This window comes from Antechinus flavipes, chromosome 4 (genome assembly GCF_016432865.1).
Source record: "Antechinus flavipes isolate AdamAnt ecotype Samford, QLD, Australia chromosome 4, AdamAnt_v2, whole genome shotgun sequence".
NCBI classification, from domain to species: domain Eukaryota; kingdom Metazoa; phylum Chordata; class Mammalia; order Dasyuromorphia; family Dasyuridae; genus Antechinus; species Antechinus flavipes.
The window spans coordinates 428,308,028-428,380,116 of record NC_067401.1 but is presented as its reverse complement, the minus strand read 5'-3'; the positions used below and the strand labels follow the sequence as shown (position 1 = coordinate 428,380,116).

The 72,089-nt window shown below is 36.1% G+C and overlaps 1 protein-coding gene across 1 annotated transcript; it reads left to right on the top strand.

The window, feature by feature from the left end:
- The first annotated feature begins 34,805 nt into the window (after positions 1–34,805).
- TIPRL (TOR signaling pathway regulator) lies at positions 34,806–62,630 on the top strand. The gene is made up of 7 exons (XM_051999011.1): positions 34,806–35,040; positions 45,148–45,327; positions 45,892–45,991; positions 47,176–47,307; positions 53,780–53,875; positions 56,180–56,242; positions 60,289–62,630. Exons 1-7 carry the CDS (start codon positions 34,937–34,939, stop codon positions 60,436–60,438), a joined length of 825 nt encoding a protein of 274 aa, XP_051854971.1. The 5' UTR covers positions 34,806–34,936; the 3' UTR covers positions 60,439–62,630.
- Positions 62,631–72,089: the final 9,459 nt, after the last annotated feature.

Here is a 72,089-nt window from a genome sequence, read left to right as displayed (position 1 = left end):
TCCTGCCTCATCACTCCTCTTCTAAGACTAAGGACTCGGGCTGGAACCAAGGTCGTCCAGAGAGCTGGTCCGGACACAACAGGAGACAAAGATGAAAGAGGAGAAGGAGGAGAAGGTAAAGAAGAAAGAGGAGGGGGAGGCAAAGATGAAGAAGGAGCAGAAGACAAAGATGGAGGAGAAGGAAATGAAAGCAAAAATGAAGGAGGAGGAGGAAATGAAGAGGAAGGAGGAGGAGGAGAAGAAAAAGATGAAGAAGAAGGAGAACATGAAGAATAAGAGTAAGAATAGCAATAAAGCAAACCAGAGGGAAAGTTGAAAAGAAAGAAGGAATAGTGGGAAACTAGTAAAAGGAAGATTAGATAAGAGACTAGAACTGAGTAGAGGTTAATCCCAAATCAGTACAATCTTGGGTGAAGTCATTTCTTTGGTTCTTGGGTGAAGTCATTTCTTTGGTTCTCAGTTTTTCCATATGAAAACATGTTTCTAGAGATTAAGTGATTTCTATCTTCTTCTCTGGTTCTTCTTCCTTTTCCTAATTCCCTAATGTAGTCCTCCCTCCCCCCCAAAAAACCCTATTTGCTAGATTTTCTTTTCTTCTTTCTCTTAGTGATTTTATCTGCTCTCATGGAAATCTTTTCATCTGAGATATACCCAGACACACACATATGAATATATGCATGTGTGTGTATAACTGACTTTTTCTACCTAGACATCTAGCAAAAAAACTATATCTATATCTTTTTATAAAAACTTCTCACACCAGTTCCAGTCCTTTATTTCCATCTGCTTGTTAGGCATCTGCCCTCTAGATGTGCTACCAGTGTTTCAACATGTCCAAAACTGAATTCCTCATCTTCCTCCCCTTTCATCTCCACATGAAACTTTCCCTTCCTCCTAACTTACCCTTTTCTGTTGTTAACACCACTGTTTTCCAAATCATTTGGGCTTAATTGGTCAAAAAACTAGTTTTGTCAGAAATTAAGAATGAGTAAAGAATGATGAGAAACAAGGCTAGAAAAACACATTAGAGTCAAATTTTGGAGAAGCTTAAAAGCCAGACTAAGGGACCTGTCATTTGCCCTAGAGACAGTAGGGAGCCATTGAAGTAATATGCTCAAATATTAGGAGGATGATTAAGACAACCATGTGAAGGCTGGATCTGGGGAATTAGTCTTTTTTTAAGGTGGGTATCAGAAAGACAAAGCAAAGTGGCCCAATGGATAGAATGCCAGTCTTGGAGTCAGGAAGACTCATCTTTCTGAATTCAAATATGGTTTCAGACACTTACTAGCTGTGTGACGCTGCACCAACAACTCAATACTGTTTGCTTCAGTTTCCTAATCTGTAAAATAAATTGTAGAAGGATATGGTAAACCATTCCAGCATCTTTGCCAAGAAAACCCTACATGGGATTATGAAAAGTCAAATATGACTGAAAAATGACTTGTCAACAACATCAGGGCATAATGAAACATCAAAATTAAGTGGAAATAGCAGTGGATTTGGAGCCAAAGCTCCTGAGTGTGAATGTCAGATGTATCCCTCATTACTTGTATGATGTTGTCTAAGTCACTCACATCTTTGAGCTTAAGTTTTCTCCTGATCTCTATGGTCCTCTCCAGCAGTAAATCTTAGAATCCTCTAGTTATCATTTAGACTACCAGAGGCTCTCACAGTATGGTCCAGAGAATCCTGGAGAGACTCTAAAACTCTTTCATAGTGTCTACAAATTCAAAATTAGTTTTTATTTACACATGGTAAATATCTGCAAGTATAACCCACATAAACAAAAACTCTTTGGACGATTGCTCAATAATTTTTAATAGTATAAAAATACTGAGAACATGTTTGAGAACCACTGAAAAAGATCATGAGCTGGGCCAGAAGGAGCAAGGAGATGAACAATTTATCAAAGCCCCACTTTTAGATCATTCCTCATAGGAAAAGGACATCCATATAGCCTTGTGTCCTTTGTTACCTGTATCTCATTCTGAAATCTTAAGCTTAAATCTTTTTTTTCCCTTCAACTTCTCAGATATTTTTTTTAAAAAATGCCAAAATGCATTTTCTTCCTCTGGAGTCCCTACTCAGAACTCATTACGCACTTGAGGTTGGTAATGCTGTCAAGATAAGTAAGTCCTTTTTTCAATTACCTTTTACAAACTTATTCTCTCTCTCTCTCTCTCTCTCTCTCTCTCTCTCTCTCTCTCTCTCTCTCTTACACACACACACAAACACACACACACACACACACACACACACGCTTTCTCAGAATAATGTGTTTAAATGTATTTAAACAGAACTCTATTGAATTACAAAGGAAAACAATGTTACTGAAATAAAGTGGTGTGTGTGTGTGTGTTTGTGTATACCCATACACAAATTTAGAATTACAGAAGTTGTGTGCTGATAATTGTTTAACAACCAGCTCTCTGAGAAAAGAAATTTTACCCAGACACACTTTTAAACTTAATCTGCATAATTAAATCTAGATAATAAAGCAAATAATAAAGCAAGTTCTGATTCATAGCATTGGCTGATTTCTAAGGTATAATATCTACATTGAAAGTTTAACAATTGATTCTCTTTTGAGCTGACTTCAGCATAGCCCAGACTCCAGTTTTAAGAAGCCCAGTTTTACTCTTGTATCTCTGTTAATGCTGAAAGGGATAACCTACTACCAAGGACCATTTCATATTTTCCTATTTCATGTACCAGAGCCAAAGAATTCATCATCATGTGTCCAGCTGACTGGTGAGACACTTTACTTTCTAGACTGGTCCTCAGAAAGCAGACATAGTTTATTGCCAGAACTGGACTTGACCTGTCCTTTCCAGAATAGGAAAATCTGCCAGGGCTTATGTTCTGTTCATGAAGCCTTCGAAACTTAGGGCTATCTCTATATAAGGCAAAGCATCAGATTTCAATGAATTGTGGTAGCTAGATGAAAGAAAGGCATCTCTTCTTTCATCTAGCTACCACAATTCATTGAAATCTACTTTAAAGTACTTTATCTAAAATTACAAGACATATTCATTTGAAATTGTTCGTGAGGCTACCATTTTGTGCCAACATAGAAGACTGTGCCCTGCATCCAACTCAAACCACCCTTCAAAACCAGTCAACTACTTTGAAGGTTATTATGGAACAGACACACAAATATAAAATGACCAGCAGTCTGGTTAAAACTGAGACCTCACCTCATTAAGTCAATAAGTAAGTTATTCATTTCCATTTCTATGTGTGGAAACAAACAGGCACAAAATAAACTCTCATTGGTAAAATATTAAGGATTCTTTCTTGCCTTTTTTTAAAGACTAGACTACTTTAGTCAGTTTTTCCTGTAATCAGCACCTTTTACAGAGCATTTGTTACTATGTCAGTGATTGCCAAAGAGCTTGGGGGCCTCCTCCCTAGGATGAAAAGCATTACAGGAGCAGTAGCAGCAGCAGACATATTTCCATCTGTTAGGAAAGGGAGATATGAATTCAGTCATCCCTTGAGATGGAGCCATAATAATAAAGTTTGGACCCATGAGATGCTTCTAACATAGGTAGAGATAAAGTTTCAAAAATTAGAAAGAACAAAGATTTTTTGAAAAATAATAATTTCTAAGACAATAATCAGAGCTAGAAAGACAATTTATGTACCAAAAATATTATAAAGAAAAACAACTTGGAAAAACTTAAGAACTTATCACTGAAATGAGTAACCACTATTTTAGATGATCCAAAATGAATCAGGCCGCCCACAAAATAACAAAGGGTTGGTGGATGGAAAATGAAGAAAGAGATAAATTATTGAACATGGCAAAATATGGCTTTCTTTTGCTTTGCTATGTTTGTTACAATACATTTCTTTTCTTTTCTTTTCTTTTTTTTCAGTGAGAAAGGAATATTAGATAGAGGTCATGTACCTGACCCCCAAATGTTGAACAACTGGGTCCATAACATAAATTTAGGTTTAATCTAGGCTATTAACATTTTCTCCAATAGTTTTAAAACTATAAACAATTAACAAAAAATTTATTGAAGCCCTGATTTGTAGCAGTTTGACTTTTTCTAAGGTGAAAAGGCTCACAATGAATTTAACAATTGGTTCTCCCAAACCAATTCAAAATGGTTCTCCCAAACCAATTCAAAATGGTTCCTAAACACCTACAATCCTATTCCCCAACACACATCCCTTCAAAAAAAATAAAAAAGAAGAAGAGAAAGTGGGTAATTAAAGCCGTTAAAATGCATAGAGAATAGAGGGAAGTTTAGAAGGAAATTCAAGCAGGAAGTTATTTATGGAATTTACTATGTAGTTTTTGTCATTTTTAAAGTGAGCTACACATAAGAGAGATTGGCAGTTCCATTCATAGTATTTTTTTGCATATAGAAAAGTTCTTTGAATTTCTGAATTTTCTAAAAGAAAAAATAGTCATTTCTTTTGTAGCATTGTTGAGTTGTCCTGCTTTCTTGGAGATAGGCCTGCTACATTTTAATCCATTGCTACAACAAACCAAGGGTTCTCCAGTCCTCTGAAGGGATTGGGGAAATCTCTTGCTTCTGGCAACAGCTCAAAGCACTCACCAGCTGTGTTCTTCCATCTTATGATGCCAGTGATTAACACCCCAGTTCTTCTCAATCACTTCACATTACCTTAGCTTTTACAAAGAGTTATTTACTTCAAAAATATAGCAAGAACGAAAATACATTTTCCCCAGAGCCTTAGGTATTTTCCCTATACCATGTCCAGGGAGTGGGATGGGGGTGAAGGATTAAGCCCACAGTTTAACTCAGTTTCTCCATAGCATTAGTCCAATCAAGTTGGTATCCAATTTTATCAGCTTTTGCTGGGCTGATGCCAATCCAGATACAGGCTAATGTGTCTTCTCCAGTGCATTAATGCAGGGCTGTTTGCAACATCTTTATTCCTAAATTCCCAGTTCCCTGTATCTCAAGCTCCCAAGACAGATGAAACTCCACTATCTACACCTAGGATGGAAAAGAACAATAATGACCTAAACTCCTTTGGGTGAGGACATCTAAGCAGGTGTCAGGTCTCCATTACATTTTTAAGGATATGTGGTAAGAGAAAGAACACTTAAAATATTTTGCTCAGCAGAGATACTTATTGGAGCTTGCTGGTAAAAGTTTAACAACCAGCTCTCTGGGAAAAAATATGTAGTACACACTTTCAAGTTTAATTGGCAAGATTAACATTTTCTCCATTACTTTCTTAAGTGTAGACAACCTAACAATAAATCAAATTCTGATTTGTAGCAGATTTCTGAGAGGAGAAAGAGAGAGATTCAGAGAGAGCAATTGTTGAGATTTTGTCCTAAAGAGAATCTTAGTGATTTAATAATATTCTAGAACTCTTAAAAAGATCAATCCAGTGAATCTGAACCACTGCCATAAGACCAAGGCTTTTAACCTAGAGTCAAGTAAGTCTATTGATAAAATACATTCTTTTTTTCATGAATATCCAAATGAATTTTAACATTTAAAGCAGCTATGTGGTACAGTGGATAGTGTACCATAGCCAGAGATAGGAAGATGAGAGTTCAAATTGAATCTTAAAAATTTACTAGCTGTGTAAACCTAGGCAAGTCTTAAAATCTCCTAATGGCATCTAACCTCAGGAACTTGTGAAGATAAAATGAGATATTTGTAAAGTACTTTGTAAACCTGAATTTCTTTCAACTACTTAAAAACATTATTCTGAGGAGGGGATACATAAGTTTTACCAGATTCCAAAGGGGTCCACAACACACACACACACAATTAAAAACCATAGTCCTAGACAAAAGTTGGGGTGTATATAGTTTTACGTAGTGTAAAAGGACTAAACGTAGAGAGATTATTTCTCTAGGAGGCAGTAGCTTTAGGCAATTTCAATTTCTTACTGTTTTGTCTCTCACTGGGTCTACAGACCACTTAGACCTCCCCTTTTAGAAATATATCTCCCCTTCTTTCTGCAGGAAGCACTATGACCACTTTCAAGCCAGATTGCACAGCTAGTTAGTATCGAGGCTTTAACCTGTTTGGTTTTTCTTGGGTGGATTGGTCCTTCTTAAACCAGCTCAGTGGACCTCAGGGTGGTCAGAGGGTGAGGAAGGAGGTGGCAAGTCAAGCTCAGGCTGACTTAGGAAACAGAGTAGTTAGGTCTGACACTAACTGTGAAATCAACCACTCTGAACTTTCATTTCCTTAAATGTAAAATGGGGGTAATATCTATTGTAAGGGTTGTTGTGAAGTTAAAAGGAGATAATGCATGTGATGTGTTTTGCAAATTTTAAAGTGGTACATAAATGTCAGTTAATATTATGCCTTCCCTCAAATCTTAAACCTTTGATCTGATTTGATTAACAAACCCTTTCTTTTTAATGAAAAGACAAAAATCTTTCTCCAAGTCCAGGTGTTCCAATTACCAAAAATTACAAATGAATAGAATATAAATTAATGAGGGTTTACTGTTATTATTTTTCTCATGTAATTATCATCATACACCAAGGATTTTAATGTTTAAATTTTTTCTTACTAATTGTTTTATTTTTTCTGATAATATATGTATACCAACCTTTTTAAATATACATTTCTTTATGAATCATGTTGGGAGAGAGAAATCAGAACAAAAGGGAAAAACCATAGGAGAAAAAAAAAACAGAAAAAAGAAGTGAATATAGCATGTATTGATTTGCATTAGATCTTCACAGTTATTTCTGGATGCAGGTATTTTCTATCCAAAGTTTATGGGGATTGCCTTGGATCGCTGAACTCACTAAGAAGAACCAAGTTTTTCATAGCTGATCATCTTACAATCTTGCTGTTACTGTGTACAATGTTTTCCTGGTTTGGCTTGTTTCACTCAGCATCAATTCATGTAAATCTTTTTAGGCCTTTCTAAAATCAACTTGTTCATCACTTTTTATAGAAAAATAATATTCCATAACCTTCATATACCATAATTTATTCAGCCATTCCCCAACTGATGGACATATACTCGTTTTTCAATTCTTTGCTACCACAAAAAGAGCTACTACAAACATATTTGCATGTGTGGATTTGCATGTGTCAAAAGGTATACATAGTTAGATAGTTCTTTGGGCATAGTTCCAAATTGCTATCCAGAATAATTGGATCATTTTACAACTCCACCAACAATGTATCAGTGTCCCAGTTTCCCCTCCAACATTTATCATTATCTTTTCCTGTAATCTTAGCCAATCTGAGAGAAATGAAATGGTACTTCAGAGTTGTCTTAATTTGCATTTCTCAAATCAATAGTGATTAAGAGAATTTTCATGACTATAATTAATTAATATCACCGCACATTAAGGACTTTACTGCTTAAACTTTTTTTTTAAGTACCTGTCTTTTTACTACCCCTTCTTTTTTGTCTTCCCATGCTGGTTTAGTGCATTACTAGAGCATGTTGGTTAAATGCCTTCTTACAAAGGCATATCTGAGATCATGAGAGCCTTAAAAAAAAAAAAAAAAAAACTTTTCCAAATAAATATACCCTGAATAAAATAGGAAAGTGTGGTTTTCTTTTTATTTAGCTACTCAGCCTGTGAGGTCTCCCCAGGAAGTGAATGTTACTATGTTATCAGTTATCGCTTCATTGTTACAAAACAGAAGGAAACTCCAGGATTCCTGTTCCAAGAATATAACTTCTCCACCCTAGTCCAGTTGGGTTTGGCAACTACTCAGTATGTCTGAGATTCCCTGTTCTCCACCCTGTCTGTTACCCTTTCAATTAGCCATGAACAGGTTTTACCTGGGCCATCTGGTATTCAGTCTGGTAGCCTACTCCAGAGTGCTTAGAGTCACATCAGGGGATCATAAATGTAGAGCTGCCAAGGACCACAAAGTACAATTCCCTTCCCTCCCCCCCCCCATTTAAAGGATAAAGAAATCGAGGCATATTGCAAGTGACAAAGCTGGGATTTGAATCCAGGTCTTCCGACATCAATCAGTGCTTTTTCACATAGATGGTTAGAACCAGAAGGGATATTAGAATTCATCTAGTGCTTCTCTCATTTTAAAGATGAAGAGACTAAACTTCAGGGAGTGGAAGTGACCAATCCAAAGACATAAAGCCAGTAGGTTCACTTTCTACTAGAACACAAGGGCCTTTCTCCTGGAAAAGATGTAAAAGTTTCCCCAATAATGGATGATTTGGAGCAGAGAAAGGGAAGAGAATCAGTATAAGGCTTAGAACTGGAAGAAACTTTGGATTTTGACAACCTCTTGCCCCTCTACCTATTGCACTCTAAACAGACTTGTCCTAAATTGTTGTTCATCCTTCATTTTCAGACCATCAAGAGGAGATGTCTTAATTCATGCATGAACTAGATTTAAATGAGACAGAATTGCACAAAATAATCAGTCTCACTCTCTCTTTCAGAATCAACAGCATCCAGTGGCAAGACAAAAGGCAAGATTGGCATTGGTCTGGGATGTAGGGGATGATCGTAGCATCTTCAATGTCTGACCAAGCTCTGGCTCAGTCACTTACATGACCACTGGAATAAATTGTTCTCTTTTGCCCATTTTACTGGAGGAAAACTTCATATGCTAGGGGTAGACATTCCCCTAACTCAGTGATGGGTTTGAGGCCTATCAGCTACCCTCAGCCTGGTTTAGTCCATCTGCTACATGGGGTATAGCCACTTAGCATGCTACAGATTCTTGGAACTACTGGTGAGGGTTGGGTGCCAAATGGACACCAAAAGTGGATGAAAAGCCCTGAAAAGGACTCAAAAATCCCTCACACCAGAGATATTAGTGCTCCTTGAACACTCTGTACATTTCAGTCATGATAATCTGTTGGAGGAGGCAGTGTAGAAAAAGCAGAAGGATATTGGATTGAGAGGCAAAGATCTGGGTTTGAATCTCAACTCACTATCATGTTGACTATAAGAAGACTACTTTACTTCTAAGGCTCAGTTTTTTTTTTTTTTTAACTTTTGTTTTGTTTTTCTATAAAAAGAGAAGGATTGGACTGGGCAATTTAAACGGCCTCAATTTCCATCCCTCCCTCTTTTTCTCTTCCCCTCCAGTCATCTTCTTCTCTCTCCCCTTTTTTCTCTCCTTGTCTTCCTTCTCACTCTGTTTCTTTGTGTGTCTGTGTGTGTCTATCAGTCTGCCTCCATCTCTCTCTCTTTCCCCATATATAGATACATAGAGATATAGAAAGATATTATAGCTGTATATGAATACATATTCTTTTATTGTACTCACAATTTATGATTCAGATTACACTGTTATAAAAATTGCTGAAGCCCTTGGTCTTGGAGGCTAGATTTATGATTATAAATTTTATTGTGGGGACACTGTTGTTGATAGCAGGGCAAACTTTCACAGAATCACAGAATTAGAATGGATTCGATTTGACAAGATTTTTAGCAAAAACTTATGAAGCACCATGCACTACGCTTCCAAAAGCCATACAATCCAGCCTGTGTCTGGCTGCTAATACCCTATGCACCAACCTCTCCAAGTGGCTATATGGCCTATGCTTGACTCTAGTTGGGGAAAACCTTAAAAATCACTGAAGGCAATCCCCTTCCCTTTTGGACAGCTCTAATAGTTAGGAACTTTCCCCTTGTGTTTAACTTAAATTTGTCTCTTTACAACTTTCACCTAGTGTCCTCATTCTACCCTCTAGATTAAGCAGGACAAGTCTGATCTGCCATACATGATAATTTTAAATATACTTGAATGCAGCTAAACTGTGCTCCTTTAATTTTTTTCTCCAGGTCCAATCTGGTTTGTCTCAATTTACTCATCTTTCAGGTGGAAATAATAATAGCATTAAGGGTTCTCCCAGGGTTGCCGTGATGATCAAATGAAATACTTGTAAAGCACTTAATACACTGCCTATGGCATAACAAGTGCTACATAAATGTTGGCTATTAATATTGTATGGATTGATCATTAAGGGATAGACTAGAACTATGCCAATTTTGCCATCTAACATGCTATCTATACTTCTTAGCTTCATGTTACCTGTCAATAAGGTCAAGGATAGATTCTTGGAGAATTCCACTACAGACCTCCCTGAAACCTGACATTGACCCATTAGTTATTATTCTTGGATATGGTCAGCTTTTAAGTTCTGAACTCACTAGCTATACTATTGTATATAGTTCAGAGGTTCCCTAAGTAGGGGTCTTTGGGAGATATGAATTTTTAAGGGGTTTTTGAATCCATACATTAATAATCATACCTTCCCTACCCTATATCTCACACACAATTTTATATTTATTATTTACATAAAACTAAATACAAAATAAGAAAAAGGAAAATAAAAAAGAAAGGCAGAAAAAAATAAATAAAACAAAACATTGTCATGTGAGCAGCAGAACATGAGGGAGGATTCAAAATATGTAGCAACAAATTTCCTTTTCAAGAAATCATATATAATAAAAGAAGACTTTCTGTTCATGACTTTCCATCTTTGTTCCTTTGTAGGTTATCACATACATATATTACAATTTTTTTCAAATTTATATGGATTATTGATAAAATACAAAGTCATTTAAAACAGATTGGGGTTTTTTTAGTAGTTTTTTCCATCTGTATGTACTAGTAATAGAATTTTCATGTGCACAAAGTTAGGTATTTTTTTAAAAGCATTAAATGGGATCCTCATTAGTCTAAAACCAAGAAATCAAATGTTTGACAGTAGAGTCCCCATATTATACCTTTGTAAAGAAGGGAAGGAACTGGGTTTTCTTTTCTTCTCTTCAGGATCAAGTTTCATCATTATAACGTTTGGTTTTAGTTTCTTGGTTTCTTTATATTTACGTTGTAATAATTTTGTACTTTGTTTTCCTTACTGCTTATTATACTTTGCATCAACTCACATAAGTCTTCCTTTACTTCTCTGAATTGACCAGATTCCTCATTTCTCATAGCACAGTAACATTAAACTATATTCACTTACCACAACTAGTTTAGCCATTCTCCAATCAATGGACATTTGCTTTGTTTCAAGTTCTTTGGAACTATAAAAAGTACTGTTAGAAATATTTTATATGAAAATGTTCTTTTCCTTTTTAAAATCTCTTTCCTAACATGGGATTCTCCTGGTCAAATGTAATAGACATTTTAGTCTATTTATTTAAATAATTTTAAATTATTTTAGATTCTTTTCATAATGATTGGTTCAATTTACAATTTCAGGAGCAGTGTTTCCATGCACAATTGTATTCACAAACCCTTTGACATTGATTATTCCCATCTATTGTAATATTTATACAAAATAATTTCAAAAGAGAGAAAGAAAGAGAGCACTTTGGCTCAGAAGCAACTATAGGCAGGTTTGACTGAAACAGCAATTTTTTTATACTGGTTCTTCTATCTTTTGAAAAATGAAAATATCATTAAGGCAAGCCAAGAATTTATCATTTCTTCTGCCTTTGGCAGAGAGAGCACTTAACAGATGTCTGGATAATTGAAATACTCCATTTCCCACCCCACTATTATATCATACATCTGTACCAAGTTCTTGATCTGTTTCCCAAACTCTTTGTATATTTCTTCCTTCTGTCTAGAAGAAACTTGAGTGGGTGGTATGATCTGAGAAGGTACTGGGACATCTTTCTATCCCCAGAATATTAATGAGACAGGGAAAATGCCTGTCACAGATTTGCCTTTCATGGTTTATTATACAGAATATCACAGCTATACACTGCCTATTTCTAATCCAGTACATGAAACTTAGGGATCGAGTTTGGCTATGATAACTCAAATGTTGAGAGTATGAAATGATACAAATATTTCTAATCGGCTACAGACCTGAAAGAATGAATGACGAGCCAGAAGTAATACACATAGAAAAAGTTTGACCAGCTGATCTTAGTAAAGGGTAGTATCCTTTTCCTCACTGAGCCACTATGTGTCTATGAGCATATGATACCTTTTTTTGACTTACCTTTTCTAATTTTAGTCAAATAACTATCATGAAATATAAGTTGCCAGGAGATCTAGTGAGTTTGGGATACTCAGGGATTCCGTCAGTGGCCAGAAGCAGTAGTAGTGACTACTGCAGCAGGATAGCGGATGGCACAGTGGATACCTGCAGGTAGATGAAGAAAAACAATCAGACAAACAAAAGATGGCCAGTTCAGGAAGTCTGACTCCTTATGACTAAAAGATGTACTTGCAAGAGATTCTAGAAAAGCCAGAGAAATGGTTACACCCAAGGGAAGCTTTATGTGGATTCTCCACAATGGGAAAAAGGACTTCCAGGTCCAGAAGTGATAGGTACCTCTTTGACAAATGTGTTCTCTACATGCCTCACTCACTATCTTTGTGCTATTTTGAGTTTATTCTGCTCAGTATCCTTATAAGAATTGGGGAGAATGTGATTCAAGTTTTTGTACCTACTAGTCTTCATCCACTTTCCTAGTAAATCCCTTTTATAAAAGTTAATGGAGTTCATCTGGCTGGTGATAGGAAATATACCAATGAAAACTCAGGAGATATAGTGTTAGAAACTATAATCCCTTAGGATCATTTATATTACCTTGAGGAGAGAAATAGTAAAGTAAGTAAGCAGCTATTTTCTGGGTGGTGAGTGTAAAATAGAACTGGTAAAGTGACTCCATAGGGGGCTGTAAAATAATATTAATTGCATTGCCTTTTCTGCGGCCATAAGTTTCACTCCTTTGGATCTCTGGGTTTTGTTGTTATTTTTATAATTGTTATTTTCTTGTTTGTTTGTTGAGAATAAATCTCCCTATGTCACTGAAGCTAGAAGAACAACTGTTACTCTGAAACACAATCACTCTACTGATGATAACCTTCATTGTTTTTCTGAGCTGGGCCAGTTTATCCCTTTTAGGCAGCCCAGTGACCCTCCACTTCTAGAAGCCATATTGAATTTGGACTTAGTATAGTCACTCAATGGGTTTAAATTCAGTAACAATTCAGAACTTCAGAGCTAAAGCAATTCTCCTGCCTCAGTTTCCCCAGAAGAAAGAAATACAAGTATGTGCACCTCACTTATCCATTCCTTTGGATCTTTAAATCTATTCTAGACTTAGAACTCTCTTAAGAAAAAGTAAATATCTCAAGAAAGGCAACAAGCTTTGAGATTTTAGTTACTCTCTTACTTCCTAGTAAACTGAACACAGTAAAACCTCATGGGAATGGGATATGGGATAAGAGCCTGAGAACAGGGAATGGATCTGGGCCAAGGGATACAATGGAAAAAGTAGGAAAATGCTAAAGATAAACTTGCCTGACTTCATAATGATTCCTAGCCTGTCCTTGGTTGTTCAGCAAGGTCCTTATTACTTCTGGCTATCTACTGGCAGTTCAGGTAGTGGCTGTTTCTAAGAGTCTATTGCCGCAACAACTCACTTTGCACATCCATAAAGCCACGTGTTGGCTGGTTTTACTTAGTTGTACTTCTTTTTATAAATTTCATGTTTTATTCTGAACTAAATGCTCAAAAAAGAGCATTTCAATTTATACAGTTTATATTATTCAAACACAAAAAGAGAAGTCTATATGAAACTGTAAATTTTCATTTCATACCTCTTGCTTTTAACAAAATTTAGTAATAAATTCTACATATCATTTTCAAAATTATTCTGCTTGTTTGTGCTTTCTTCTGAATTTATTCCTAGTAAAAATTATCAAAGTTCTAGATAACAGAAGAGAATTTAATTTTTTAAAAAGAAATCAAAGAATTATGGTTTTTAAAAACAACACCTACTGATGCCAGTGGAAAAAAAAAACAATTAGATAACCAAAGAGGAAGAAGAGCAAAAGAGAATGCAATGAAAAACAACAGAAGAGTAGGAAAAAAGAAAACCATCAAGAAAATTCAAGAGATCAGAAAATTTAAAAGTGCTAAAGGGGCCGAGTAGAAGAACTTGATGCAAAAAAAAAAAAAAAGAAAGAAAGAAAGAAAGAAAGGAAGAAAGGAAGGAAGGAAGAAGGAAAGAAAAGCCAAAAATTAGCACAGAAAAAACAAAGCAAAACAAAATTTAAAAAAAAGAAGAAATGTGTAGCAGAACCAGAAGTGAATGAAATTGGGAATTATGTTGAAATAATGACAGAGGAAGAGATGAAAACACCTGCAGAAAAAAAAAAAAGAAAACATAGGCACTCAGAAGAAAAAAGCTGATTCTAAGGAAAAAAATGAAACATTTTTATTAATTAATTAATTAATGAAACATGTTATTATAGAAACTGAAAAGACTGAAACACTGGGAAATTCAAGCTGAAATTTAAGCATGAATTATTAAAGCTGTTCTGAAACAAGCCCCCAACAATGAAATATTAATTTAAAAGTTAAAGAAAAAGATTTTAGTTCAATACTATGTAGTAGGTAATCAATGCTACAAATCTGAAAAGAAGTTGCTAGTTACCTTTAACAAGAAAATCAGCAAGAATCCCAGCTTTAAACTTTTAAAGGAGAAAACTTAAACTTTTGAAATGAATGTTTTCCAACTTTTAAAAGAATGAACCTTGTTCCTGACTTCTATTTCCACCATCCATCACTATTTGTAAAACAGAGAATTTGACAGCCACTTGCATTTTGTACTATTTTTGTTATTTTCCAAATATTAAGGAAAATATATATATTTTGGGAGAGCTTTTAACTAAAAATAAAGATATTTGCTACCCACTCCATAGACAAGAAGGCAAGGACAATAGATATCTGAAATGATGAGATTTGATGAGGTGAGATTTTTTGTTTGTTTTTGTTTTGTTTTTAGGCAGCATGGAAAAAGTCAAGAGAAATGGAGAGATTAAAGATGGGGAAGAGGATATAATTGGAACAGTCTTCTAGAAAAAACAAGAGGGTAGAGGAGATTTGATGACACACATAGAGGAGTGGGCCTTCAAAAAAAGAAACATCCCTTTTCATCAGAATCTAGAGTGAAGAAAAATGTAATGGGAGATGGTTTCAAAGAGATTGTGAGATAAGGAAAAAAGAAGGAGCTCTCGAAAAATATACTATTTTGAGGGGGGGTGAAGAATGAAGGCAAGTTGGGGCATGAGGGAAATGTATGTGAGGCTTGAGGAGAGAAGAGAAGGTATGGAATGGCTACCAAGGTGAGAGGGATTCAGGATTAATTAAGGAAGAGTAAAAAGACTATCTTGCTACTCTCCCACTATTTGGTAGTGAGTAAAGAGGTCAAAGACAGAAGAAAAGGACCCAAATGTACAAAGTTATAATAGCAGATTTTGTTGTTATAAAGGAATGAAAACAAAACAAAAGTAGTTGTCCCCATCAATTGGCAAATCAGTGGAAAAAAAATCACAGCCTACTAATATGATAGAATATTACAATCAACATGGAGAAACATGGAGAATTTTGGGTGAAGAGGTGCAGAGTGAAGTGAGCAGAATCAGGAAGATAATTTACATGATCTTCTTGATAATGTAAAGTGAGGACCCAATTGAGATTGACTAGCATAAGTTTGTTGTGGATCCAAGCAGCACAGTTTCATTGCTTTCGCCATTTTTTGCTAAGCAGGACATGAGTAGGAGCAAAGAAGGCAGATGGTGGCTTGGCAAGTTGGACTAAGGATAAGACATGAAAATGGGATTTAAGCTATGACATTTATCCCCATTTTACCCATATCTCCAATGTCAAACCAGAAGAGAAAAAGAAACAGATCATAGATTATGTTCAAGTTGTACAGATATAGGTTAAAAAACAGGAATTTCCCTGATTATGTTTTTTTCCTATCATGGGTTATTTTTTGCTCTCCTTCTTTTAGGTTGTTCCAGGTTTCCCTTTCACATTAGAACTCCAGATGTTATGGTAGAATTGTTCCCTTGAATAATGGCTGTGATTCTTCTGTATTTTTTTTTAGTCTGTTTTCTGACACAGTCCAGTTTCTTCTATGGGGACTTGAAATTATCAAAATCCCAGCCTATACCAGGATTTAATCTTTAAAAAACATATTGAAACAGAACAGAAACAGCTTTTAAACAGAGAGATAAAGTTGTTTCCTCAGGGCTATAAAAAGGAACTTGTGAATCAAGGTTTCTTTATGAGGCTGATAATAGTTTGGTGAGGGGAAAAAAAGCAGAAACATGAAATGTTAAAGCTGGAAGTGAGTTTAAGCACCTCATCTTCCAGAGGAGGAAACTGAGGAAAGGGGAAGTGACTTGGGAAAAGGTTACATAAAGGTCAAAGGATATGACAAGGCAGTTTTCAAATGAAGAAAGATAAACTACCAACAATCACATAAAAATGCTATATATCAATAATAGTATGAGGCATGCAAATTAAAATAACTCTACACCTCCCCCTCATACTTATCAGAATTATAACAGAAAACAGGGTAATGGTACAATAATGGTAAAATAGACTGGTACAATAATGGAGGATACAGGCACACTAATGCACAAGACAGTTTGGAAATATTAAAATCACTAAATTATGCATATGCTCTGATACCAACACTACTTGGTAGTGACCAGAAAGGTCAAAGGCAGAAAAAAATGACCCAAACGTAAAAAAAAAACTATTTATAATAATAGTTTTTATTATAGCAAAGAAAGGGGAAAAAACAAAAGGTGGTATCCATCAATTGGAAAATGACTGAAAATTATAACCTATTAATGTGATGGAATAAATCATAACAAGTATGAAATCAACAGAGAGAAACTTGGGATGTCTTATGTGAATGGATGCAGAATGAAGTAAGCTGAACTAGGTGAATAATTTACATGATGACCCCAATAATGTAAAGGAAAACAACTTTGAAAAACTTCGAAACTTTGGTCAATACATTGATGAATCATGACTTCAGAATACTAATGATGAAACATGCTTTCCTTGTTGGCAGAAAGTAATGGATAGAGTAGAGTACAAAATCAGATATGTATTTAGAGATGCAATCTGTGCCCCACCTGCTACCTTCAACTCTTTTGGACCTAGGTTAACTATATAGACTTAGGTTTAGTCTTGAGGAAGCATGTATCAAAAAAAATAAAGGAGATCAGGCTTCTTTTAGCTCTCTGGTTCATTGTTGCACTCCAGAGCACTAGGAAAAATCTCTTTTAAGTACAATTCAGATCGTGGTTCTCTTCAAAAAGGATTAGGGTCCCTTCTAGAAAAGTCTACATTGTACTGTGTGGTTTATAAACAGTACTGGATGAGTATTTATTTCCTCAGCTAAAAAGAAATATTTAAAACAAAAAGACTCATAAATACCCATTAACAAATACATGTTTGCATGATTTCATACGTATAATGGGCATCCCTGATTAATAGGTTGGGGAAGGACTAGAGGAAGGGAATTTGCAACTCAAAATTTAAAAAAGTATTTTAAAAACCAAACAAAATTAAAAAAAAAAACAAATACTTAAAATACTTATAAAATTTGCTCTCCCAGGAGGTAAAGACTAAAGGGTGATTTATGGAACTGCCAGATAACTATTTCATGTCTATCTTGGATTTGCCCTGTTCTAAGCAACTCACAAAGTCTCCACCATCTGGCCAAGAGATCTTGGGCTCTCTTGATTCTCTCAGATATAGCATTTTCTTAGCAGTGGTCATCTTCTCCATGTAGATATAATTGTAGAAAGCATCTCTCAATATTTGTCCATCTTCACTTCACTATCCCTGTGCCTCTCTAGCTTGCAGATAAGCCACTAAGACTGCAAATAATCATCTCTGAGGATCACTGTTTGGTGATCTACTTGCAGAGAAAGAAGAACAAAGCAGAAGTGGTCAGGGATTTGAGGTCTGAATTTAGGCTTAACTAGGTCATGATTCTCATCATTGTTGCTATGGGCTCACTGAAGGCTACTGTAGCTACTAGGATTAGGGAGTGGGTTAGCAATCACCATATTCTAAAAATCCAAGAGAGAGAGGTAGTCTTCCAAAGAGCACTGGCTCATCAAGAGGAAACAGTCTTATTACAACTCATACTCTATAGAGTGGACAGTTCCAGTTGGCTCAGTCATCAATCCTCCATGACACATCCCTCAATCACAGGGACACATGAGGACCAAGCAGGAGCAAGTGGTCAGAGCACATATTCATCCTCATGGAGCCAGTGTTTTCATACTCAAAGGTATAGGACTTGTCCTGGGCCAATAAAAAGAGTGAACAGTCAGGCAGTCAACAAGTATTTATTAAATACCTGGATCGCCTAGAAAATCTGGTGAGAATAATGCTAGTAATAGAAATATGAGTAGTATAAGAATTAAGCCCAGTGCATCTTTAATGGTGTAGCAGGGGTGAAATAGGATCTGATCTAAGTAAGTATTGATTCTGGATGGGTTGTATGAGCCTGTTTTATGCAGGAAAAGTAGATGTACTATAGTACATAGTGCATTAATAATGAAGGGTAGGATGAAGTAGAAAGCAAAAAATTAGATGAGATTGGCCTTGTCTACTGAGAAGCATGTCTGATGATGAACTAGCTAAAACAATTCCTATTAATTCTCTGATTGTAAAAAAGAAACTGATACCAAGGGCTCATAGTATGGCAGGGACTCATTTAATGTTTCCACCATGAAGGGCAGGCAATTGGCTGAAAACTTATACTCCTGTTGGAATAGCAATAATTATTGTTGCATGTGTGAAGTGAGTTCATGCTAAGCACTCTGCTAAGTATTAGGGACTCAAACAAAGTCTAAAGACAATTCATGCTGTCAAGGAGTTTGTATTTCAAAGGGGGAAAGCAACATGTACTGGAGGCATTTAGGTGGTACTTTGCATAGGACAACAGACCTTGAATGAAGAAAACCTGAGTTCAAAGCTAGCCTCAGACACTTAGTAACTGTGCGACATTGGGCAAGTCATTTTACCTCCTCATGTCTCATCTCTAAATAAGGATGCTAATGAAAACCCAAAGTTTTTATGAGGACGAAATGAAATAATATTTGTAAAGTTCTTAGTACAATGCCTGGGACATAGTAGGCAATGTATAAACATTTGTTGTTGTTATTACTCAAATAGGGGTTGTGATGGAGCCAGCTTGGACTGGCTAGGGAGAGCAGATTGTTAAACATTCACAACATATTCCTTCAAACAACTATGTACAAATCAGAGATATCTAGGACAAATTGGAAATAACCTACAGGAGTTAGGCAGTAACATTGGGCATCAGGAGAGTCTTCTGGTAGAAGGTGGAATTGTAGCTGGAACTTGAAGGAAGCCAAAAAATCCAGGAGGGAAGGGTTAGTCTCTTTAGATAAACATAACCAATATGAAGATTTGATTTGTTGACACAAAGGGAGGTACCTAGGGGAGATGGATTTGATGGGGAGTGGTAGCAATATGGAGAAAAAAAATACTAACAAAACACTTAAAAAATACACAGATAAAAGTAGTTCAGAAGGGGACATAGATCAACAAGCCAGTTTTATAACTATTGTGTTAAAATGAATGAACACTTTAAAATCTCCAAACTATGCCTAATAAATAGATTTGTAGGGGACACACTGGATCTTGTGACTCTAGGTCCTAGGCTAGCCTTTGAAAATTACTAACATAAGCATTTTCTAAATTCACTAACATGAGTATGTTTAGTCTTGCTACAAGCTTGCAACAGCTTCATATATGGTCTTTTTTGTTCTTCTTTGTATATTCAATACTTGGGTTTGTTGATGTTAAGTTCATAATAAAAAAGAAATAAAAAAAGAAATGTCATACAGCAAGTTAGTGATGGAACCACATCTTCTAAATTCTTAGTCTAGCCTTTTCTTTGCCCCATCATGCAAATTGTATCCAGATGTTAATTGCTTAAATTTTGTTATTGTTGTTCAAATGCTTTAATCATGTCTGACTCTTGGTGACCTCATTTAGGGTTTTCTAGGCAAAGATACTAGAGTAGTTTGTCATTTCCTTCTCCAGCTCATTTTACAAAGGAGGAAATTGAGGCAAACAGTTTGGTTAGGTGATTTGCCCAGATTCACAAGTGAGGTCAGATTTACATATATACATAGACACACATTTTAAAACATTACAACTAATTTGAAGCATATGGTTTTTTTGTGATTATTTAAGAATTTTGTTTGTGTTTTTACTGCCTATTTTTGTTGATGGCTAATAAATTTAGAATTGAAAGGACAAGGCTGAAAAAGTAGATCAAATACATACTTTTAGTTAAGGAATCTGTGCCAGAATCTGACAAAGACAACTAGCATGACAGAGTAAAAAGAGTTCAGGATCTTGAATCTAAATTTAAGCTCTCCTGCTTATTCTCTCTGTTAAGTAGATAGGTCGGAAGAGACAGACAGACAGATAGAAAGATAAATAGATAAAAAGATAGACAAATAGACAATAGAGATAGACAGACAGTAAATGAAGCTCAATTTGCCACTGGTGCCCAAAATAATAGCTTCAACATTTATCAAGAGTAAAATAAGGTTATCTGAATTACTGAGCAATCCTAATTACTTTAGCAATCCTTTAAAACTGTCTTTTTGTATCTCTTACAAATAAATGTTACAGATAAAGCTGAATAGGAAACTCCATCCAAAGTGGCATGATATCAAACCAACATTGGGAGAATTTGCTCTTCATGGTGCTGAAAGTAGTGGTGATCGTGCAAAATGGGTACTGTTAAAAGAAAAATATGTTGTTGCTGTACTAAAGAGCAACAGCAGTGAAACCCAGGTCAGAGAAATTCAAGTGAAATAAAGCATATAAATAGGCATTTGAAGTCAATGTCGAAGTGACAAAAATCTGGAAAAGATATCTTGAATTAGAATCTATCCGTTTTGGAGAAACAGATAACAGATCAAAGAGAACCGGATGTCCAGATGTCTGTGGTTTAGCAGTATGCAAAATAATAGTGTTTGCAGGTTTAAAAAATTACATTAATAATAAGCATGCACTCACACACACATACAGGTGTGTGTGTGTGTGTGTGTGTGTGTGTGTGTGTGTAAGAAACAAAGACGGAGACAAGAGACAGAGAGAGACAGAAACAGAGACAAAGAGACACACAGAGAGAGATACAGAGAAAGAGAGGTGAGACACACACAGAAAGAAAGAGAGACAGAGACAGAGAGAGACAGAGACAGATAGAGAGACAGAGACACACGAAGAGAGAGATTAAGAGAGAAAGGGAGGGAGGAAGGGAAAGGAAGAAAGAGAGACAGAGAAAGAGAGACACAGAGAAAAAGGCTCTGAGTTTTTTCAGCCTTAGCTAAACAAAGGGGAATAAAAAAGAATGTCCTTGCCTCAGAGCTTAGCTTTGTTTCTGTTCCTTTCCTCAAACACTCCTTTGCACATGATAGAAGAGGATTAGGAACTGAAGAACACTATAGAGTTATTGTCAGTTTGTTAGGAGGGCAATAGAGAGAGGCTGACTAAGTATAATGCAGATATTAAAGACACAGAAGGAATCCGAAGGACTTAAGCTACAGAAACACCCAAGCTCTGGACTAGAAAGTTTTATTCAAGAAATAATAGATCAAGCCTCAGGGAACCAACTAACTTAGAGAACCCTTGCTACCAGTTCTAAAGAGCTTGGCATCTGGGGCAAAGAATCTCCTACTGATGATGAAAAGCTTCTTTTAGCTAAGCCTCTAAGAAATAGAGGCAGCCCCCTAAGGGGGGAAAAAGACAGGAAGGTTTTTTTTTTTCCCCTAGAGTGGACATTTTTGCTGGTTCATGCCTTTTAATAGCCTTGGGGCTTTAAACTAAAAATATACAGCAGAGCTTTCTCTTCCCCTGAGAGTTAGTACTATAGTCAAGGATTCTAATCAATCTAAACTGAGAGAAACTCCAAAGCCATATGCATTATTGTCCAGCAGAGCCCCACATTCACAAGACAGAATTAGAATTGGGCAGAGACAGTACATTGGCATTGAGCAGCAAATGGCAAAGATGATTCAGAAATGACCCAGAAGAAGCCAGAAGAGAACAAAACTAGTAAGAACAGCACAATGATATCACCAGAATCTTTGGCAGTTCTATCTTGTTAGATTGTGGGTTCCCATGTGCATCCCATGTGCTGGGAATCAGTTTGAACAAGCTCTTGAGAGCTGCAAAGAGACATACAAAGATTTGAAAGTGACTGAAGAGCAATAAAAATAGCAAAGCTTGAGAATCAAATGTTAAAATTTCAGCCTGAGCACTTAGGTGCCAATAATATTACAGATTATGACTTGATTTATTATTTTGTCAATTGCTTAGACTTAAGAAAGTGATGAAGATTTGTTGGGGAAATGTTTTATTACAGATAGTCTCGCTCTATTCTGCTCCCTCTATACTTGGCGATTTTTTCAGCTCCCCTGAATTTAATGATCATCTTTGTGCTGATGATTCTCAAATCTACTTCTCCAGCCTTAACTTTTCTGCTGATTTCTAGTCTCACATTCCTACCTGGCTTTCAAACATCTCAAACTAGAGTTCCAGGGAACATTTTAAACAGAACTCATCATCTCTCTCTCTCTCTCTCTAAACCCCCTCCCCCAACTTCTCTGTTACTATATAGGGCAATACCAAACTCAGGCTCCCAACTCTGAATGCCCAGGGAAATAAAGTAATACCATCTGAGATCATCAGAGGCATTCTGTGACCTGTGATCTTTCCCCCTTCTACTTCATCTCAGTCTATTCATGAATGAATAGCAAACACACAATAGGCAATTTAAAACAAACTAACCATTTTACTATCTTGCATGGGAATCTTATAGAGGCATCATAGATTCTGAGTTGGAAGGATCATCTAGATCATCCTCTCATTTTACAGATGAGGAAATTAAAGTTGAGAAAGATTAAATTAAGTATATTTACATATATATTGGATAAAACTTCGATATATAAATACATGTCACTCAATTTATTTTGATTTAGGCTAAAATATTGCTTAGGGTAGTTAGGTTGCACTATAGTATGTAGAGTGCTGGGCTTAAAATCAGGAAGACTCATTTTGCTGAGTTCAAATCTGGCCTGAGAAACTTACTAGTTGTGTGATCCTGGGCAAATCACTTAACCTGTTTGCCTCAGTTTCCTTATTTGCAAAATGAGCTGCTGAAGGAAATGGTAAATGATTCCAATGTCTTTGTCAAGAAAATCCCAAATGGAGACACAGAAAGTTGGACACGACTGAATAACAACAACAATAATAAAATATTGCTTGGTGTCTTTGTGTTTCTTTATAAGTTGACTTAAAATTCTGATAATAAATTCTCTGAGTCATGTTCTTCCTTGATAGTTTTCCCCTGCCTGCAACTTCCAGTCCAAAGTCAGGAGCCCTATGACTTATACCAACTCTTACCTCACTTTGTTTCAAATTAAACTTGCTGTATTGAGCTTCTGAATAGTTACATGCTGAGGAGGAAACTGAGGCTCCAGTTTAATAGGTTAACCTGGAGTACAAATTAAAGCGTTGTTTTCCAAGGTCACACAAATAGAAATGAGTAGAGCCAAGGATTGGGATCCAGCTCCCTCTAACTCTGGATGTAGTTAGGGACAGGCCTAAAATGCAGATATAGCCTACGATAAGCAATGCCCTGAATCCAGGATTGTGAAAGCCGAGACTGAGACAGCGTACTAAACATCAATGTCCCTTTCATCACAAATCCTTCAGGAAAATTGCAGGTGGGTCTGAGGGCATGCATGTCAGAATTTTCACTGAGAATAAAGTCTGGTTTAGGACTAATTTACCTACTCTCTCCCTTCTAGTATATAGAGACTAAATTAGAAAATAGGTGGGGAACCTTCTCAGAACCTAGACTAGTAGAAAATTATCCCTTGGGGAAAGGAGACCTGATCCATAGGGAAATAAGATCATTAAAGGCTGTGATTGAGATTTCATTTATGAGATATGAAAATAAGAACAGGGTCCAGGGTTCTTAGTTAGGACTGGGAAGAGACAAGAAGGAAGGAAACAAGCACCTAGTAAGCAGCTTGTTGGCACAGTGGATAGACTGCCAAGTCTGAAATCAGAAAGAACTGAATTCAAATCGGATCTCAGTCACTAACTGTGTGTGTGATCCTGGGCAAGTCATTTAACCATGTTTGCTTCATTTTCCTCATCTGTAAAATGAGCTGGAGAAGGAAATGGCAAATCATCCCAGTGTCTTTGCCAAGAAAATCCCAAATGGGATTTTAAAGAAAAAGACACAGTTTGTGCCAAGATCTGTGCTAAGCACTTAAAAATAGTATTTAATTTGCTCCTGATAACAATCCTTTATCAATTTAAAGTTGAGGAAACCGAGGCAAAAGCTGAGTGCTTGTCCAGGTCTCATAGCTAGAAATTGTTTGAGGTGGAATTTGAGTCAATTCTTCCAGACTCTAGGTTCAGAATTCTCTATCCACTGCGCCACCTAGTGCTTCTCACTGTGCTGGGTTTTGTAGGAGAGAGATGTAGGGACTTGGTTCAGGAGGTGTATAAAACCTGCCAAAAAATGAGGTAAGTCTTTTTTCTTTGAATAGGAGATATTTGCCAGTATTTCAGTAGAGATGTGATCTCATGTATATTTCTACCTTCCATTTATCATATACCTTCCTTCCTCCCTTCTTTCTTTTTTCCCTCCCTCCCTCTCTCCCTCCTTTACTTCCTTCCTTCTTCCTTCCTTCATTTCTCTTTCTCTCTCTTCCTTCCTTCCTTTCTTTCTTCCTTCCTTCCTTCCTTCTTTCCTTCCTTCATTTCTCTTTCTCTTTCTCTCTCTTTCTCTCTCTCCCTTCCTTCCTCTTTTTCTTTCTTTCTTTCTTTCTTTCTTTCTTTCTTTCTTTCTTTCTTTCTTTCTTTCTTTCTTTCTTTCTTTCTTTCTTTCTTTCTTTCTTTCTTTCTTTCTTTCTTTCTTTCTTCTTTCTTTCTTTCTTTCTTTCTTTCTTTCTTTCTTTCTTCTTTCTTTCTTTCTTCTTTCTTTCTTTCCTTCCTTCCTTCCTTCCTTCCTTCCTCCTTCTCTTTCTTTCTTTCTTTCTTTTTTTCTTTCTTTCTTTCTTTCCTTCCTTCCCTCCTTCCCTCCTTTACTCTAAGCCTCTCTCCCTCCCTTCTTTTCTTCCTTCCTTTTTGATTTTGATTTTAATTACTGAAATCTCTCAAATTATCTTGGGATTTACAAGCTAAATTTTTTTCCTAAGGACCATATGTTAAACCAAATCACTCTAACCTTCATTGATTGGTCAATTATAGGGTGCAATGCAAGCCTTACTTAGTCAATGTTTGGACCCTGATGGTTCAAATTGAATGTAACTAGCAATTGTTATTGTTATGGCCAAAAACCCTGAGGGTCTTCCCCTTCCTGGTTGATTTTTTTTTTTTTTTGGACTAGGTAAAAGAGGCCTTTTTTAAGCCTCATTTCTTTCTAGCCTTAATCACTGAATGAGTGTTGCCTCAGTAAAACTGAGACCTGGGAAAAACTCTAATTTAAAAGGACCAAGATTTCCAGAAGCATCAGTGCATTCTTGGTCATCTCCAGTCTTCCTGATCCGATCTTTATCTTACCACTGGTCCTAGATGGCTCTGAAGGAGAAAGTGAGGCTGGTGACTTTGCACTACACTTTGATGCTTAAATCCACTTCATTTGCAAGTCATGGTATCAATTCCCTGATGTAACAGTATTTTTTGAGGATGAAAGACAAACAACAACAACAACAATCTCATATATATATAGGCATTCCTTTACTTACAGATCACAACTCAAGAGCAGAAGATGGAGAAGGGCCTTTGTTTAGCATTCACAAAGACCTGTATATTTGTCTTACTTAACACATTGATTTGTTCTGTACTTTGGGGAAGTCATTTTCTCTCTCCAGAACAAGTTTCATCATCTAGCAAAAGAAAGAGTTGAATTTGATTGGATTTCTAAGGTCATTTCCAACTTGACACTCTTCAGGATTAGTGACACAAAGACCTTGTTTGTAGGTGAAGATCTCTCTCTGTCTCTTTGTCTGAATCTCTCTGTCTTTCTCTTTCTTTCTCTCTGTTTCTGTCTCTGTCTGAATCTCTCTGGATGTCCCTCTGTCTCTGCCTCTGTCTCTCTGTCTCTCTGTTTCTCTCTGTCTCTTTTCTGTCTGTCTCTGTGTGTGTGTGTGTCTGTCTGTCTGTTTCTCTCTCTCTCTCTCTCTCTCTCTCTCTCTCTCTCTCTCTCTCTCTCTCTCTCGGCAACAGAAGTGTGTAGAAGTCACATAGTTAAATAAAATTCAACAAACATGCCTAAAGTAATTAAGCAAATAAATAAATACTTACAAGTTGCTATGCCAAGTTCTGGCGATTTTAAAATAAAATTACAATCCCCCTGTTTTTGAGAAGCTTACATTTAGGAAGGGAAATAAGGCAGGTATACACAGACACAAAAAAAATTATAATACAAATTAGAAAATGAAATATACAGAGAGGAGATCAAATCAAAAGAACTAAAGGATTCCAGAACGATGGGGATCACTGGGAGGATCAGAAATGAACTAAATAAGGAAGCAAAGGACATCAATTGCTTCTGGGCATGGAAGATGGCATTTGAGCAAAGTTATGGAATACTGGAGAGCATTAGGTGACTGTAAGAACTGTCAGTGATTGGAGAATAAGATACCTCAATGGGACTCATGTGAGATAAGAACTGGAAAGATAGAGGAGAGTCATATGAATATTAGAGTAAGGATCTTTCATTTTATTTAATAAGTAATATTTAATAGATAAGTCCTCAAGATTTTTTAGGAGGAGAATGATGTCATCAGGCCTGAGCATTAGAAAGACTGCTTTGTGAATGTTGCCAAGGATGAATTGAACGAGGGAGAGAATGTGACAGTTAAAGAATTTGGTGGTTGTTACAATAGTTTCAATGAGAGCCTACACTAGGGTGCTGGTATTAGAAATGAAAAGAAAGAAGAAATGTCGGAAATTTTATGGAAGTATAACCAAGCTTCAGTGACTGAAGGAATGATGATGCTCTTAACAGAAGCAGAGAAACTAGGATTAGCGTCAGTGGGAAATTCCTATTGACACATAACATGGAGCCATGTATAGGAACCTGGATCTGGAGTCAAGAAAACCTGGGTGTAAAATTTTACATTAGATACTTTTGAGTTACGTGACCTCCCTGTGTCTCAGTTTCTTCATCTGAAAAAATTAGGAGATGGGACTAGCTGACTTTTAAAATCCTTTTTAGCTGTTATTTATGATCCTATGATCTCATTGCTAGGAAGTATGAGTTCTATAACCTGTTAAAAAATTTCTTGTCCTTTGCCTAGTGATGACTAGGCTACCCAGAGAAAAAGGTAGGTGGATACTCCACAGTCTCAGTGACAAGGACATCAGCAAGAAGAAGTTCAGTACAGAGAACACTAGAGGGCAGTTGCCTCTTTGGATTGGTGAAATGGAAGCTTGTGCTACTGTAACATACCTGTTGCAGAACATATTTATTCATTCTCCTCATTTAAAAAACAAACAAACAAACAAACTTCCTTTGGCTATATTATGGCCAGTTTGCAAGTGGGAATTGTTGTCAATCAACCAGTCTGTGAAATGGAGAGTTTTTTTAGTTGGGGTATTGGTTCAAGAAGAGTGGGAAACCTCATCAAGTAATTAGGAACCTGTTCTTTGACTAGAAGAAGGCTTTTGACAGGATAGAGCACTGGACCTGGAGTCCAGAAGACTCCCTGAGTTCAAATCTAGCCTCAGAAACTTACTAGCCATTTGACTCTGGGCAAGTCATTTTACCCTATTTGCCTCAGTTTCCTCATCTGTAAAATGAGCTGGTGAAGGAAATGGCAAATCACTCCAGTATTTTTGCTAAGAAAATAAAAATGGAATCATCAAGAGTTCAACATGATTGAAAACAACTGAAGAATAATCAAATCAATACATCCATATGGGTATTCCTTCACCTAAAGATCACAACTTATTCATGCCTGCCCATTCTATCATTCCATAAATTCATTAGTCTTAAATTTTTTCACTAGAGCTGCTAAAGATGCCAAAAGGCTCTAAAGTATAGCTGGGCATGACACTTAATACCGTACACCAAGATAAGGTCAAAATGGGTTCATGACCTAGGCATAAAGAATGAGATTATAAATAAATTGGAAGAGCATAGGATAGTTTACCTCTCAGACTTGTGGAAGAGGGAGGAATTTATGACCAAAGAAGAACTAGAGATCACTATTGACTAAAAAATAGAAAATTTTGACTATATCAAATTGAAAAGTTTTTGTACAAACAAAACAAATGCAGACAAGATTAGAAGGGAAACAATAAGCTGGGAAAACATTTTTACAATCAAAGGTTCTGATAAAGGCCTCATTTCCAAAATATGTAGAGAATTGACTCTAATTTATAAGAAATCAAACCATTCTCCAATTGATAAATGGTCAAAGGATATGAACAGACAATTCTCAGACGAAGAAATTGAAACTATTTATAGACATATGAAAATATGCTCCAAATCATTATTAATCAGAGAAATGCAAATTAAGATAACTCTGAGATACTACTACATACCTGTCAGATTGACTAGAGTGACAGGGAAAGATAATGTGGAATGTTGGAGGGGATGTGGGAAAACAGGGACACTGATGCATTGTTGGTGGAATTGTGAACACATCCAGACATTCTGGAGAGCAATTTGGAACTATGCTCAGAAAGTTATCAAACTGTGCATACCCTTTGATCCAGCAGTGTTTCTACTGGGCTTATATCCCAAAGAGATACTAAAGAAGGGAAAGGGACCTGTATGTGCCAAAATGTTTGTGGCAGCCCTGTTTGTAGTGGCTAGAAGCTGGAAAATGAATGGATGCCCATCAATTGGAGAATGGTAAATTGTGGTATATGAACATTATGGAATGTTATTGTTCTGTAAGAAATGACCAGCAGGATGAATACAGAGAGGCTTGGAGAGACCTACATGAACTGCTGCTAAGTGAAATGAGCAGAACCAGGAGATCATTATGTATCTCAACAATGATACTGTTTGAGGATGTATTCTGATGGAAGTGGATCTCTTCGATAAAGAGAGCTAATTCAGTTTCAATTGCTCAAAGAGGGGCAGAAGCAGCTACACCCAAAGAAAGAACACTGGGAGATGAATATAAACTGTTTGCATTTTTGTTTTTCTTCCCGGGTTATTTATACCTTCTGAATTCAATTCTCCCTGTGCAATAAGAAAACTGTTTGGTTCTGCACACGTATATTGTATCCAGAATATACTGTAACCTATTCAACATGTATAGGACTGCTTGCCATCTGGGGGAGGGGGTGGAGGGAGGGAGGGGAAAAATCGCAACAGAAGTGAATGCAAGGGATAATGTTTTAAAAAATTACCCTGGCATGGGTTCTGTCAATAAAAAGTTATCAAAATAAATAAATAAATAAATAATTGATTAAATAAATAAATAAAGTATAGCTGGGCATGAATCATTATCCTCTTCTTGAGTGATATATTTCATCTAATAATATAACAACTTCAGTCTTACCCAATTCACAACCTAGTCACTCATGTACTTGCCCTATATTACATATTAGCCACAATTCAAGATATCCTTTTCTCCTGCCCTTGTGTATCTTTTCCATCCCTTCCCCCAAATCAGATAGTCAATTTATTAACAATTTACCACTTACTAAACAACTCCCAAATTTTCACCAAATTTCAATTTTACATGCTTCACATTCTTAGATTCATAAGACATTTCCATAATCCACCTAAGAATTCTACATTTAATAGAAATGTTAATTTCTCCAAGTTCAATGCCTTAGGCATTCTTGGTGACATTGTAATTATAATGAACAGAGCCTTGATTTTCTATAGGAAATTTGCATTCTTAGGTACAAGTATGTTCAAATCCTGTACCTCCCAGATTCGAGGTTATAATGATATTTGATTTTGTAAGACGACCATCAATCCCTATACACCCTAGGCAGTAAACAAAAATTAATTAGCCATAGACTGCTTATCTGGGCTTACTACTACATAAGGTATCATGTAAAGCAAACGAAATTCATCTAATCCTTGTACACTTGGAGCTATCATACCAGATAGGATAAAGTGATTGAAAGAATATATGGGTAGATATATAACCAGTAACATTCAATATTGAAAGCTTAAGGACCTTTTATTTTATTTTAGTCTAGATAAAAGACAACTGAGAGGGGCATATAATGTGGGAAAAGGAGACTTAATATGTGTTGCTTGTGGAATTTTCCAATAATTAAGCAGATTCTGGTGCAACATAAGAATGAATGTTCTAACAATCAAAGATATCTAATAATGCAATAGGCTCCATTAATGGCCAAGGAGTTCATTATTACTGAAGGAGTTAAAAAAGAGGCTGGGTGACTAGAGAATCTTTCAGGAATAGTACCAAAGGGAATGCATGTGTTTATACGGAATTTTGAGTTAGATGTCTAAGTACCTTTGAGTACTTACTTATTCCATGATTCTGTAGTCATATGAATTTGTAAAAAATTTAAGTGCAGAGGAGTTATCTATGTCACAATCTCTATTTCTCACTGCTACAAGCTCATTGCTCTGTTAATTTTCTTTCTTGGGCTCCCAAGAAAAATAGGGTATAGATATCTCAGAGATAATTAATATTACAGAAATTATTTCTATAATTGGCTTGTTTCCTACCTCCCTCTGAGCTGAGGAGAAAGGCTCTTTTGAGTTAACTTCCTTCTCTTAATTCCAAACCATGCATTTAGTAACATGGACTAAAAATCAGTGTAAATGACTAAATACTTTAATAGCAATTTCAAATAGCATATGATTCAAACATTCCTTTTATTTTAGGCCATAATCATTGCAAGAGGAGAATTTAATAATTTCTCCTTTACATTTATTCTTCCCACTAACTGTAAAAGGGGAAATGGGAAGTTAAGTAGTTGGATTGATTAAAAAAAAAAAAATCTGGGACTTTTCCCAGGAAATACTTCAGGGAGATAAAGAGAAAAGTGTTATGGACTAGGTTCCAGCAGTTTGTCAACTTAATTTTCCAACTCTTGTCCAACCTCTGCCACACCATGAAGTCTCAATTTCCCTTGTTACCTCTGCTTTCTGTCACAGGGGCAATGCTCTTTTACTGCCATTCCCTGATGTTTCAGTGGGAGAAGGGGAGTGGACCAGTTCTGCTGATAGCCCTCCTTTTGTAGCTCCTTATAGGGTCCCTCTGCATTCTGGTCTTGTTACTTCTTAGCATAAGAAAATTCTTTCCAAGTTCCACAGACCCCACACACTTAGTGAACTCTGGGAAAAAAAATCGTATGTTCCTGTGTATAAGCAACACCTCTTTATATCCCACCAAATCTTCACAGCAATATTCCTAGGGGAAAGACTTACACTGCTAAGAAAGATCTAAATTAAATTATGATTTTCACATTCTGTACTTTAGGGAAATGTTTGCTATAAATGCTATTTTGAGCAGTAAAAAGTGAACACTGAGTATTAGTGTTCTGTTTTCAGAAGGAGAAGATTAAAGTCTGTTTAAAGCTTTTGAAGTGTTTTAATCAAAATGAACTACTTTCATGAAAATACTTCCTGGGAGGATTATAAACACATAGGGATAGAATACAGATCTCTAAAGCCAAGGTGTGAGTGATGAAAGGCAAGAGAGTCTCATTATTGGAAGGAAATTTAGAGATTATCTAGTTTCAGTCCTGCCCAAGTCATACAGATATACTTATTATATGCCTGATAAGTGATTGCTCAATCTTATGATAGACCTCCACTGAGAAGCAACTTATCACCTGGCACATAACAGATCACTGGAGTGTATGTTGTTCAAGAAGGACTAGTGTGAGAGCTTGTTGAGTCCTTTTCAGGGATGCTCATCCACCTTTGGTGTCCATATGGCACTCAACTCTCACCTGTGGCACCAAGAAGCCCTAGGATAGCAGTAGCTATACCCTAGTGAAAGCACAGCAGATGGGCTAAACCAGGGTAAAGATGATTGACATGTCTAAAACACATTGATGAGGTAGGGAGGTATCTACCCTAAGCAAGACTTCCTTTGATGAAATGGGCAGATGAGATCAATTTGTTCCAATGGCCATCAAGGTGGCTGAAGCAGGGGCTGAGGAGTGCTTAGAGTTTGGTCAGTCTTCTAAGACACCAAGGTCACCCACTGAATCCTGGGCCAATGTCAGTTGTGTTGACTTTTGTCTTGCCACTGGAGTTTGTTGACTTTGCAAGAGAGGCTTATGATTTTGTGTAGCTCTGCCTCACTTAAATCCAATTCGCACAAGTCAAGACATTACCCTATGATGTCATTGGTCTACTTCAAAAATGAAAGACAAACAACAGCAGCAGCCCATTCCAACTCTAATTTAGGGCAATTCTTTATATGAACTCTACATCTGTTTTGGAAACTTCTGACTTATGTTCTTTTGGAAGCCTTATGATTCTTTTTATTTTTTTTAAGCCTTAAGATTCTTAAGTTGTCTCTATGTATCCTGTCTTCATGAACAGCATATTTACTTAGAGAATTTGCACTCATCGAACATTATTTAATTTTGCTTCTTTTTATCCTTGTTCTTTTTACTTCAGCATACTTGTATTTTTGATCAATTGTTCTCTTTTGCTTCTTTGGAGAGACTAGTCATCATGGATTCAATTTTTTCTATTATGCTAATTTTTCTTTTATGAAGGCTATAAATTCTTCAATTTGTTCCCTTAACTTCTGCCTTCAAGATTCTTATTTCTCTCCTGAACTCTTTGGAAAGATCTTGATGGGGTTCCATGCTTTTCTGGATCCTCTGCCTTATCAGATAGTGTTTCAATTTCCTTTGTCTTGCGATATATAGAAATATTTGGATTCATTTGGATGTGTTGGTAGCCATTCTCTTCTCTTTATATATTTTAGTTTATCTACATGTATTCCAGGTTTTTAACTGAATATTCTTTCTTCTAAGATCTTTATCTCAGTAATATAATTTTAATATTTCCCCTTTATATTTCCCTATCAGTAAACGATAAGTAAACATTTATTAAACACCTATCATGTGCCAGATATTGTGCTAAAGGCTGAGGATGCAAATATGAAAAAAGAAAGTCATCCTCTACCTTCACAGGACTTACAATCTATCAAGGGGAGACAAAATACAAAAGGAAGCTGAAAAAAAAGGGAGGGAAGGGAGGAAGAAAATGTACTTTGTGCAGGTGCTTGATGGAGAAAATAGAGAAATCTCAAAATAGTTCAGCCAGGTGAAAAATGAGAAATCTCAGCTGAGATTTCTCCTTAAATGGAGCTTTATAGCTCTTTTCTCAGGGCAAAGAATTGGAAATTGAGGGGATGCCCATCAGTTGGGAAATAGCTGAATAAGCTGTGGTACTTGATTGTGATGGAACACTATTGTTCTATGGGAAATGAGCAGGATGCTCTCAGAAAAACCTGGAAAGTCCTCCATGAACTCATGCAAAGTGACATATATTGTGTACAAAATAAAAGCAATGTTGTGGGATGATCAGCTGTGAATGACTGCTATGATCCAGGACTACTCTGGAGGACTTATAAGGGAAAATATTAACCATACCCAGATAAAGAACTGATTATCTGAATACAGATTGCAACATGCTTTAAAAAAAAAAAAAAAAAAAAAAAAAACAAAAAAAACTTTGCTTTTCTTGAGTTTTTTTTTTTTTTTTTTTTTGGGGGGGGGGGAAGGTGGAGACCTATAGTTGTTGGGGATTTTTAGGGGGCAACATGACTTTTACGTCATAATTTCACATGTGCCTTCTCAACGTGGGCTGGGTGGGGAGGAAGAGAATCTGGAATTCAACGTTTTAAAAACAAATTTGAATAAAATTGTTTTAACATGGCAAATATGGAAATATTTAAAAGGATTGTACATGTTTAACCTACATCAGATTGCTTGCTCTCTTAAGGGAAGAAGGGAGAAAAATTTGTGACACAAAATCTTACAAAAAAAAGGAATGTTGAAAACTACAGGCATTTGGAAAAAAATACCGAGAAAAAATTGTCTTACATGTAACTGGGGAAAAATTAAATATTAAAATTAAACGGAGGCTTGGGTTGCATGACCCCGCTCTCCAATCAGAGAGGTAGAAGATAGTGACAAGGTAGTATGTGTACCAAGGCTCCGGAGGTCTCACAGGATGATGAGATTATCTCAAGTGAACTTCCTTGGGCACAGTGGCCAAGTCAGAGAGGAAATACAGGAATTACTCTTCCTTTCGATGACAGATGAGTGATAGATGATGGAGGCTGTTAGTCAAAGCTATGACCGGCGTATTGGAGAACTCTTTCATGAGTTTTAAGTGGCTTTTAGAGGAGACCTCCTTGGATGATGGTCCAATTTCCTTTTTTAACTTAAAATTGTATTTATTTTCAACGTATGCAATAAAACTAGCTTCATTTTGGTTAACCGTCTGTTTGGAAAGAACCTTTCTGGATTGCTTATATAATCATAACAGCTAGCATTTTCAGAAGAGACCAGACCAGCTCAGCTCCAGCCTCCAGAGCAGCATCCCCCTTTCTCCCCCTCCTCCTCCTCGCTCCCCGGCCCTGGGGATGAACAAGAGCGAGGCCGGCGAGAATAGATTGATCTCAGAAATTTACTTGGTACGGGAAGGGGAAGAGCTAACAGACCTATTTTATAGCCAAGAGAAAAAAGGGAAAGTGACGGGAAGGAAAAGCTGCACCTCGGGCTGTTTCTTGAGCCCCGCCCTCCGCATGCGGAAACCCTTGCGATGACATCACCCCATGTTGTCACTGGGCCCGCGCCCGCTCCCGGGTCCCGGCCACGCCTCCAAATTCCTCTAGCTCCGCCCCTCCTTTCCTTTTCCTAGGACTTCCGGCGCGCAACAGCTTCGTCGCGCAGGCAACCTGCTCCAGGAAGCGGAAGGAGGAGGCGGGGGCTGGGCGACCGGCAGGAGGGCGGGAGGACGAGGGGGCCCAGGGTGTGGGCTGGGTCGGGCCGGGAAGCGGAGCGGGGCGGGGCTGGGGATGGTAACGGCTCGGGGGAGGAGGGGGAGGTGGGGGCGGGGGAGAAGGGAGGCTGCCGCCGCCGCTCGCGCAGGTTCCGCGCCTCCACCGCGGCCATGATGATCCACGGCTTCCAGAGCAGCCGCCAGGACTTCTCCTTCGGGCCCTGGAAGCTGACGGCGGCCAAGACGCACATCATGAAGTCGGCCGATGTAGAGAAGTGAGGTTTGGGGAGGAGAGGGCGAGGCCGGGAGGCTGGGCTCGGACCGGGCGTGGGCAGGAGCGGGGAAAGGGGCGGCCGTTCTCTGTGCGGCTCCCCGCCCCCGCGGCACCTCGAGGCCCGACTCGGCGGCGGCTGCAGAACGGCCGGCGGGGCCGTGCCTGGGCGCAGCGAGCGCTCGTGCGAGACCGCGGTTTGACAGTCTCCCGCTGCGCCTCCTCCCCTGCCCTGCCTCTGCCCTTTGCTTTTTTGGGGAGGGGGAGTGCTTCGTGTAATCGAGTTCTTGGGTGACACCCCTGTGGGGCCTGATGCTAGCTGGACCTCAGTTTCTCCATTTGTAAAACTTGGGGTTTTCCATCGATTATTGATGCACTGCTGTGCATCTTTCGGCTCTGCAGCCAGAATCCCCAGAAAACTTGGGTTCTCGTCCAGCTTCGAACATTCACTGACTGTGCATCCTTGGGCCAGGCTTTTTAAACTCTCAGAGCTCGGGGCTACTGTTTGACTGCAAATTAAATTAGGAGTTGCTAATTTGCATTTGTGGGAAGGAGTTTTCACCAAAAAAACACAAAAAACCACAAACCTAAAACACTAACCCAAACCAAAATTTAGTCATGGATAGTATTTCTAGCTTAGTAGTTTCAGGCTACTGTTTAAGACTACAAATTAGGAGGAGTTGTCAGTGTGTATTGATGGGGGAGAGTTTTCACAATGGGAGGTTCTTATTGAAAAAATCACAGGTCCTGACCAAAAGCAAAACAAAACATTAAAAAAAGTCAACTTGAAACAGATTTTGTACATAAGTAGGTAGCTTTTCTTATATAGCTGTTATGCACAAAATGTCTTTGACACTAAAAAAGCACTCTTCGTTCATCTATCCGTGCTGCTGGTTGAGAATGGAAATGAGTTTCCATGCATTGGTGGAGGAAGTTTTCACACTGGCACTTCTATATACTAACAAAATCACAGTACCTGCTTCTCTCCTCAAAAGAATAACAATAGTAACCAAAAAAAACCACCAAAAATCAGAACACCAACACAAATTTTATTTATAGATAATATTTTCTGCATACTCATGCATTTGGCAATGTTGAGAATACATCTCACCAGAAATGAAGCCTGTGGAAACATGGGAGGTGGTACCTTAATTTCTAAGTAATTATTAGTACCCAGCCCTCCAGCTAGTTTCTTGAAACAAATCTGGGTATGAGATTTCAAAAACGAATTGAACTTGAATGTACAATGATACTCTTACCTTTATGCAAGGTATCCCCTATGTCTACAATGAAAGCTTACTTCTTTACTTAAAGCCTTCTTAGGAAGTGTTTTCTCCTTTGTCACATTTCCCCCTTTGACTTTTTCCTCCTCCCTTGGCTTCTGTTAGTTTCTCTCAAGTAGATCTCAGTGAGAAAATGATAAAAGGTGGGAAAGTAAGAGATAACAACCTAGATGTTCTGTTGATATGCTGAAAATGTAAAAAAGGCCTATGTTATGTAATATGGTTCTTCTTTGGAGGTTCTGTTGAAGAATATGGAAAAGAAATGCTTAGGATGAAAAGGCTTGGATGGGGCTTTGGTTCATACTATGTAGGAGGTACTTAATATCCATCAGAATCCCTTCAGGATAAAGTAGTTTGGTGTTTTGTTTTTAATTTCTAGAACCTATCACAGTGCCTTGTTACATATTAGAAGCTTATTAGATGATAATTGAATTGAGTTTCCTTGTCCTCTCCTATATTGAGGCAGGTTTTGATAGGTCGCAGTTTGGTATTCATTAAATTTGGTTGAGCTAAGAGTTAGAGAAATTGTAAGAAAAACAGTTTTGAGTTTGGTGACAAAAAATTTAAGAGACTTTCTAGGTAATTGATCATCTTATTAATTACACTGGCAGATAATAAAAGGTGTCTGTGGCCTTGGAAGAGTGGATTTTCGTGAGGCTGGAAATCAACTCTTGATTGGTTCAGAACAAGAGAATTAACATAATGAGAGGTGGGTTTACTTTAACGAGGGTTGGCTAATGAGACTGATCATTTAGTTTTAGAGAAACTGATCCAGTTATCCAGATCACTCCACCTAGAGCAGTCAGACCTGGCTGACTAAAACACAGTGGGCTAGATTTCACTGAAGTAATATATCTCTTTACCTTTTCATTAGATCTGAGTTTTCCTATTGAGGTGTGTCTGCCCAAAATTTCATTTCTTTGAGCTCTGCCCTTCAAAACTGACTGAATAGCTTACAGGGAATGAGGAGATAGAAGTGTGTATGTGGAGGAATACCTGAGTCCTAATTTGGTAATTGGTTATTAATGAAAGAGAGAATCATTGCTCTCAGTTGTAATAGAAATTCTCTGGTAATTTTTATATAGGAATATATCCTTAAGTACTATAACAATTCAGTAACCTCAGCCATCTTTAATACCCCATAGAACTCATAAGTCTTTTTAGACTTTTAGACTTAGATTTCTTTTTAGAAATCTCTTTTGAGAATTCAAAATAACTGTTATAAAGCTTATACTCTAAAATGGCAGTTCTCAGATTCTTTGGTTTCAGGACCTTAAACATTATTGAGGACTTCCCCTGATAGCTTTTGCTTATGTGAGTTGGCTCAATAACTAATCCAGTAAATATTAATAGATATAACATTTATGATGTTCCAGACACTGGGCTAAGCTCTGGGGATACAATGAAAGACCTACAGAACAAAACAAAAACAACCTCTGCTCTCAAAGACCCAGTACTCTAACCAGGTAGACAACATGCAAACAGCTATTTTCAAACAAGCTATTTAGGGTCCCAGATTAAGGACTCAAGAGGCTTTTGCAGAAAAATGGCGCTTTAGCTGAGACTGGAAGGAAGCCAGAAAGTGGAGATGAGGAAGGAGAGAAGAGCATTTCTTGTTTGAGAGACAGTTGGTGAAAATGTTGGAATCATGAGATGGAGTGTGAGGAATAACAAGGAGGCAAGGGCCATTGATTCTTGGCATGGAGGGGAATAAGGCGAAAGAAGCCTAAAAAGACAGGAAAAGGCCAGATTTGTGCAGAGTTTTGAATACCAAGCAAGATTTTATATTTGATCTGGAGGTAAAAGGTTACCACTGGAGTTTATTGAATAGAGGGTTGATATGGTCAGATCTGTGCTTTAATTTGACATCTGCATAGAGGATGAATTGGAAGGGAAGAGATTTGGTGGGGAGGGAGACCAACCAACAGGATATTGTTAAATAGACATGAGAGTAGTCGCATTGCCAAAGGAGACATGAGGGTGTATATAACAGAGCTCCTCAATGTAGAGAGGATAGGACTTGACACTTGATTGGATATGAAGAGGTGAAAGTTAGGAGTTGGGATGACATCTGAGTTTTGAGCCTGGGTGACTGGGAGGACTATGGGAAGTTAAGAGGGTAGCACTTGGTGGGGAAGATAATGAGTTCAGTTTTGAAGATGTCTACGAGATGTTCAGTTCAAGATGTCCAATAGGCAGTTGGAGATTTGAGACTCTTAGGGAGTCAGACTGGTTAAGTAGTTCTGATAGTCATGTGCATAGAACTGGTAATTGAAACTTTGGGAACTAATGAGATTATCATCTGAAATGATATTAAGGGAAAAGATAAAGGCTGCTAGGTGGTGCAGCATATGGAATGGAGTACTGGCCTGGAGTGGGAAGACTCATTTTCTGAATTCACAGCAGGCCTCAGGCACTAACTGGCTGTATGACCCTGAGCAGTGACATTCACCCTGTTTGCCTCAGTTTCCTCCTTTGTAAAATGAACTGAAGAAGGAAATGGCAAAACACTCAAGTATCTTTGCTAAGTAATCCTCAGTTGGGGTTCCAAAGAGTTGGATATGATTCAACAACTGAACGCCATCAAAAGACAAAGGGCCTCTAGATAGATGTTTATGAAATCCCTATGGATAAAGGTTATAAAGTATATGAAAAGCATCTTAGTATTATTTTGAGTGTAATTTTGACCTCAAAGACCCCCAGAGATCTCTAGACTACATTTGGAGTACTTCTGTTCCAGGATAAATGTTTAAAAAGCAGTAGGTCACATGACTAGAAACCTACTTGTGGGCATGCTATTTTCAATTTTTTACAATTTCTAAATGGATCAATGCTGCTCTTTTTATTCCTGCTGGCAGTCCAATTGCAGGCAAGTGATTAAGTCTTACTATTTCGTGTGCTAATTATATAAAAAGCAATTGGTCCCTGCGTTCTAGGTCTAGAATTTGTTTGCTTTATTTTCAGAACTGCTCAGGCTACCTTTTTTTTTTTTTTTCCAATTAAAGAGCATTTTTTTTCATTTTTACTATTTCTTTCAAAAGCAGAACTTTGTACATATTTTATGCACACATACAAATATAGGTATACATACATACATAGGAATATTTGGAGATCTATCTATATGCATATATACTTAATATACAGATAACATTCAATAATTTTAGTCATGTCTGACTCTGCATGACTTGTAGGGTTTTCTTTGGCAAAGATACTGTAATGGTTTGCATGTTTTCTTTTGCTTATTTTACAAATGAAGAAACTGAGCAAATAAATAGCTTTTTAAAAGCTTATTAAAAATAGATTTTTAAAAAAACACACAGTAATTTTCTGAGCCCAGATTTGAACTTAAGAAGATGAGTCTTCCTGACTCCAGGCCTGGCACTCTATCCTGTCACCTAGCTGCTCAATACACATACATACAGTCAATCTTCAATTTTCATAAAGTAATGTTCATAAAGAATAGCAAAATTTTAAAAATATATTGATAGGCTGTCTTCTTTAGAACATTTTTTTAAATATGGATAAATTTTGTTTGTTGTATTTTCCATTATATCCTGTCCTCTCCCCTCTCCCAGAAAATCATCAAATAAAAGGTTAGAAAGGAAATTCTGCAAAATTAACCAACATGTCAAAAAAACTGATGTTATTGGCAATATATCACGTGTCTGCAGTGTCAATATATCTGCAGTTCTAGAAAAGGGGAAAATGAGGTCTTTTCATACTTTTTCTTTGGCTTGGTCATAATCTCACAGAATTCAGTTTCATTTGATTTATTATTGTTGCTTTAGTCATTGTGTGTATCATCTTCTTGGTTCTGCTTTTTTGCATTAGTTCATAGAAATATTCCTGTGCATTTCTGTTATCACGGTCTTTGTTTTTTAAAGCATGATAAAATTCCCTTACATTCATGTACCACTGTTTCCTTAGCTATTTCCCAACATCTTTACTTTTTATACCAAGTTCTAATAAATTGAATTATCTGGTTTTCCATCATATAGCACAGTTAAAGATTTAAGGAATTGTTGCAAAAGCTGAAAAGCAGTAGATGGGATGTTCTGTATTAGAACATAACATATTCAGTATTTGATACACCTAATTAGGTAACTTCTGTGTGCAGTATGAGACATCTAAACAGCACAAAGTAGTGGTTAGAAAGAGATCTCAGAGCAGGAAGTTAGGAGTCAGAATTGGTTTTGAGTCCCAATTTTCCTATATACTACTTTCTCTGTGATCTTGGGCAAATCATATAATTTCTTAATGTCCAAGAATTCTTTTAAGACTCCTGAATTACAGAATAGTTGAGGAAGTTTTCTCTAAGGTACTTTCTTATGCCAGTAAAATCACACATGGGATTGATAGAAATGCAATGTGTGTGTGAGAGGAGATAGAAAATAAGAATAAGAATCACCTTTGGAGTAATGAGAGCAGTTCTTATCCTGGAATTCAAGAATTTGTTTTTAAAAAAAATTTTGATGCCTATTTTAATATAATTGGATATCTTTTTATTCCTGTGAATTTTACTTCATGCATTTTAAAACATTCTGAGAAGGGATCTTTGGGTTTCAAAACTAACAAAAAAGTAAGAACCCTTGGCTTAGAGTATACTAGAAGATGAGTGTCATAATATAGGACAGTGTGTGATGTTTACACTACAACATTGAGATAGTGGGAAGATTATTTGAGAAGCTAAGGGAGTATATAATTAATATATTTTTTAAAGTTATAAAGAATTACATAGATATTAATATACAAAAGCTTTGACTCGAGATAAATTTCAGTTATTTGGAAAGTATACTTCTAGCATTGCATATGTTTACCCTATAGTGGATTGATTGCTGTCTAGGAGAGAAGGGAGGTGGGAAGGAGAAAAATTTGGAATGCAAGGTTTTGCAAAGGTGAATATTGAAAACTATCTTTGCATGTGTTTGGAAAAATAAAATTCTATTATAGAAATTCAAAAAAGAAAGATAGGAAGAAAATATGATTTTATGACAGCCTCCTTAGAAGTGCCAAACTTAGAATAAAGAGTCTAAGCTGTGAAGCCTGCTTCATTCATTTCCTAGTGATATGGTCACCACAAGATCATAGATTTAAAAATAGAAGGGACTTTAGTAGTCTTTGAGGCCCAGGGGATGAAATAACTTGTCTAAGGTCACACAGTAAATGACTGAAGTGTGTTTTGAATTCGGACTTTTTTGGAGAGAAAATTTTAATTTCAAATCCGTGTCTCTACCTCTCTTTGCCTCCCTCTGCTCCCCTTTCATTGAATAATGGAAAAAAAACAATACTACTGAAAATCTGTAGTTAAAACAAATTCCTGTGTTTGCCTTGTATAAAAAAATATAATTCTCACTCTATAATCACTTATCCTGGGTTAGGTGGCATGTTTTGTGTCATTTGGAATCATGTTCTATCATTACGCTTGTCACAATTCCTAAGTCTTCCAGCTGTTTGTCTTTACAGTATGTTTGTTATTATAGAAATTATTCTCCTGACTCTGCTCACTTTATTCTGTAGTCAGTTGACATGGATTTTGCTATGTTTGCTGTAAACATCCTTTTCATCATTTCTTGTAGCAGAATAGTATTAAACCCAGTTTGGCAGTAAGTGATCTAGCTCCCCATCTAGGACATGGTGCATCTCCTGGGCAAGTTACTTCTTAGAGCTTCCCCTTCCTCATCAGTTTAATGAGGATACTTTTTTTTTTTTGTATTTGTTAAAGAATTCATAAGATTATAGATTTAGAGCTAGAAGAGGAGCCATTGAGACTAATAACTCCCTTGTTTTGCAGATGAGAAAACTGAAGTGGGCACCATTGAAATGCACCTGTTTATTATCCCTGTCTAAAGATAACTTCTTCCAAATGTACAATATCAAGTCAGCCCTCTTTCTTCATCATCTTGACCACCACCTCCCTTCAGACCCTAATTGAAACAGACAGTGTAGGATCCTAAATCTTAGGAAGAACAGTGCCCTCAGAGCACTTCTAGCCTAGACCCCAAAGCCATCATTGTGGAGAGAGGTCCCACCTTCCTCATCCCTGCAAGAAAAAATTGCTAACTTAACTGCTAGTAATAGAAGCCCTCCTGCCTCCAGACACCTGGTCTTGCTTCCAGCCTAGCCCTCATATACTTGTCATCCACAGGGAAGTAACTCCCATTGAGAAAGGGCTAGGCATTTCCACTGAATGCCAGCCTGATGCCCCCCACACAGGGCAGGCAAGCTGGCTTAGTTGAAATGGGGACTGAAGGAGGCACCAGGCGTCATGTCCCAAGCAAGTCAAAAGCGCTTCTCCCACCATCCCCCCTGGTCTACCACCTATCCTGGAGACAGCTCAGGACCCTGAGCATAGGATCAAGAACTTTGGGACTAACTTTGCAGTTTAGCCCCTGCTGCCACTGTCCTGGGAAGCAGCTCTTGTGGAGATAAAATTTGGCAACCACTCAGCCAGGTGTTGAAACCATAGCTTTTGAAGACACGAAAGAAAGGTCTTGCCCCCAGAGTCCCATCAAATGTCCAAACATAAGAAACTGATAGGATTTTATTAGTGGAAGAGACATTAAAGAGAGGCAGTGCCTAAAATAACCCATGACTTTTCCATCTGATTTGCAATTGAAATCTTCCATATTTGTGGTCTTCCCCTATTGGAATGTGAATTCTTTGAGGGGAGGGGCTCTTGTTTTCCATTTGTATAGAAAATTTTATTTTTAGGTTCAACTTCTTCCGTCCCCCTCCTACTGTGCTTACTATAGTTCTTTGCACATAATAAACACTTAATCACTTTACTTGCTTTTGGGATACATAATTCTTTGGTCACACATTTCAACCTATTTAGACCCATTATACATTCCCAAGCAAAAGTTGGGTGGCTACTTATTAGGTGTGTTATAGATGGGGATTCTTTCACTATGGCTTGGATTAGATGGTTGACTGAAAATAGGAAGGAAGGATGTTAAGTGTCTGCTTAACAGACACTTTTGTTTGACAATCAAACACTGTGCTACCATTTATAAATGTCTCATTTAATGGCCACGGGGAGACTGATATTGAGGGAATTAGGAAACCCCTCTGCTGGACAATTCTCCATTATAGTGACAAACATCCTTCACAATCTTATCCCTTTTTTGTTTTCCTCATTTTAATCATAGAGTCCTTGAACAAAAGTATCTCTTGAGATATCTTTCACTAAATCTTATAGGATTTTTAACATGTGGGAGGTACCTTGTTGGAAGTGCTCCTTTAAGTGTTATTTTATTTACTAAATCAAATGCTTTTTTGTAGTCAGCAAACAGTGGGGTCATTAATTCTCTGCTTTTTTTAGTCACTTGTGTGACTGTAAATCTGTGGTCTCCTAGCGAATATAATTTGTGGAAGGCTTCCTGATCCCTATTCTTTATTTTATATATAGATTGTTATAAATATTTAATAGAAACAGGAAAGTGTATATGAAATGGTTTTTTTTTTCGGGGGGGGTGATAATTGTGTTTCTCTTTTTCTCCCCAAAGACTTTGGGTAGCCTTCTTTCTTTCAAATATCATGAGAATTGATCTAGTATGACATTTTAATACATTAGAAAGACTACAGGCTCTAGAGTCAAAAGATTTGGGTTCAAATCCTGTTTCTTAGGATTAGTATCTGGGTGTCCTTGGGCAAATAATTTTTCTTCTCTAGACCTCAGTTATCTCAGTTGAAGTGGTTCTTTTGATGCTGGAAAGATTCCTTTCTAGATTCCCACCCTCTCCTAGTTAATAATGTAAATTGTCCTTTAACTCACAAATCCTGGTCCCCTTGAATTCCAATAGAAGATCTGACTTGTTCCCAGTCCCACCCAGATCTGAGCCAATTTTGGGGCTACACCCCAAAGCCCCTCGAGCTAAGTCTCCTATTATAAAAAGGCCACACTGGGAACCTCTCTTTGCAGAGATTCCAAACATAGTAGCTATGTGAGGACCCTCTGTCCACTGGACCCTCTGTCCAGTGCCCTCCTTCTCTCTATCTTCATCTAATAATAAACCTCTTATCAATCTAGCTCTCCGGGCCAATAAATGCTTTTATTGGGGACTCGCGCTGCTACTAGACCCCATTTACCGCCGTATCCTTGCGCCGAATCCAAGGGGGTTGCAGGGGAGCTTTGCTTGACTCCCTGTACCCCAAACCTGCCACTAGACTTTAACTAAACCCTAATCTCATATAGGTACCCCAAATCTAGACCTCAACACTTTCAAGTTCTAGATTTATGATCCTGTAATCTTTCAGTGGCTTCAAAATGGTTTCTACCTTCATACTGGAATACTCTCCCTTCCCATCTCTACTTTCTGGCTTCCTTATCCCACCTTTTTCAAAAAAGACTTTCCTTTTCTCTCTCTTAATTCTAAGGTCTTTCTTCTGTTGATTTTTGTTTTGTACCATATTTCACTTGTCTCCAGCACTTAGCACACAGTACATGGCACATAATAGTCTCTCAATAAATGTTTGACTGACAGACTTACCCTGTATTTCCTAGGTCTGGCCCAATTATTGTGTGTGTGTGTGTGTGTGTTTTAGTGCATTGCTTTTCCCCTTTAAAAACATATCTGTCAATATAAAGTTATTATAAAATAAAATAAAATATTAAAAAGAATCCTCCTCCTCAATAGATAAAAATAAAAGTAAATGAAACAGCAAAAAAAGAAAAAAACCAAAACATATCCTAGACTGATTTGGAGTTCAAATTTGTACTTTTAAGATATATCATACATAGATTTTTCATTCTTCTATAGAATATTGTTAAACCAAAAAAGTTGAGGGCTAACTATAACGCAATAGTATTTGATTTTGGTCGTATGCAGATTGGCTGATGAGCTACATATGCCTTCTCTTCCTGAAATGATGTTTGGAGACAACGTTTTAAGAATCCAACATGTTTCTGGCTTTGGAATTGAGTTCAATGCGACTGATGCTTTAAAATGTGTAAACAACTACCAGGGAGTGCTTAAGGTAGCATGTGCTGAAGAATGGCAAGAAAGCAGGTAAGAAACAGTAACCGGATTGGAGTATATTTCATTAGAGTAAACAGTGAATTTTCTTATTAGCTTTCCAGAGTTGTCAGTTGATTCCACTATAAATAAGAGCAACTTTCAAAATAAACATTGCCAGAGCAGTACTTATTTCACAGTTAGTGTCTCTAAATGAAGTATTGTACCAAAATAACTGTCCTTCTCCTTTGACCTCAGTAACTATTTTTGAATAACATACTTTGGTACTTCTGATTAAGGATTATGAAAATAAAAGGTAAAGATTTTTTACCAGCATTTATTTATTAACTGAATAGCTCTATGGAGACTGAAAATAAGTGTAAAATGTGGTCCCAGTTTTTGTGTAGTTTATAGTCTGATGTAAAAAGTTAAATAAATGATTTCAATAATTGTTTGAATTATTTATAATAGGCACAAAAGAGTTTACATATCAATAAAGTATATAGACGAGTGAGTTGGTTAGAATCATTTGTAGAATTTACTTTGGAAGGGTATTTAGATATTTTTATAAAGTTTTGTTCTATGTCACTGAATGCAATCCTCTGTTTGATTATTGAGGACGGAGGGAGAACACTCCAAAGAGATTATTAGACCATATGATTGGACCTATACAACAGATTACAAAGGAACATTGCTTGGTGAAGCACTTAAGTTAAAGGTAAATTTAATTCTTTTTTTTGTGTTGAACTGATTTATTTTGTCTCTTTATATTTAAGGTCACTTACCATACTAAAACAGAGCTTATTCTCTCAATCTTTAAATCTTTTTTGTAAAGTTTTATTTAGTGGATATATGTTTAGATTGGATTGCTTGCTATCTATGGGATGGTGTTGGAGGAGGGAGGGAAAAAAACTTGGTACTCCAAGTTTTGCAAAGATGACTACTGAAAACTATGTGTTTTTGGAAAAATAAAAAGCTATAAATTAAAAAAAAAGGATTATCAGAATATAATAAAATAACAAAGTTTGTTCATTTTTTTTTCCTCTAATAATTATTCTGCTCTGTGGTGGAACTCTAGAAAGGTACTTGGTTTTCAAAGTTAACTTAGTCAGTGGCAAAGACCATATCTAATCTTTAATGTCTGTGTGTGACAGCCAGAAAGAATGCAGTACAGCCCTTTTTGACTGATTTTGAACAGGGTTGACCTTTGTTTTGTAGCTTTCAATTTTTAAAAATTTTCTTTTCAATGTTTTGTATGAAGTTACATGTGCCTTCTTAGTGGAGATAGGGTTGAGGGGTATGGATGAAGTAAGGGGGAGACTCTAGAGCCCAGACTTTTTGTAGTGGCTAGAAACTGGAAACTGAGTGGATGCTCATCAATTGGAGAATGGCTGAATAAATTGTAGTATACGAATATTATGGAATGTTATTGTTTGGTAAGAAATGACCAACAGGATGATTTCAGAGAAGCTTGGAGAGACATTTCCACTCTTTCTGTTATTGTTTGCTTGCATTTTTGTTTTCCTTCTCAGGTTTTATTCTTTCTAGATCTGATTTTTCTTGTGTGGCAAAATAACTGTGTATGAATATGTGTACATATTTTGGATTTAACATATATTTTAACATATTTAACATATTGAAATACCTGACATCTAGGGGAGAGGATAGGGGGAAGGAGGGAAAAATTTGGAACAGAAAGTTTTGTAAGGGTCAATGTTGAATGATTACCCATGCATATAGTTTGTAAATTAAAAAGCTATAATATAAATATATTATATATAAATTAAAAAGCTATAATATAAATATAATATAAAATTTTAAAAAATAAATTATATTGATGTATATTACATGTAACTAAAAAAAAAGTATTAAATAATGAAAAAAAAATTCTTTTCCTTTCAGGTTGTGCCTACAACAGATCACATAGATACAGAAAAATTGAAAGCCAGGGAACAGATTAAATTTTTCGAGGAAGTTCTGTTGTTTGAAGATGAACTTCATGATCATGGAGTTTCAAGCTTAAGTGTGAAAATTGTGAGTATAGCAATTGCTTTTGTTTATAGAAATATCCATGAAGCCATTACACTTTAAATATGACATTTTTGTTTTTAGATTATGTATTGTGTGACTAGCAATGTAAAATCCATACATTTGGGAAATTTTTATGTGATATTAATGATTTTGATTATCCATATGTAAGTTTCTAGCATGTTTTTGTAGTCTGTCCATTATTGAACTTGGAGAAAATCTCAGATAGATAACACTCTTCAATACGTTTTGATATTTGGATATATCTGTTAGTGAATGTAGGGTCTTATGTAGGGTAAGACAATGATGGAAATGCACTTGTAGACAAAAGCACCAGACCCTCCTTTATCCTTCCACATTGTGTCTGCAGACATAGAAATGAACAGCAGAGAAGGGAGGGCACCAAACTTCCTTCCTCCTTTCTGGTAGCAACTAGTGGTTGGTAAGTGGAATTACAAATGATTTCTCAAAGTGTTTTAGTAGAATTTTGAATTTAGCTTTCTAATTTTTATTATTTATTTGTAAATCTCTTTTATCTTTTTTTATATTGTTTGCTTCCTAAATGTATCCTACTTCTGTTCCCAGTATCTTGCATAGTAATTTACATATAATAAAAAATAAATATTTGTGGATTTGGATTTGTATGTAAAACTCAGCTTCTTTGAAGCTTTTCTAAGTTTAAAACCTGATCTTGTGCTCATTGTTGATGTAATGCTTCTTGGGTATTCTCAGATATGATTATAGAGTATCAAGTTTGATATGCCTTTCAGGTAAGCTACAGAAAAAAAGGGTGAACTCTTATGAATGTTGACTCTCTGAACTTTCTTGTAAGATGGTGTTTTAAGGATCAGATTGAGTCTATCTCTGAGGGACTGAGCTGTGAGAGAAAAGGGCAAAATCTGGACTCTGCCTTTCCCCCAGTCAAGTATGAAAATCCTGTCTGGGATATAAGGACCACTTTAAATGTGATTTTGACTATAAGACCTTCGTGATGACTCTAGGTAGAAGAAATATATCATAGACTTGTCTGTATTACTTATAAAACAATACTTATCTGTATTCCCTTGCATAGTCTTATTTTTTATACATGTCCTATTTTCCATTGCTAGATAGAGGATAATCACCAGTATTTACAAAAATACTTTAAAGCTTACAAGATATTTCATGGATTCCCAAATCTGAGCTTTACAAAGACCCTGACACTATAGGCATTACAAGATTAGAAAACTAAAGTACAAAGTTGCTAAGGGACATGCCTACTATGGTTATATAGCTTGCAAAGGATAAAAAATGAAATTTGAACTAACTGCAGCCCTATTTCTAGTGTCTTTCCTCCCCAGCTCATCTGCTACCAAGTTGACAAATTGATATTCCTAAAATATAGCTCTGCTCATGTCTTGTTCAGAATTTTCACTGGCTCCTTATTATTTCTAGGATATTTATCCTAACCTCAACATCTGGCTCCTACTGACCTGAGTCTTATTTCATGGTATTCCCTTTTACATACTGTGTTCCAGTCAAATTGGCCTCCCAGTTCTTCTCCATGAAAAACATTCTATTCCTGCTGCCAGGCCTTTGTATCTTGTCTGGAATGTATTCATTGTTCACCATCTTTTTGTCAAATCTAGGGGTTCCTTCAAAATGCAGCTCAGGTGCCCCCTTGTATCAAAGGCCTTGTCTAATCCCCCTATCCCTCCAGTGGTGTTAGCTTCCTTTTGAAGTTACTTTGTGTATGCCTATCAACATTCTAAAATCTCATTTTAAAAGCAACTCAAAAGTTTTAAGTGAACCTTAGGATCTTTTTTAGACATTCCCTAAAGCACTGAGTTGATGTGGACTTTAATTTGTGGTCAAAAGGGAGTGTTTTGAGGAGTCAGATGAGCAGATCTATGTGGAACTTAGATTTTGGGAGAAGCAGAGGAATGGAGAAGAGCTACAGGAAGCTGGCAGGGAGGAAAGCATTGGGAATAAAGAGGAGCCTCGTTCTGGCGTCTCCTTGGCAGGTCTCACGTGTTCTATCCTATGTAAGGTTTCTTCGTATCCAACTTGTGTTCTTTTCCTCTTGGAATTGCCTTATATTAGTTTATATCCATGTGTATTTGTGTGTACATATGTGTGTGTACACATGAATTTTTCCTCTAATTTAATGCAGTCTCTTTTGGTTGCCAGTGAAGAAGCAATATAAAACTGTAGATGGGAGGGGAGACAGAGGAAGGGGGAAGTCTGTAAGGGAAATCAGCTGAGGAGTTCTTGATTGAAATTCGAATGACACAAAAATTATTCTGAGAAAAGAACTTAGCAACTGACTGTTAAAAGACACCTGTAGGTGGAGGTGGAACCACGATTCAACCCAGCTGATTTCTCCCAACATTCCCTTCCAAAATAAATTTAAAATAATTCTTTAAATCAGGTAATGCAATCACAATTGTAGTGCCAAGAGGAGTGCTATAGGGCTGTAGAGAAGCAAGGGTCCTTCCTGGATAAAAACCAGAGTGTAGACCAGGAGAGCATTGACCACACATCTTACTTGGAAGCACCAAGAACTTGCAGATCCTCAGAAATAACTCAGAAAAAGAAGCACAAAAAACCCTGAAGCTTAGGATAGTGGCCCCCTCCCCCAACCCCAAGTAAGCAGAGCCCAACTTCAATATGAAGTTCTAAGTCAAGAAATAGGCTGGAAAAAGAACTTGGCAATTAAAAGCTATCACAGTAGTAAGGAAAACGAAGACACAAACTCAGATGACAATGTGAAAATCTCTTCAACTAAATCCTCAAAGGAAAATGCTGACTAAGCCTAAAAAGAATTCTTCGAAGTGTTTAAGAAAGAATGATAAAGGAAAAATTGGGAAAAGAAATGAAAGTGATACAAGAAAATGAAAAGAGAATCTATATCTTGGTAAATGAAGTACAGATACTGAAGAAAATAGCACCTTAAAAAGGAGTGGTACAATAGGCATAAAAATTCACTGAAGAAAGAACACCTTAAAAAAAATTGGCCAAATGGGGAAAAAAAAAAAGATATGAAAGCTCATTGAAGAAAATAATTGTTTAAAAATTAGAATTAGGTAAATGGAAACAAAAGACTATGGAGACATCAAGAACTAATATACAATTAGTAATCATTATTGTTAGTGTGAATGGAACAAGCTCACATAAAACAAAAGCAGCAGAATGGATTAGCATTCAGGAATCACAACATACAAGTGAAACATTTAGAAAGGCACAAAGTTAAAAAGCTGGAGCAGAATTTTATGCTTCAGCTGAAGCTAAAAAAAAAGAAGGCAGGGGTAGCAATTATGATCTCTGCAAAAATAAAAATAAACCTGATTAAAATTTAATTTGATAAATGGGAAAACAACATTTTGCTAATAGGTAATATAGACAATGAAATAATATCAAAAAAAGTTATAGCAGGTTTATCTGGTAAAGGCCTTATTACTCAAATACATAGAGAACTGAGTCATATAAGAATAAGAACCATTTCCCAAATGATCAAAGAATATAAGTAGGCAGTTTTCAGTAGAAGAAATCAAAACTATTCATGGTTATATGAAAAAACCCTCTAAATCACAAGTAGAGAAGTGCCTATTAGCAATGATAGGTGTTGGAGAGAATAAGGAAAAATAGGTATACTCATACTTTTGGTGAGCTTGTGAACTGGTCCAGTCATTTTGAAGAACAATTTGGAACTGTGCTCAAAGAACTATAAAATTGTGCATTCCCTTTGACCCAGCAATACTAAGTCTATACCCTAAGGAAGTCAAAGCATTTATAGCAGATACAAAATACAAAAGCATTTGTAGCAGTTTTTTTGTGGAATAAAGAATTGGCAATTGAGGGAATGGAAGCTCATCATTTGGGGACTAGCTGAACAAGGTGTGGCAAATGATTATGATGGAGTACTATTGTGCTTTAGGAAATGATAAAAGAGGTCATTTAAGGGAAAGGGGAACCAAACCAAACCAACATGGAATGACACCTATGGCCTGATGTAAAATGTACTGAGAAAAACTGACATCATTGTGCATAGATAGTCATGTTGTAATGATGATCAACTGAAAGATTTGGCTACTCTGATCAATACAGTGATCTAAGAGAATTCCAAGTGACTCATCCTCATCTCTAGAGAGAGAACTGATAAACTGAGTGTAAAATGAAGTATAATTTCTTGCTTTTTTGACAATATGGTTAATATGGAAATATGTTTTATGTGATTCCACATGTATAACTGATATCATTTTGTTTGCTCAGTTGCTGGAAGAAGGGTGGGAGGAAGGTAAAGAATTTGAAACTCAAAATTTAAAAAAAATGCTAAAAAAATTTTTTTTAAAAAGCTATTTTATAAAAAGGGGGAAACAACCTACAGATGATGGAAGGAAGATTAGGAAATAGAGGTTGAAAATAAAATTATGTTTTTGTACTCTGCAAATACTATCAGACTTGAGAAAGCTAAGAATGAGCTGAGTCTGGTGAGGAAAAGTAAGGGTAATTAGAAGGGATTTTTAAACACTCTTGGGAGGAAAAGTTGAGGATCAAAGTTAAGGAGAAGATCAAAGTTGGCCTCTGAGATCTTGTGATTCACTGAGGAATTTGGCCTTAGTAATTTTCCATAGTGGGGGTGGAGCCAAGAGGGCGGAGAATAGACATATCTTTTTCTGAGCTCTCTCCACAACCCTCACACTAACAGCAAATACAGCCTCTGAATTAGTTGTGGAGTAACAGAACCCACAAATATGGGAGTGTAACAAATTACCAGCAGAAGATAATTTTAAAGATCTCCAGAAAAGGTTTGTTTTAATCGGGCATGGAGGGAGGCAGGCCAAGCACAGATGCAGCGGAGTACAGAGTTCCAGGGCATTGTGGGTTCTGTTCACTGGAGAATCTACCAGGAGGAATCTACAGCAGTGTTGGCTACTTTGCCCTGGTTGCAAGCTAGTAGATCAGCAGAGAAGTTGTAAAACATCCAGCACAAATACAAAAGGCAAATAGTAAACTACCAAATGCCAGAATTTCATGGGACCTGGCCATGCCCACCCATCACCAGAAGTCAGTCAGCACTGACCTCTAACGTAGCTGTGGCCACTTTTAGAGGAAGCTTGGGCAATCTTCTCCTTGACCTAAAAAAAAAAACAAGGCAACTTAAAAAAAAATGAGCAAAAAAGGCAAAAAGAACTGACCATAGACAGTTTTTAAGATGAAAGAGAAGAATGGATTTCAAACTTTGAGTTCACTAAAAGCACATCATCTCTAGATGAAGCTCCAGAGGGTGATATAAATTGGTTCCCAGGTCACAAGGCTTTCTGGGAAGAAATTAAAAAGCATCTTAAAAGAGAGCTAGAAGAAAAATGGGGAAAGGAAATAAAAACTTTGCAAGAGGGGTTAGAAAAGGAAACAAAAAATTATCTGAAGAAAATACTTTGCAAAATAGGTTTAGTGAAATTGAAAAAGCACATGACTCTTTACAAAATAGATTTGACTATTGGAAGATGTAAATGTAAAAAGAAAACAACTCCCTGAAAAACAGTAATTTTTCATAGCATTGGAACCAGCAAGATTGGACTTTTATCTTCTATTTTCAAAATTATCCAAGACGAGTACATTCTTTTTCATGATATACTTGGTTTACTTTGGTGAATTTAGCAATTTGCTTATGAACTACAAGTGAAATAGATTAGGAAACATTGATACAATGCACAGTTAGGCTAACCTTTGGTTGTATCAATTTGTGCTTTTTCAGTAGTATTAAGCTAAGAGTAGTTTGGGGTCTTACATCTAATTTTGCTATAGAAGGGGATGGCAAATAGGTGGTTGTAACCTTACAGTTACAGAACTTACAGTTCCTCTTCTGACAGTAGAGATGACTAATGATGCATTTTCTTTGCATTAATACAGGTTGATCCAAAGAGCTTTTCTGCTTAAATGGTTCTATGTCACAAGGATTTTAAGAATAAAATTATAATAGAAATATCCTTGAGTCTTTAAAAAAAAAGTAGTAATACAGATGGGACCCCAAAACCTTAATGAAGTTTTAAACTAGTAAAGTGATGAAAGCCATGTTAAGACTTTGTGGGGCCCTGTATCACTGCTTTTCCCAAGCTGTTTAAGCTTCTTTTTATTTTTATCCTGTTTTTATTATCTTTGTGGCATAACATTTTACAGATTCGGAAGCTGAGGCATAGATGGTTGTGATTTGAACAAGATTAAATGGTTGGTGCTAAGATTAGGGTCTTCCAGCTCTGGGTTTAGCATTTTTTTCACCAAAGCCTCACCACCTTTATCTGTCTGTAGATTTGGGGATACTAATACCTGTAATGTGTATTTCAGAGGGTTGTAAAAAAAGCGTGTAAAATGGTATATATTAATAGTGAGTTCTTCAAAATACACTCACTGCTACCATTGGCAAAGTATACAATAAGTTGAGAAGCGTGGCTCAATTTTTGCTAAAATATATAGCAGTATACTTACTTTTCTCTTTCAGAGAGTGATGCCTTCTAGCTTTTTCCTGCTATTGAGATTTTTCTTAAGAATTGATGGTGTGCTCATCAGGATGAATGACACAAGGCTCTACCATGAGGTATCTCAATTCGTATTTCTTGTACAAATTTATGTGAACACTTGTGTACCATTAGAATGAAAACCTAAATAGTTTAAAGATAATTTTTTCAAATACTATGCTAATCTTTCTTAATTATTGAGGTATATTTTGTGAAGTTTTCTTTTGTATTTACTGTTATTGAAGCATTGAATTTTCTTGTCATTTAATTTTAAAATCTAGTAGTTACAATTTTCTCTATGCATGGAGTTGGGTCTAAAGCCAAAGGTAGATGGGATTTTACATCTTTTGGATCTTGCATATGTCTATGCTGTGCTTAGGAAGAAAGGCAGCTTATAGTAGTGAATAAAGAGCTGGCCTTGATGAGGAAGACCTGCTCTCCAATCTGCCTCTGAAAGGTCGTATCTCTATGACCCCTAAAAAGTCAATCTTTTGGTGCACTTGGAAACTAAGACTGTAAATGGGAAAGCAGGGGTCTCCTTTGCATTAGGAGAGGGAATTTCATCACTAGCAATTCCCGAGGCCAATGAAACCTACAGGGCTGATTCTCACCCAGCTCCCCAGAGTATTTACAGTACTAGTCAGTGATTTTTTTTTTTCCCATTTGTAAAATGAATACAAATTTGTCTTGGTTTTAGAATTATGGACTGTGTGGTATATTATGGTTAATGGTTCTACTATATAATTATAATGACCAAACTTGATCCCAGAGAAGAGATAAGAAAAACCCATTTTCTCTCTTTTTTGCAGAGTTAGAGAGCAATGATTATGGAATATTGAACATACTGCCAGATGCAGTTGATGGGTTGCTTGGATTTGCTTTTTTCTTCCCTTTTATTTTAAATTTCTTTGACAAGAGATGGCTTATTAGTGAGAGGAGGCAGGTCTATTTTAGAAATTAATTTAATGTAAAAAAAAGCTATCATAAATAATAATAAAAATTCTCTCCCACAAAAATTTAATGCTTCTGAAATTCTTATCCATACTTCAGAAAAATCAACTCTGCAAAAATAACTTAAGTTAAGCACTTTTTAGAAACTAAGTGATTAAGGCAGAAGTTAAACATCTAAACATGTTTTCTAAGAAAATATTGAGAGTGTTCACCTTAGATTACATAAGTATTTATTAATTACATTTATCTTTGCTTCCTGAATCAGTAGCTCCATAGCAGTCTTAAATTTTCTTAATATGATTTGAACTTTGGATTTGAGGTTATGTCATGTTTTAGAGGAAAAATTTTCAGAGCTGGAATTCCTTTTTCTTAAAAACTTGGAATAATTAAGTAAGAGTTCTTTTTCCTTGAAAAAGAGATATATCCATCAGTTTTTTTTTAAAGTTTGGTTCCCTACAACTCCCCCATCTTCTTAAAAACAAACAAAAAAAAAATTCAAAAGTATGTACTGTACATACAAACATCAGACACAAAACAATTCCAGAATAGCAATCTGATTAGATACAGAGAATGTGATAAACTTTTCTGCTTCATTTTTCCTCTTCTTGGAGTTTCATTCAGAAATAAAATCATATATGGAAATGTTTAAATTATTGTACATAACCTATATCAGATTGCTTTCTGTCTTGGGGAGGGGAGGTTAGGGAGAAAAGGAGAAAAAAATTTGGAACATAGTCTTACAAAAATGAATGTTGAAAACTACCCTTACATGTAATTAGAAAAAATAAAAAACTGTTAAAAAGTGAAAAAAAAATTTAAAAATTATAGTTTAAGCACTTTAAAGTGTTTGTTAAGAAAGTCTTAGCTGTTAAGGGAAAACTGAGATCTACAAGCATCTTGTGATATGTAATACAATGAGTCTATATTGGAAATGAAGGAAAAGGAAAATTTGTTAAGTTATTTGGATTACAAATAATAGTTTATGTAGATGATGAGATCTCTCAATTTTAAATTTAGGAATACTATTTGGATTCTTATTTAGTAAAAGATTGAAGAAAATATATTACCAGTTCCTGATTGAAATAGAATAATAATTAATGTTCTTTGAACTTATCATTTATATACATTACGATTTGTTTGTTTTTTTTTTTGGTTACAGTAGTTTTGATGATTCAATGTTTGGGGTATTCCTATTTATTTGCTTACATTCATGTGGTTCTTTTGTATGCCAATTACTGGACTTGAATTGATAATTTCTACTCTTTGGGTTAAAGAAAATAAATGGGAGTCATGATTTTTTTTGCCATTATCAAGCTAGATGATCCTTTCATAACTTGTTAAAAAATGCAATTTTTATGTATATGTATATGTTATGTATAACACTAAAAAGAAGACTTAAAAATCAGTACATATTATTTTTTTATTTTTAATAGGCTGACAAGACGTATATGTTAAGAGAATACACTTCAAGAGAAAGCAAAATAGCAAATTTAATGGTATTGTATCTTAAACTTCATTTTTAAAAAATCTAATTTTCATGTTTTATGTTAAATACTATAAACTATATTAATGTTAATGTTAAACTATAATAGCATGTTATCTTTGAAAAAGGATTATTGATTTCTTTATCCTTAATTTCATCCACACACCTGACTTTGTTGTTCAGTTGTTACCCCATCTACTATAGCACTCTAAGCCCTTCTATCTTCCACCATCCCCCAGTTTGTCCAGGCTCATGTTTGTTGCTTACATGATTCTATTTAAGTCATTTTAAGTATTTAAGCTTCATTTTAAATATTTGGCCTTGCAGTGAATAGTCTGAATTAATTTCTTCAAGTATTGACTTGCTGTCAAGGGATTCTCAAGCTTCTCCAGTACTACAATTCAAAAGTGTCAATTCTATGGTGCTCAGCTTTTCTTATAGTCCAATTCGGACAATTATACGTTGTTCCTGGAAAAACAGTAGTTTTAACTTTGTGGACCTTTGTTGGCAAGGTGCTGTCTCTTTTTTTTAATGTGCTGTTCAAATTCACCATAACTTTCCTTCCAAGGAGCAAGTGCTTACATTGTTCGTTTCATCACTGCTGTCACCGTCTGCAGTGATCTTTGAATCTAAGAATATAAAATCTGATGTTGTTTCCATTTCTTCTTTCTTTATTTGCCAGAAAACGATGGGATGAATTGCCATGATCTTAATTTTTTTGTTGTTAACCTTCAAGTCAGCTGTCATTCTCCTCATCAAGAGGCTTCTTAATTCTTAATTTTCTGCCATTAGCATGGTGTAGTCTGCGTGTCTGAGATTGTTAATATTTCTCTTGGTGAATTTCAGAAGCTTTTAACTCATCCAGTCTGGCATTTCACATGATAATACTCTGCACATAACAAATAAGGTGATAAAATACAGCCCCCTCATATGCCAGTCAATTGTTCCATGTTTGGTTCTAACTGTTGCTTTTTGGCCTACACACAGTATCCTGGGAGACAAGTAAGATGGTACTCCCATCTCCCTGAAGATTTGCAACATTTTGTTGTGACCCATAGTCAAAGAGTATAATGAAGCAGGAATAGATGTGTTTCTGGAACATCCTGGTGTTTTCCTAATCCAGTGAATGTTGACAATTTAGTCTCTAGTTCCTTTGCCTCTTTGAAAACCAGCCTGCTCTTCTGGTAATTCTTGTTTCACATATTGTTGAAGCCTTCTTTGGAGAATCTTAAGCATAGTCTTGCTGGCATGTGAAGTGAGAGCAATTGCTTGGTAATTTGAACATTGATTGGTATTGCCCTTCTTTAGGATTGGGATGTAAATTTATCTTTTCCAATCCTGTGGCCACTTTTGAGTTTTCCAAATTTGCTGGGATATTGAAGGCTGTTATTTAACAGCATCATCTTTTAGGGTTTTTAATAGCTCAGCTGGAAGGCTATCATCTAACCTTAATGCTTCATAAGGCCCACTTGACTTCAGTCTCTAGGATGTCTGCCTCTAGATCAGTACTCCCACTGTTATGGTTATTGGTGATGTTAAGATCTTTCTTGAATAGTGCTATGTATTCTTGCCACCTCTTCTTCTATTTCTGTTGGGTCCCTACCACTTTCGTGCCCATTTTTTATGAAATATTCTCTTGCTTTTTCTTGAAGAGATCTCTTGGCTTTCCTGTTGGATGTTTTTAACTATTTCCTTGAATTGCTAATTTAAGGAAACCTAATATCTCTTTCCTAGTCTTTATATTTCTGCATTCATTTGGGTATTTCTTTTACTTTCTCCTTTTCCTTTTGCATTTCTTCTTTCTTCTGCTGTTTGTAAAATCTGATCATATAGCCATTTTACTTTTTCTACTATTTTTCGGGGAAGATGATTTTTGTTTATGACTCCTTACAGTATTGCAAACTTCTGTCCATAGTTCTTCTGGCTACTAGAGCTAATCACTTAAATCTGCTGATTACCCTCTACTTCATAGTCATAAGAGATGCTGCTTAGGTCATAACTATACAGTCTGAATATTTTCTGCTTTCTTCATTTTAAGTCTGAATTTTGCAGTAAGAAGCTTATAATATGAACCCAAGTTAATTTCAGGTCTTGTTTTAATTGACGATAGAAAGCTTTTCCACATTTAGTTGCAAAGTCAATCTAATTTCTATATTGACCATAGGTGACGTTCATATGTAGATTCATCTTTTGAGTTATTGAAAAAGAGTATTTGCTGTGATAAACAAGTTATCTTGACAAAATTCTATAGTCTTTGCCCTGAATCATTTTGAACTCCAAGACCAAACCTGCCTCTTATCACAATTATCTTTTGATTTCCTACTTTCACATTTCAGTCCCCTATTAGGAATGTGATATTTTCATTTGGTGTTTTTTTAGAAAATATAAGTCTTCATAGAACTGATCAGTTTCAGCCTCTTTGGCATCAGAGTTTGAGGCATAGATTTGTACTGTTATAATGTCAAATGTTTGCCTTGGATTCAAACATATTCTATTATTTTGGAATACTACAGTATTGCTTTTCTAACCATTTAATTAACTATGAGGGCTTCTCCTTTCTTCTATAGGATTCTTGTCCACAGTATACTGTATATGTAATGATTATCTAAATTAAATTCACACATTCCCATCCATTTAAGCTGACACCCAAGATGTTAATGTTTAATTTTTCCATTTCTTGTTTGACCACATCCAGTTTACCTTGGTTCACAGATCTTACATTCCAAGTTCCTGTGCTATATTGATCTTGATAGCTTCAGAAGTAACTTTCATCATCAGATCCATCTGCAGCTGAACTTCCTTTTGCTTTTGGCCCAGCTACTTCATTAGTACTGGAGCTATATGTAGTTGTTCTCTTCCCCAATAGTGTGTTGCTCACCTTCTGACCTGAGAGTCTTAGGTTGCAGTGTTAAATCCCAAGCTGTATCACTACCTTGTTGTGGTAACAGGGTTTGTGTAGCTCAATGAAACTATGAGCTATTTTATTTACCCAAGATGGACAGGTCATACAGTGGGTTCTGACAGAGATGACTTATGAGAGAAAGAAATGGCAAACTATTAGAGTATCTTTGTCAAGAAAATCCCATGGATAGTGTTAAAATGATCAAAGATTTGTCCAGCAATACTCTATTCCATAACATGTATATATACTTTGCTGAGGGACAGATACAAAATAGAACACTATGCATAGTTTTTTGGAGCTGGAAGGGACAATATATCATTTGGGCTGACTCCTGTGTTTTTTTACAATTAAGGATAATGATCCAGAAATAAAATACCTTTTCTAGTGTTACAGATTTGGGAAATTACTCCTCAAGGACTAGAACTCAGGTTTCTGAGTGTTTTTACTGCCCTAGCAAACTATTTACCATGTTCTTTTTCCACCAAATCTTAAAACAGTATGGCTACTCTTAATAACAGTGGTTTAATTCAATGTCTCAAAAACTATACTATAGATATAATCTGTTTTAGCACATTGTACTGATATGCTTTAATAATTCTTCCACTGTGACCTGGTAACAATGCCCATAGACTTTTTACCCTGAGTTGCTGAAGGAAGTCATTCACACAAGTGACTTTGAAATAGGAGTCTTTTAAATTTGACCTTTATATGAAAATCCAAATTTGTATTCTGTAGCACTACAGAGTTTTAGAAAAAGCATTTGGATTTTGTTTTGTATTACACATCATTAATTGAGATCAAACAGAAAACTGGAAAGTTAAGACCTGGAAGTCACATAATTATTTGTGGAATTAAAATTGTGTGGAATCCAGTACAAATTAAGTACAGCACTTTGTTTATACCAAATACATATTAATAAATTTGTTAAACTAAGTTTAATTCAATATAGTGGTTGCATTTGAGGAGCACTAATAGCATAGCTTGGAGTATTGAAGCATCTCATAGTGTTGTAAAACAAGTTCATCTCATTTTCTGGAATTTGGTATGTATATTTAGGGTTATAAATTCTTGAACAAATTCCTTAAAGCAAATATATTTGTGAGTGTACTGTAAAAATGCTATGTAAGAAAAATTAATCCACCTTATTTGTGTCCTAGCATGTTCCACCAGCCCTCTTTACAGAGCCTAATGAAATATCACAATACCTACCTGTAAAGGAGGCAGTCTGTGAGAAGCTGGAGTTTCCAGAAAGAATGGATCTGAACCTTGTGGCAACACAGGAAAATACATGCATGGAATCTAAATAAAATGTCATACAATATGAGCTCTCTATGGAACCCTCACTGGAGATGACTGCTTTTTGGGGAGGGGGATCAAGGGAGGGAGAGTCAATGAGCTGCCTTTCCTTGTGGCCAGATTTTCTGTAGCCTTAAAGGAAAGAAAATGAAAGCTTGATGTAGGTAGGTTCTACACAACCTGCTGTTCGTACCATCTGTCCATATCTATCCATATCTAAAATTAATGGGAAACTGAATTGAGCTAAGATTTTCAGTTGTTATGGAATGGGACCTCAGCGGTAGATATTTATATGTCCTAAAGAGCAATCAGAGGCAATGGACATGTAATTACCACAAATATTGTTTTGCATGAAGAGATTAATTAAATGAACCAAATCTAGTAGTTCTTTTATAACTTTCATAGGATTCCTGGAAAACAAAAGATTATGTATTCTGATAGTTTTTCAAATTTAGCTTTGCAGAAAAAATATTGATAAAAGGCATTGCTGCAAAGAAGTGATGAGTTCAAAAGTTAATCTCGTATTTTATATTCACAGAATAAGTTAATTTCCCTTGAAAAACCATTATGCTAGATGGGATTTTCAGGCCAAATGTTCATAATTAGAATCAAAAAAGAATTTATTTCTATAATTTCAAGCAAATTCATCCATTGGAACAGCATAGATCCCTCAACTGTGGCCCTTCACTAACAGGTATGCTGGTATCACAATTAGTTTTTGGCTGGCATCTTGTAAAGGCAGGTGCCTTATTTTTGGTTCTGTTGTACATCTGATGTTTTTTGTACTCTACCTTACATAACACCTTAATGTGAATAAATACACTGAAGTTGGTATCAGTACTGAGAAGTTTTAGGTATATATCTATCTATTGGATCTGGTATTAAGGAGAGTTATACTACATATTAAGGCCTGAAGCTAGATTTTTTTTCATAAAATATTGGGGGTTAGCATGGGGGGGTGTGAAAAAATGAGAAAATATTTTTAAAATAAAATCTAGTTTTTATATTTAAATTTTCAGGTTTCTAATATGATAGAGGAGGGGATTCAGTAAAAAGGAATAAATTTAGGACCCATGGGGAAAAGATTGGGTAGCTTTATAGTGAAGTGCAAAAATAAATTTAAAAAAAAAAGATCTTTTAAACATTTTATATGTTTTTTTTGCCTGATTACATAGTGCATGTAAAGCTGAAAATGATCACTATAGCATTGGGTAAGAGATTTATTGAAGCAAATCAGTGGGGAGTTTTTTGTTAACCTTTTTAAAAAAGGAAGTAACAACTTTTTGGTTTAGTTAAGAGTTGTTTCATCCTTAACCTTCCCCTGCCTTGAACTCAGATCACTAAATAGTCTTACTAAGAATTTAAAAAAATATGCAGCTCTTTTGCTTTCACCCTTTGGGAATGTTTTAGAGGTAGTAAGGTATTGTTTATCTGTGAAGATCTTGGCTGAAAGGATTGGCCAGAGTATCTGTGTCCCACCTAGAAATTGTAGTTAAACAGAAGGACCTGGACCCTCTTAAGTCTCATTCTCAGCTTACCTATTGTTTCACAAAATGGTGCTGTTTTGAATTACACAGAAAGTAAACCTTACTAGGCAAGTTTAATCATAAACTGTTAAGGAAATCCTCTACCTTTTGCTGTATCACCTCAAGATGGATGTATAAAAGCAGAATTTAATCTGCTCTGAGAGAATGCATTGCATGTTTACTGGATATCCATCTTTTCTTATATGAAAGTGTATGCTTTCTCTTTAGGCAGAAAATGTGTATACTGTATGTGACTACCTGATTAAAACAATTCTGTTTGCCGTGTTGTTCTGAATGGAAGACTTCTTATCCAAACAAATTGCAAAAACCGAAAAGGACTGTACATCAGTTGGGATGTCCAACCTGTATTATCTCCTTTCTCTTTTCCTTTTTGGATGTATTGATGTCAGGTCCAATCCTTTATTTCCTACTTTAAGTATGAAAAGATATTATAGAGAATAAAAATAATGGATTACATTTTGGGGGAGGGCTCAAGTTGGAAGGGTAAGTATGTTTCTGAATACTTCACGACCAATTCACTACGATATTACTATATAAAATACATATGAGACAACTTGTCCATTGTGATGTGACACGTCATTTTGTATTATTTGTTTGAAATGTCCTCATTTTTTTGTAAGTGAAGAATAAACAATAAATTACTGGCCTATGCTGGGGTTGGTTTCTTGTCTCTGTGTGTTTTTTCAGTGCTTCCAGTGGTACTAGCATTTGGTTTTATGTTTTTTTCTTTTCATATTTTGTGATGTATATAGAGATTCACTGGTTACATACATGTAAATCATCAGAACTATCTAAAAATGAAAGTACATTAAATAGCCCTTTCATATTAAGGAGTAATGGGTGCCTAAATGCAATTTCATAACCAATTTAGCTTTCAGGATAAATGTACTTATGCAGATGTTTCAAGAAGTCAGTGCTTCCTGCTTCCTAGGTTAATGCTTTTTTTTTTGTAAATGTGAAGAGCTATTCCTGGCATTATTACATAATTATTTCTATGGTGATTTCTATCTAAAATACATTTACATAATGGCTTACTAGCCATTCATTGCAGTAACCTTTAGGTAGAATATCATATCCCTCTAAACAAAACAATATATCCCAAGATATACACAGGTCTGGCTTATTGGTTACCTGTTAAAAGCTGATTGATTAAGTAAGGATTTAAATGCTTACTATATGGTAATCATTGTCCTAGGCGTTGATGACATGTAAATAAGAATAGGATAGTACTTTTTTCGAGGAAGTTATATTCTGTAAGAGATAACTAACATGTTAATCGTTTCAGTCACGTTCAACTTTGTGACCGTATTTTGGGAGTTTTCTTGGCAGAGCAACTGGGGTGATTTGTCATTTCCTTCTGCAGCTCATTTTTTAGTGAGGAAATGGAAAAACAGGATTAAGAGACTTGCTCCAGGTCACACAGCTAGTTAGGCCAGATTTTAACTTGGGAATATGACTTTAAAAATATATATATTTTTTCTAAATACATGCGAAGATAATTGTTAACCTTGTGTTACAAATTTTTCTTCCTTTCTCCCTGCTTCCTTTCCTCATCCCAAGATAGCAAGCAATCTGATATAAGTTTAATATATATTCCTTCTAAACATTTCCTGGGTGAGGAGGGGGGAACAATTAAAAAAAAGCAAACAACAAAAAAATGTACAGTACTATATTAAGATGAATCTTACTGATTCCAAGCACATTACTCTGCTATTGTGTTTTTAAGAAAATAGAAAAGTGTATGCAAAACAAAAGTGAATGAGGACAATCCTTTGGTTTGAGATGGTTTGAGCTTTAAAGGGGATTACAAGAAATAAGAGAATAAAATTCCAGGCTTGAAGGAGTGAGTGAATGTGCAAAGGCCAGGAGACATTAAGTAGATCAGTATGGCCAGTGGGAGTGAGCAATAGGAATCACAGTTTTGGTGTACAAAACCAAAAGCTTTTTTAGACCATTCCATAAGGATATATACCAACCACTACTAAGAATGTGCTTTGTATATTGTATGCAAAAAACCCTGAGTTTTGGCCAACATGGAAAATATTTGGAAGATAGTACTGTTGGTAGAAAACTGAGTACATATTAGGATTTTGTGTGATGGGCTAAAATACAATTTTGTCATTAGGCCCATAGATTAATAATTTAAATATTTGCTGGTAATTCAGTAATAAAAGGTTCAACTGTGTTTAGGTGTGGTGTGACTTGAACAACAGCTATTTCCTGTCATTTCATGATTTTCATTTATAAACTTGTAACAAAAGTTGACTTTCACTTAAAGCAATCTAGATAAAATTTTGATTTGACAATGCCTGTATGTTGGGGGAGGATTCAAAGAAATTTCATTAACCTCACCCATAGTTGCTACCATTAAATATCAATGGAGAATCACCAACAGGGTCACAAAATATCACCAATTAAATTAGAGCCTGTTAGTATAACTGAAGGCTTTGTGAAGTTCTTAATTGCTGGCAAAAATCTTCCAATGAATGATCCTGTGAACAGAGTATCTGCTTTAGGAAAGAACATAGGAAGTCCTTGCATGAAGACCAATGGATGTTGTCACTTACTGGAGGTGGGGATGGGATGCTGTGATCCTTTAAATTCATGCACTGGTTGGAGTGATAGTATTGGCAACTACAAACGACAACAGTTTTCTCTTTGTATGGGGAAAGCACCATGTATGACCTTTTAGGGGACCTAACCCTTTTAATGTTTCTAGTGTGGTGGTTGGTAGGGAATAAAATATTACCTCTGTTCCCAAATCTGTCATGGGATCTTTAAACATAGTAATTAGTTGAAGTGTTAAGAATATAAGATTCAAATGTTTTCCAATTTACTCAAGTTAGCTATTGAGGGGAATATGGAGGATCTCAGTTTATAATCTTAAGGTGCTATGGGTTGTTTGGATGCAGGTTCACAAGTTGTGAAATTAAAATTGGGGAACTGAGAAGACCTTGATTGGTTTTAGGAGTAAAAGTGATAAAGCAAGAAGCAATTTAAATTACATAGGTATTTAGGATGGCAGCTAGTATGGTCAAAAGGCTTTGCCTGACCAGTGCCAGGAAGGTGGCTGTGATTACTTTGAAGTAATCAAAAGCTCCCATGCAGGTACATACAACTGTTCTCTTTGGCACTCCACTTCTGAGTGCTGACTGAAATTAAATAAGGTGGGGTGAGAAGTGGAGAGAGAGATGTTTTCAATATATGTTCCAAAGGGTTGATATGTTCCAAAGTAATTTGCATTACTTCACTGCTTAACAAGCATATATCTTAACAAGGAATTTGTATTTTACCCCCAAAGGGATAAGAAAATAGTTTCTCTTAAATTTTTTTTTAGAAAACTTTCAATTCAAAGGTTAAAGGACAGTTATTAATATAGCTATATGTAAATCCATGAGTTGTGTTGATAGCAAGAAATAAATTCATTTTAAAGCCTTTTTTAAAAAACATTTTTGAGTTCTAAATTCTTTTCTCCCTGAAATCCCTCTCTATCCTATTGAAAGGGCAAGCAAAATGATACTCATATATGTGAATTCATGCAAAACATGTCCATATTAGCCATGTTGGAAAAGAAAAAGGGGGGGGGGGAGCCTAAATGTGCATTCAGGATTCATCACTTTCTCTCTGGAGATGAATAGCATTTTTAAATCACCAATTCTATGGAATTGTTGTGGATCATTGTATTGACCAGAGTAAATAAACTATTAAATGTAATCCAATTCATTCTGAAAATACTACTTGGGAATGAGGCTACTGCTATAAAATTATCTCTGGGAAAACATTTGGGCTAAATAAATCCAAAACCTTTTTATGCGACCATGAGGGAAGGGATTACTTCCCTATTTGCCATGGCAGTGACTATAAAGGTGATAGTTCTCTTGCTTACGGTTCTCTTATCCCAATCCCAACTTTGGATTGGTCATCACTGAGGTCATGAGGCAATGAGGGCCTGAGCCAGGGTAGTAGTGTCAAAGATAAAGTGATGGATTATATGAGACATTTTGTGAAAGTAAAATCAACAGGATTTGACAATTGATTACATATGGACCTGGAGTCAAGGGGACAAATTAGATCCGGCTTCAGAAACTAAGCTATGCGATCCTGGGCAAGTCATTGAAGTCTGCCTCAGTTTTCTCATTTGCAAAATGAGAATGATAATAGCATCTGCCTTCCAGAATGATTATGAGAATAACATGAAAAAAAATTTCTAAAGTGCTTTTCAAACCTTAAAGTGCTATATAAACTTAGCTATGATTATATTATTGCTATTACATGAGGGAAGAGAAAATGAAAAATTGAGGATGACAACTAAATAATGAGCCTGGGCAACTGGGAACATGGTGATATCCTTGACAACATGGCTAGATCTAGATAAGTGAGAGTTTTGAAATTTCTTGAAGTGGTTGAATTATTCAAATTCACAGTGTGATGTTTAAAAATTTCAAGAGATAATTTATGAAAAATCAATCATTTTGTTAATTATGCTAGCATAATCAATAAAAGGGGTCATAACACTGGAAAGCCAAAGATCCTTTATGGAATGCTTATCTGTCCTGAAAGATAGTGATCAACTCTGATTGGTTAATAATGAGAGAATATTTAAATAAGTGAATTCTAAGGAGAGTCTAAGGTACAAAACTAATCACTTGGTCAAAAAATTTTCTGTATTTCATGTATTGTCACACCTAAAACAATGAGCTATAATCCATCAGTTAACTAAAACCAAAATTGCTTTACCTTTTGAACAGACTTGAATTTTCCCTCAGTATCAGCCCTGAACTTCCAAGGCTGCTGGAATAACATACTGCGGCTGGTTTCTGATGAGGAAGTAGAAAAGAGGAAAAAACAATTTGTGATCAATAAAGAAAGAGATAATCATTTCTGTCACACTGCATATTTTCATTGGACTAGCCTGGAACCAATGACCATATTTTGCATAATCAACATTTTGAATGGTGTGTAAAAAGAAGGGAGGTTGTATGTGTGAGAGATAAATTCAGTTTTGTATAAAATAAGTTTAAGACGTTCATGAGTCAGTGGGAGATGTCCAATAAATATTTGGAGATGGGAGACGAGGTTAGGGCTATATAGATATGAGAATCATCAGCACAGAGATGATTATTAAATCCATGGTAGCTGTTAAGTGAAGTGGTATAAAGAGAGAAGGGAAGAGGGTCCAGGAGTTAGCACTGAGGACAGAGCCTGGGAGAAAGAAGATCCAACAAAATGTATTACGTTAATAAAGAAGAGTGCATGTGTCAGGGCAGCATAGAGTGCCAGGCTTGAAGTCAGAAAGCCTCCTCTTCATGAGTTCAAATCCAACCTTAGATACTTATAGCTGTGTCACCCTGAGCAAGTCATCTAACTCTTTGCCTCAGTTTCCTCATCTGTAAAAATGAACTGGAGAAGGAAATCTCAAACTACACCAATGGCGTCACAGAGAATTGGACACTACCGAATGACACAATGACGTGTGTAAAGTATGGATTGAGCTTTTAATTGCATTGGGGGTTTTCTCCCAACACATGCAGAAATCACTAATTGGCATTTTCTTTCACTATGAAAGAATTATTTTCCTTTAAAAGTCACCTTAAATTCTGTTGATTATAGAGTCTTTCCTATAGCTCTCAGCTGAAAGGGTTTCATTCTCCCTCGATTTTTCTAGAGTACTGTGTCTAGAGTTTGTAGAATATAAGTTTCTTGAAAATAGAGATGTCATTTTTCTCTGTATTCCTAGTGCCAGCACAATGCCTTGCACAAACTAGACATGCTATAAAATAATTGAATTAACAAATAAATAGGGCAATAGACAATATGCCCATTTACTTATCTGTTGCATTGAATTAAGGTGGCATCTACCAATTTTTAATGGTATCTTCAGGATAAATTAAAAAAACTGAAAATTTCTCAAATATTACGAGAGGGCCAAATTGTTTAAGTCCCTGCAATTTAGAATTTAGAAACCAGTAAAATTAGTAATAACAGGAATAATAGTTTAGAATTCCATCATACTTAGTGAAGGTTTTAAATAAAAAATCTTTATCAAATAACCTACTATATAGTAGGCACTGGAGATACAAATCACATACATATACCTCATCACTAATTCTACCCTTAAGGAGTTTATAACCTGAGGATACTACCTAAATGCTTATGTTATGTGTATTTGTATATCACACAAAACACATGCACATATACACATGCACATGTGTATACGAGAAATGTGACACATATACAGTGGGTGCACACACATGTACATGAGCACACATAAATAGGTATACTCCATGTATTATGTATTTATGCATGTATATACATGTATGTTTATGTATACAACACATACAAGCAAATGAGTGTGAGTATATCTATAAATCTATATATACACTCATAAATGTATAAACAATAACTAAGAATATGAGGCAGAGACAGATAAGAGTTGCAGTGGTTATAATACAGCTACAGAGTCAGGAAGATTTGTGTTCAAATCTGATCTCAGACACTTATTAGCTATGTGACCCTGAGCAAGTCAATCTCCATTCCAAAAAAAATGGTATTTTTGATGAGGCAGCATATAAGTTCCAAATGAGTGGTTTGGACGATGAATATCAAAGCTGTGACTCTTGCAAGGTGACTGGACTTTATTTCAGGAGTGTGCTTCCTTTCTAGCAAGCTCCCCTCTGAGTCTTCTACCTGCAAAGCTCGGTGGCTGTCCTGAGGCACTAAACTCCAAGCACCTACTACTGTGGCACCCCTTTAGTAAGTTTTTGGTGGATAGACAATGATAATGGAAAATGGTGAGAAGGCAGGACTATTTTACTTATTTGCTTCAGATTTCTTGGCTGAGGAGAATGGACCTTGGGACTGAAATGGGGCAGAACAAGAAATGTTTAATAGAGAATTGAAACTCAAGAGATAAGTAGTACTTAACCATCTATGATGAACTCAAGTCCCCAGTTCCAAATAAATTACATTTTAGAATGTTGGAAGAAATGTCAAAAGTGCTTACTGAGCTATTGTTAGTGATCTTAGATCCTAGAAAAGCAATGCTGCAGGAGTGATATTAGGCAACTTTTAATTTTTGAAAAGAGGAAGAGTGAATTTTGCAAACTTAGGTTCCTTGAAAAATTTTAGAACATATTAAGGAATGATTTTTGGAATGTTGAAAATGAGTAATGGAGAAGGCGGAGCCAAGATGGCAAAATAAAAGCAGGAACTCACCCAACTTCTCTACCAAACCACTCCAAATTACTTTAAAAAAATGACTAAACAAATTTCAGAGCATTGGAACACCCCAAAAAGACAGAGTAGGACATTTTGCAGCTGAAGACAACTTAGGAGATCTGCAGGGAAGGTCTGTGACATCAGGGTGGGAATCCAGAGATCCTGGTCTGGGTCCCAGTGTTAGAGAAGTGGGACTTCTAAATCAGCAGCAGTGTCAGAGCTTCTCGGTCAGGGACCCCAAGGAAGAGTCAGCAGAGAGGGTTTGTGGGGATGGGGTGGAAGTCAGCCATGCAGTCCCAGCAGAGGCCGCACAGCGGGGGGAGGGAAGGGCATCCATCCCAAGCCCAAATATCAGGAAAGCAGGACTCTGGATCTTACAGCTATGGGGACACTCCTAAAGCTCCAGGGCAGAAAAGAGAGCTTGTAGTCAGGTTCCTAGAAGAATCTCTGAAAACAGCTGCATAAAACCCCTGAAGCTTGAAATGGTACACCCTCCACCTTGGAAACAGAGACCTCCTTTAAAATTGTTTAAAGCTGAGTAATAGGCTAGGAAAATGAGTAGACAACAAAAAAAGTTTCTGACCATTGAAAGTTATTATGGTGACAAGGAGGATCAAAATACACATTTAGAAGACAATAATAAAGTCAGAGCTCTTACAAAGCCTCCAAGAAAAATATGAATTAGTTTCACGCCATGGAAGAACTCAAAAGGGATTTTGAAAATCAAGTAAGAGAGATAAAGGAAAAATTAGGGAAAGAATTGAGAGTGGTGCAAAAGGAAATGCAAAAAGCTAATGAAGAGAAGAAGGCCTTAAAAAAAGCTAAATTGGCCAATTGGGACAGGAAGTACAAAAGCTCACTGAGGAAAATTATTCCTTAAAAAATAGAATTGAGCAAATGGAAGCTAATGACTTTATGAAAAATCAAGATATAATAAAGTAAAGCCAAAAAATGAAAAAAAAAAAAAAGAGTGAAATATCTCATTGGAAAAAATAATTGACCTGGAAAATAGATCCAGGAGAGATAATTTAAAAATTATTGGTTTACCTGAAAGTCATGATCAAAAAAAGAGTCTGGACATCATTTTTCTTTCTTTTTTTTGAAACACAGCTATTGAAATTTATTTATTTGTGTAGTGTATTTACATTTATTATTATTATTATAGCTTTCAAGAAATTATCAAGGTAAAACTTCTGACATTCTAGAATCAGAAAGTAAAATAGAAATTGAAAGAATTCATCAGTCATCTCCTGAAAGAGATTCCAAAATGTAAATTCCTAAGGATATTATAGCCAAATTTCAGAATTCCCAGGTCAAAGAGAAAATATTGCAAGCATCCAGAAAGAAACAATGGAGGCACAGTCAGGATAACACAAGATATAGCATCTAAAGGACTGGAAGACTTGGAATATGATATTCTGGAGAGCAACATAGCTGTTTTACAACCAAAAATCACTTACCCAGCAAAACTGAGGAAAAGTTGGTCATTCAATGAAAGAGGATTTTTAAGCATTCATGATAAAATGGATAATGTAGATTATGGTATACATATAGGATATATTGGATATGTCCCAGTATGGAATATATATATATATATATTTTGGGCTATTTTAAAAGTGTAATTTTAAAGTAATATATTCAGCTGTTATTAAAATTTAATTTCAGTCAAGATTTATTTTCTTTGATCTGATGAAAGAAAACTAGTCTTTATGAATGAAGTGTCAGAAATTTTACCTTAAAATAAATTCTCTGGTTGTATACATTAATGAACAATGCTATGCACACTTATGATCACTAATCTTTGTTAGGTTAGCCTTATTTCCTCACTGACAAAGTTACTTGACTGGCAACATAGTATAGTGGATAGAGAGTTGGAGCCCAAAACATGAGTTGAAGATCTGCCTCTGACACTAGTTTTTAATGATCTATAGACATATACACACACCCACACATGTGCAGAAAAAGATAATTAAAAATATGAGGTTGGAACAAATAGGTGGCACAGTGGATAGTTCTCAAACCCACTTAAAATCCAGCTTCACACACTTACTATGTGATCTTATGCAAGTCACTTTACTCTGCATCATTTCCTCATCTGTAAAATGAGCTACAGAAGGAAATGGCAAACCATTCCAGTGTCTTTGCAAAAAAACAAAAAACAAAACCAAAAATTCCAAAAGGAATCATGAAGGGGTAAACATGACTGAAACGACTGAACAACAACAAACATGACTTAATGTTCAACAATTCTCTAAGATTTACCTAGTAAGAAATAAACAGGTTGTAATCTAAATTAGATAACCATTGAGAAAAATAGTTGATCCTCAACTTGTTGACATACAGAATGATAAATCAAGGGAATGATGTAGACATCATTTATATTCTTCCTACTATGGCAGCATATTATTTTTTGGCACAATTTTCTCTTTAAGATGCTTAAATGTTTTTTGAATGAATGATGAATCATTGTGCTGGGCTTCTTCCTTCACAAGCTGGGGCCCAGCTAATAAAGGGGGTCATTTAAATCTGAGTTTTGGGGTCCCTGTCTGCCTTTTCCAATGACAATTCTGAAATGGCCATTTTCAGCCTTGGAGGCAGTGTTGTGTGTTTCAGAAATTGGGAGGTGCCTTCTTGAATTTGAGGAAGACTGGATGAAGGAGTCACAGAGGTGATCATCAATAAAGGGAGTAACTCAATCCCTCTTCTGACTTGCCAGAACACATGGATCTGAAGGAACTTGTTTGTTCAGTGCAGAGTTGAGATGAAATGTAAAAGACTTATTCACTAATCTCTCAAATTGCATCATATTTTGAATATCGACTTTTCAGTAGAATACAAAAGTAATCAAATTATTATTACTGCTTCATGGGCTGGGAACCATTATTGGCTATGAAAAT

What these genes read in the sequence shown, in the direction of transcription:
- TIPRL (XM_051999011.1), top strand. Translation starts at nt 34,937, where the DNA reads ATGATGATCCACGGCTTCCAGAGCAGCCGCCAGGACTTCTCCTTCGGG. An exon ending in AAGTCGGCCGATGTAGAGAA is followed by an intron (nt 35,041 to 45,147) that starts GTGAGGTTTGGG and finishes GGTCGTATGCAG; the next exon opens with ATTGGCTGATGAGCTACATA. An exon ending in ACACAAGGCTCTACCATGAG is followed by an intron (nt 53,876 to 56,179) that starts GTATCTCAATTC and finishes TATTTTTAATAG; the next exon opens with GCTGACAAGACGTATATGTT.